The 70,765-nt window shown below is 38.0% G+C and overlaps 2 protein-coding genes across 2 annotated transcripts; one reads left to right on the forward strand and one right to left on the reverse strand.

Annotated features, from left to right (window-relative positions):
- The first annotated feature begins 33,250 nt into the window (after window positions 1–33,250).
- On the forward strand, window positions 33,251–34,634 carry LOC132068816 (leucine-rich repeat extensin-like protein 4). The gene has a single exon (XM_059462550.1). It carries the CDS (start codon window positions 33,393–33,395, stop codon window positions 34,614–34,616), a length of 1,224 nt encoding a protein of 407 aa, XP_059318533.1. The 5' UTR covers window positions 33,251–33,392; the 3' UTR covers window positions 34,617–34,634.
- A 3,441-nt stretch (window positions 34,635–38,075) lies between these two features.
- On the reverse strand, window positions 38,076–60,269 carry LOC132068817 (derlin-1). The gene is made up of 7 exons (XM_059462551.1): window positions 60,058–60,269; window positions 53,453–53,588; window positions 39,899–39,972; window positions 39,677–39,770; window positions 39,345–39,473; window positions 39,080–39,240; window positions 38,076–38,605 (listed from the first exon to the last, which is right to left on the reverse strand). Exons 1-7 carry the CDS (start codon window positions 60,072–60,074, stop codon window positions 38,380–38,382), a joined length of 837 nt encoding a protein of 278 aa, XP_059318534.1. The 5' UTR covers window positions 60,075–60,269; the 3' UTR covers window positions 38,076–38,379.
- Window positions 60,270–70,765: the final 10,496 nt, after the last annotated feature.

Below are 70,765 nucleotides of genomic sequence, written 5' to 3' on the forward strand. Positions count from 1 at the left end.
ATGAATGAAAAGACTTGGGGTTTTATATCATTAAATACCCAATCACTACCTATCGGCTGCTTTTGCGGCTGCCCGGCCACTTTTGCGATCGCCCGACTACTTTTGTAGTTACCAGACACCAGAATTTTTCTAGTGTCTTCCAAACTTGGAATCGACACTCGGAACCATCCCGAAAACTCCCGGACACAAACCAAATATGCAGATATACATAAAAATATGCTACGAATGCACTCGTCACCTAGAAATTTCCATCAGAGGTCTCGTTAATCAAGTAAGCCCCTGATACCTCAAAACTAACTTTTCAACTCAAGTTTCAAAATGCACCCGAGTGCATTGGGAATCGAACCGAATATACACACAAGTTCTAAATGACTATCCTAACCTCTTGGAATCAAAAGATATTCGAAAAAGGTCCGTTTACCCAAAAGTCAACTATGAGTCAAATGGTTTTCACTTAAAAGCTAAATTTTTCAAAAGTCACATCAAAACTCACTCCAATGCCTAAGGAACCATGCCACCTATCCCCGTGGGTCAAAATGGTACTAATAAGGCTTGCGGATAGGTTAACTGGGCAAAATGGTCAAAACGCAATAACGACCGAACGGGTCGTTACATGTTCACGGATCGTTGTAGTCTTCAGCATGTGTTCAATCAGCGACATCTAAATTTGAGGTAGCGTTGGTGGATGGAGTTACTCAAAGACTATGGCATTACTCTTCATTATCATCGAGGAAAGGCTAATTTGGTAGCGGACATGTTGAGTCGAAAGGCGGTGAGTATGAGTAGCTTGGTGTGTTTGATCATTTTGGAGTGTTACTTGGCTACAGAGGTTCATTCTTTGGCTAATGTCATGGTGAGACTTGATATTTTGAACTGGTCAAGGTTATCTCTTGTGTGGAGGCACGGTCATCTCTTTTGTAGCAAATTAAGGCACAACAATTTGAAGATGTGAAATTGTGCAAGATTCGGGAAAAGGTGCTACGAGAGGAAGCCAAGGAAGTGATTCTAGATGATGAGGGTGTTTTGAGGATAAAAGTGCGTGTTTGCATTACCCATGTAAGTGGTTTTATTAGGTTGATTATGGAAGAGGCTTGCAGTTCTAGGTATTCCATCAATCCTAGCACTACAAAGATGTACCATGACTTGAGGCAACATTAATGGCAGGGTAGGTTGAAGAGAAATATAGTGGAGTTCATTTTTCTATGTTTGAATTACCAGCAGGTTAAGTATGAGTATCAGAGACCGGGTGGTATAAGTCAGAGGATGCCCATTCCAGAGTGTAAGTGGAGAGGATAGCTATGGACTTCGTGGTAGCTCAACCAAAGACTTTGGGAAAGTTTGATGCTATTTAGTTATCGTTGATAGGTTGACCATGTCTGCGCACTTCATTCAAGTTCAGACTACTTATAATTTGGAGAAGTTGGCTAGGATCTACATTAGGGAGATTGTCTAGTTGCATGGGGTACCTCTCTCTATCGTTTCAGAAAAAGGCACTCACTTCACTTCCCATTTATGGAGGACCTTGCAGAAGTAAATGGTGACTCAGTTGGATCTTAGTATCGCGTTTCAATCGCAGATGGATGGTCAGTCTGAGAGGACTATTCAAGTATTAGAGGATATGTCATGGACTTGCGTGATTGACTTTGGTAGTCATTAGGACCAATTCTTGCCCTTGGAAAAGTTTGCTTATAACAGTTATCGCTAGAGTATTGATATGGCCCTATTTGAGGCTTTGTATGGTTGGAGATATCATTCTTCGATTGGTTGGTTCGATGCATTTGAGGCGAGGCCTTGGGGTACTGATTTGTTGAGAGATACTTTACATAAACTGAAGTTGATTTGGGGAAAGCTCTTTGTGGCTCAGAGTAGACAAAAGGAATATGCGGATCGAAAGGTTCGCGATATGGAGTTCATGGTTGGTGGTCAGGTCTTATTGAAGGTTTCGCCCATAAACGGTGTGATAAGATTTGAGAAGAAGAGAAAGCTAAGCCCGAGGTTCACTGGTCCTTTTGATATCTTTCAGTGTGTAGGTGTGGTAGCATATGAGTTGGCATTGCCACCAGGATTGGCGGGTGTACATCTTGTGTTTCATGTTTTCATGTTGATGAAATACCATTCATATAGGTCTTATATAATCCATTGGAACTCGGTAATATTTGATCAAGACCTGTCCTTTGAGGAAGAGCTGGTGGTAATCTTGCATACGCAAGTTAGGAATTTTAGGTCAAAGGAGATAGCTTCAGTAAAGGTGCAGTGGAAGCATCATCTAGTTGAGGAGGCTACTTGAAAAACTGAGGCAGATATGCGTAGTAGATATCCCCAGCTCTTTACTAATTCAGGTACCTTCCTTTCGTTCTTTTCTATTTGAGGACGAATATTTATTTAATTGGTATCTGATGTAATGACCCGTTTGGTCATTTTAGCATTCCAGAGTCTTTTTCCCGAAATACCTCTCTCTTAGTTCAACTTTGAAGTTTTAGGAAGTTCTAAGTTTTGGTTTGACCAAATATTGACCCTTCGGTAATCGTGTTCAAACATGAATCTCAATAATGCTATTAGGTCTGAAATGTCATTTCTGACCTAGTCGAGTTGTTGGTGTGGGACCTAAGGCGTTCGATTCTGTTTTGGGTGTTTGGTTGGTTAGTTTTTGGGTTTTGAGATTATGAGGGTGTGTTCATACAAAAATATCTCTTAGGGGCGTGGGATCAGGGTTTTGAGTGTGTGAACCATCTCATAGCGTCGTTTATACTCAGGTTGCATATTTGGTTTGTGTCCGGGAGGTTAAAGATGAGTTTGGGGTATTGAGTCAAAAGTTTTGGGGCTTGGCCATTTTGCTGGTTCCGGTCCACCCCACCTGTGAGCTCACACATGCGAGTATCAGTCCATAGGTGCAAAAGGACTTGAGGTGGGCTTGGGCCGCACCTACGAGACGGATTGCGCAGGGGTGGAGTCGCACCTGCTGCTGGACTTCCGCACCTGCGGGTCTTCGGCCTGTTAAGTGAAGATCGTTCCTGCAGCCTATTCTCCCCGGGTGAGCCCGCATCTATGATGAAAGGTTCGCAGAAACAGAAATTGCTGAATCAAAAACCCCTAAATTTCTCTCTTTCTCAAATTGAACCTTATTCACCCCAAACAACTTTTAAGACTTGGAGAGATTAATAAAGGGCTATTTTGAGGGGGTTTTCAAGAATCTTCTATGGGGTGGGTTTCTTATCATCTTTTCATGATTATATCTTTTATTAATTAGAGATTTCATGTTACGAATCATATTTTAGGATGGGGATTTTATGGGTTATGAACCCTAAGTTGAAACGGAGTTTCCCTCATTAATGATGGTGGGTTTTGAGTAAACTTCCTAGTATTAGCTTGTTAAAGCTTTGGACAAACTAATCTAACACGGATTTCTAGTTCCAAATGATTTGATTTATGGGTTTTGACAAAAATTGGGATTTGAAATATTTCTTGAAATTGGAGGCTCAATTGGAGTTAAATTTCCATGAAACTTAGGATTATGACTATCTAGACTATGGGTAACATGTTTCAACCTTAAAATTTCGATTTTGGCCATATGGGCCCGGGGTCACTTTTGGATTGTGTTTTTGGGTTCTGCTTAGAAGTATAGCAATATGGGTGTTCATGGATCTCTAATGTAGAATGCGTATTTGTTAGACTTTGACTGTTCTGAGGCTCTCCGAATGGGAAATGCATTGTCTTGAGGTTCATGGTACCTGTTTGGCCTTCGAGGTAGGTTATGGCTTACATTTTTTTCAACTTCGATTAAAGAATCATATGTAGTTTGTAGATATTGACGGTGAAAGCATTATAGGCCTTAGGGCATGGTTATGGTGATAAATCCACTGGTTAGGTATGCCTACTGTTACATGGGCTCTCCACCTTGTTTGCTAATATCTGGATATGATTTGTGATCTACTTGACGTGCCTATTCGTGTCTATAGGACTTAAAAAAAAATTGGGATGAATGAGGTTCAAGTTGAGAAAGAGAGAAATAAATGGGGTTTTTTTTTAACCAGCGATTTCCGCTTCTGAGGGCCTGCACATGCGGAAAAGGCTGCAGGAGCGGTTCTCACTTAAAAATCCAAAGATCCGCAGGTGCGGAAGTCCACACGCAGGCACGAATTTGACCCTGTGCAACCCATCTCGCTGGTATGCCCCAACCCTACCTCGAGACCTTTCGCACCTGCAGACCGACACTCACCAGTGCGAGCTTGCAGGTGCGGTGCACCAGAACCAACAAAATGGACAAGTCCCAAAATTTTCGATCCAATACCCCAAACTTATTTCGAACCTCCCCGACACAAACAAAATATGCAACCTAAGTATAAATGTCCCTATGAACCTGTTTGCGCACTCCAAACCTAGATCCCATACCCCTAAGACATTTTTTTCTACGAAAAGGACCTCATAATCTCAAAAACTAAGACTAACCAACAAAACCCCCAAAACACAATCGAACGCCTCAGGACCTAAACCAATGACTCGACTAGGTCATAAATGACATTTCAGACCTAATGGAATTGTCGGAATTCGATTTCAGACTCGTTTACCAAAAGCTCAACTGTCACGACCCAACCGGAGGCCCATGACGGGCACCCAGAGCTAACCTACCGAGCACCCCTCTTCATACTTTCACAATCATATCTAGGTGAGCCACATGGCTTACTCGTAATTTCTATGCATCGATAATTCAAATTCCATCGGACTAGAGGTCCTTTTATATCAACATCATTAATTATGCCCATATACATATATATACACAAGTCGACAAGACTATCAAAATGATATACAAAAATATGAGCTAACAAGGCTGAGAGACATCTAGCTATAAGCAACTATCTACGAGCCTCTACAAAGAGTATGTGACACCATAAAGACGGGACAGGGCCCCACCATGCCCATATAAATACATAAAATAATAGTACCAACGGCTGCAGCTCCGAATCAAATGGAGCTCCTCTAAACAATCTCTGATGAAGCAGCCTAAGGGTCGAGTCTGTCTCTCTGTCCACCTGCGGGCATGAACGCAGCGTCCACAAATAAAAGGACGTCAGTACGAACAATGTACTGAGTATGTAAGGCATAAGTAGTAACATGATAAAAATATGAAGGATAACATAAGATAGAAGAGCTATTTATACCTCCTGAGACGTTACATCATACTTACTTACCCTTACTCTAAAGAAGACCTTCCATACATGTACATATACATATAGTAGTACCATACCCGTCCATGTAGGTTCGGTGTCGTCCGTACCCGGCCATAACAAGGCTCGGTGCTATTCGTACCCAATTAATCAGTGGTGTGCACGCAATTGATATCATACCTGTCCATATAGGCTCAGTATCACAACGTAGCTTTATATATATACATATAGGAGTACATAAGTAAAAGCAACATCATCATCATTATCACTATATCTTTCCTTAGAGGATCAACTATCATTAGGATACCATGAGAGTATCAAGAGAGATGAATACATAAGAAAGTCACAACATAGTAAATAAGGTGACAAGCCCCATCACAACAACAAGGCAACAAGCCCAACCATAACAACAAGGCGACAAGCCCACAATCAACAGCAACCAACCTAATACAATTCCATCCCAACTCCATACCCGAAGTCCTAGCATGCTTTCCTCATCAATATATAACTCCTACATATGCCTCCCTAATTGGAGTCTAATCGAAAAGTAAGCCGTAACCTACCTCGATGTCGAACTGGTGCCACGAACTGTCAAATGTGAGCCTTTTCCTTCTGAAGAGCCTCCAAATACTCATAGTCTAGTCATTATCGAAATCTAAGTTAGAAACAGGGAATAACGATACCCATATTGCTATATATTCATTTCGAATCGAAATCAATTGTAGAAAGAAGGAAAATCAGACCTACAAGGGCAAAACGGGGATTTCAAATGTGAAATTGGTAACCCGACATTATAGACGTTCGATGATATCCTCCAATTGGTAATTAGACTCATTAGACCATCAATTTCATTATTAGAAACAAAACCCCCAAATTAGGATTAAACCCTAAGTAACCATACTCAATCTCTTAGACTAGGTTAGAAAATCAAGCTTATAACCCATTAATTCATGAAATACCATCTTAATATTACCAGCTTAATGTTAACAACATTCACCAATTAAACTGATACTTTAAGTCTAGAATTCAACTAACAAAGTTAAGGTTGAGACTCATCTTTTCAACTAGTTTTCTAGATTTCCACCATTGATTCAAGCTTAGGAAAGGAAAATAATGGATAACGAGGTTGAAGAGACTTACCCCAAGAAAAATCCTCTCAGCCCTAGAGATACTTTAGAGGAATAATTTTAGGAATGGGAAATGAAGGGTTTAACTTAGGCGTTTAATGAATCTAGAACAGTGTCTTCCGCTCCAGCGGAACGTCCTGCCGCACATCCGCTTCGGCGGAATACCATCCGCTGGGGCGGATTCCCATAGAACCCACCACTTCTGCGCTGGCGGAACAAGCCTCGCCTAGGCGGGTGCTCTGGGGCGCACCCAGTCTCGCTGGGGCGAGACACCAGTAACTAGTGAAATTCTGGTTTTGCACCAAGTTTTTCCCAAATCCCGACAATCACCCGAGACCTCTCACATACAAAACAGATATGCATATATACATAAAAACACCTTACATACTCACTCGTGGACTCGTAATTTCCATCTGAGGTCTATTCGACCGAGTCAACCCCCAATGGTTAAAAATCAACTTTCCAACCAATAGGCCAAAATGCTCCCGGGTGCCTCGAGAACCGAACTGAATACCCCATCAAGTCATAACTGACTCTCCAGACCTCACAGAATCGACAGATATTTGAAAAAGGTCCGTTTACCCAGAAGTCAACTATTGGTCAAAGGTTTTTTTCCACTTTAAGGCTGTAATTCTCATAAGTCACCATAAAACTCGCCCAATTACCTCAAAAACTGTGTCACCCATCCCCGTGGGTCAAAATTATACTAACAGAGCTCGGGGAAGGATCAAAGAGGGTAAATGGGTCGAAAGTCCAATAACAACCAAACGGGTTGTTACATCAGATACCAATTAAACAATCGTTCGTCCTCGAACGAAGAAAGAGAGTACGAAAGCTGACGATAACCAAGGAATATTTATTATAACCACACGAAATCCCCTACGGCTAAAAGTACGCCAAAATCACTTCCCGTCCACCTTATTAGTCAAAAATTCCTTCAATTTAGCTCAAAGATCTGATTTTCCATACTCCAAATTTCTTTCACAACTGATCCCCAAATATAAGAACTGTTTTCGCTAGAATTCTCAGATTCGATAAAACCATATCTCTGAACGCGATTGATAGGTCCCATAAATATTTCCCCAACAACACAATCTTTTAGATATAGACACGACCATAGCCCATTCTGAACCGGTAAAATGTTTTGATTCCGCTAACCCTTCTCTCTCCGCTAACCCTTCTCTCACACTTTCTAAATCTTTCGCATCACGATTTCTTAGAAACACATAGACATACACCACAAGCCCGAAACCATGACTTACTCTTGCCAGAAAACAATCTTTGGTCTATCTGAGATTTCTACGCAATTCCATCAAAACTGACCTTGCTCAAGCCGATTTCGCTAGTTCTAAGTCTGTTAATTCCGTAACAAGGTGTTGAAACTCCTTAATCCAAACCGTAGCTCAAACCTTTTTAAATCCTTAATCACCATACTGAAAGTATACCTACTGATTAACTAGCCGATTCCAAACCCATAGAGAACCATCTGACCATTCTAAAGACTTCTCACAACCATAGTACCTACTCAAATCATTACCAAGTACCGACGTAAACCATTATAACTGTCCGAATAGCTGCCTCGGTAAGATATCATCAAGTCTACTCGCAAACCGCATTAAAGCTGGGTAAACCTGTCATACCTCAATTCTGAACTGACACCCTTAAGTCCTTCTAGAATTATAAACATAGCCCACTAGGCTCAAATCGAACAATTCTGACCCGGAATGAATGCACAAACCACTAAATACCATAAATAGTCACCCGAACTGTCTCCCAACTTTTTGAAACCAATCTCAATCCTATCACACTTATGTGGCGCCCAATTCTAATCTTTTTCTCATGCATAATCAACCATGTCCATCATCCTCGACTCCAAAAGATGAGTTATATCCACGTTGTCAACTTATACCGAAGAACTATACCTTATGATCACAATCTTCATGTTTCTGAACCTTCACTCGATACACAAATCTGATAGACCCCATCAACTCTAAATACATCAAAATCTCCTTGTGCTTCCTCTTAAATTGCTCACGATTCCAAACGTTTGCACAAAAAACCTGCGGCCTCATTTAATACACCTTTAACCATCTACTAGCATACTAACGGTAGTTCTCTGTTGACTTTTGCTTGACCTTCTCCAAGTAATACCGATTAGGCACTATTTCAACGTTGAATCAGAACCTTTCCATAAAAGATCCCGCCATGTCTTCCCACATGGTCCATCGACATATGTCTTGCGTGGTGAACTATTCGGAGGCTTCTGCGGTCAGACTTTGACTAAATAGTCTCATGATGAGTGCTGGGTTGTTCCTGAAATTGACTAGTTGGTCGCAATAGGCTCGTAAATGGGCCTTGGGATTTCCCATTCCATTGAACATTTCGAACTTCGGCACTTTGAAACCCTCGAGCAGATCCAAGCCCGGATGTATATAGAGATCATCGTAGCTTAATCTTGTTACCTTACGGGTAGCTCTCATGGATTGCTCCAGCATTTCAGCCATCTTGCGTTCTATTTCTTTGTCGCGCCTGTCTTCTTCGACTCCCCAAGCCCTTTCCATCTCCTCATAATGGTCAAGTTCTTAATGATCTAGGGAGAAAGTGCTTAGTGTGATGGGGGTATGGAAAGAAACGGTTGGGTGTGTGGGTGGCTTTTAGATATAGGGGTAGTCTTTGTGATTGGTATAGAGATGGTGCTTGGACATACCGCAGGATGGGTGTGAGTGGGCTGAGGTGCTTGGTATGATGGTGTTGAGTGGGTAGTTCCGAGAATTTGGACAGTGTTGAGTGGTGGTGAGGTATGGTAGGATGTGGTTGGATTAGCGAGGTGTGGTATTGTTCCGGCGGGGTAAGTGGGAAAATGGTCGGGTAGTGGTGAGCTTAGAGATGGAAAAAGCGGAGGAGGCCTCCTTGCCTCGGCAGATATTTCTTTAGTCATTTCAGCTCTGGTGACCTTTTCCTGAAGGTCAGCAACTTTCTCCAGCAGTATGTCTATCACGACCTCGGAGTGCAAGGGTTATTTCGGGTTCAACGAGGGAGAGTCCCTGATGACAAGTTCATTTTGAGTGTGCTCGTTTTCTAAAGAACTAGCCATTGTTGCTTTGCCTTTGTCTTGTTGGGAAAGGGATGCTATTGCAACTTTAGATCTAGTGAAATATGCTGGCGTAGAACAACACGGATTAACCTTTTTCTATAAGAGAAAAGCAAATCAAAAGCAAATGACGTTAGTTCATTAGACGATAAATAAAAAGGCAAAACATCATACGTAGTTGGCATGTAAACACATAGAGCACACAAAATTCATGTATTGGATTTAAACACTTGATTGATCCCTGTTCCGGAGTTTTTGGGTATTTTGGCTCTCCTGAGTCATTTTGATTTTGGTATGACTATTTATGGTTGATTTGCTTTTGGACAGTCTTACTGACGCTTGCTTACGCTAAATAACTATGGGAAAATAATATATTTATATAATATAGGGAGTGAGTCCTAAGTAGACTGCTTACGTATCCCTCCGCGGGAAATCAGAGCCTTCCTTATTTCGATTTACATAGAAAAATATTTTTCCTAAACCTATACTACCCAAAAGCTTCCCAGACCAGGCTAGATAAAGGCTTCCTACGTATCCCTCCTTGGGACATCAGCTCGGACGTAGTTTCTTTTACTTATAAATAAAAAGGGAAGGAGGACAAACTTTAAAATTACAAGAAAAGACCCTCCCTTAAATCTTCCCAAAAGATGACCTCTTCTTGAGATCGGACCAGGTTGTTGTCCCTACAACCGTATGTTGGCCGAAGGCCCTACTTCCTAATAACAAGGTGGGAGTACCACCCAGATTTCCTCAGTATGGACCAGGTGTTCTAATTCAAAATTAAAAGCTTCACATTCCTCGATATCATGCCCCAGTGCTCCCGAATGGAACAAGCAAATCCTTCGTTGACTTAGCCCGCCCGACGAGGGTTCCCAAACAGCCTTGACCGGACGGACCTTCCTGATACTTGCTAACTTCTGAAAGATACTGGCATACGAGTCCTTGAAGATAGTGAAGTCGTAACGCCAAATGTGAGTGTCCAAAGTGATTCCTTCATTTGGAGTGACTGTGTCATGGACCAATAAAGATTGAGGTCCCCATAACATGTGGATTGTCTTATCGTCGATCATTCTCACAATCCTTCTTCTCAGGGCCAAGTACTCATTCGCAATGTGACTGGGTTGATTCTTGTGAAACGGGCACCTCTTGTGCGTATAGATCGGTGCGCAAGGCGGTAATTTCTCGTAGCACCTACACTTTTCATCTTCTCAAAGACTTCTTCGCATCGTATATGCTTTGGCGTGACACGGTAAGGACAAGCAATGGCTTTAAGGGCAATCGCCCACCAAGTTGGCGATGATGGGCGAATGGATCCTTGGGTCACATCATTATTATCATCTTGGGCAACAGAGGCAGCAGTGGTGGCCTCTTTAGATGGCCAAGTTTGCTCTTGCGGTTTGTATTCCTCCATGGGATCCTCATCCTCTTCCTCGAGAGTCACGGTTTTGACCATCAAAGGCACGTAGCTTTGTGCCATTCTTTTGGCCATGTCTGATGGGCTCTCTTGGTAACGTTCCAATTCGGTAGTCTCCTTTGGTGGATGTCACGACCCAACCCCGTAGGCCGTGACTAGTGCCCGACCTGGGCACCCAAACGCACCTATCAAATAGAGTCACACACGGGTGGTTTATACAGACACTATTATCAAACACTTCCAGATATACATAACAGGAGCCGACAAGGCTGTGTTTAAAATATATACAAATTTCCAGAAAAATTTCGGCAAAATTTCCTTTGTTTTACGGACTATCCAAAATCACCCTGCACGCAGAAAATACCAACAAAGGCCACACAGGGCCAACAAACAACATATATACATATGCGGGCCGATAAGGCTGCCGCGGCGAATGGAATCGCCCAACACAACATATACAAACACAACCGTACAGAAGTAGGCACAACCCACAAACATGTCCACAGACCTCTAAAAACGGACCGACGAATCATATGACGGGACGGGGCCCCCGCCGTACCCATGAACAAATATGTACAATGCAACGAACGAATATATACCAAAAGTAGGCTCGGGAATTAGGGGAGCACTTCAAATAGCGAGAAGAGGGTGTCCTAAACCGGTGGATCCTCAAGGCCGTGCGTACGTACCCGCGGGCATGAAACGCGGCCCCCCGAAGAAAGGGGGTCGATGCGGAATATGTACGAGCATGTAAAGCGAGAAAAATACAATAGGCGTAATCGTACTATAAATAAGGAGTAGGAGCCATGGATACAAGAACCGAAACCACAAAACTTACCTTCGAACATAATTCATACATGTTCATATCATATACCAATCAGACAATCATTCTGCACATGCGTACACATATGGCGTGTCCCGGCCCTCTAGCGAGAGACTCGGTAAGTAAGATCATATCATCATCTCATATATACATACATATAGCGTGTCCCGGCCCTCTAGCGAGGGACTCGGTGTATAGCGTGTCCCGGCCCTCTAATGAGGGTCTCGGTGTATAGAATCATGTCATCATCATAACATCATATACATAGCGTGTCCCGGCCCTCTAGTGAGGGTCTCGGTGTATAGAATCATCATATCATCCTATTATCACATATCATATCGTACTTCGGAACTCGTGGTTACGTACCAAAATCATATGCATAGAAATCTTTATGTCAAACTCGACAACGCTTAAGTAATCATGCTCGGGGGTTGAAATCATAGCCACATGAAGTTCTTTTAAAAATAGGTCGTTGGAATCAAACATAGAAAAGTCGCGGGACCCACGGACGAGCGTCAACCCAATCCGGGCCCGCCCGTGAAATCTAAGGTCATCATATGTTATCGAATCATTATTATAAACTCAAAAGACAAGTAACGGTGTACTTGAAATCGGGATAATAGTCACATCAAGTTTTCCTCCGAACGTCACTCGGGGACAGATCAAATAGAATTTTTGAAATCATAGTTACGTATAAAAATCATATGCATAAAATCATGGTCATAATCCAAAAGATAAGTAAAATAGTCATATTTGAAATCGGAATAATAATTACAACATTTCCTTTCAAAAGTTGTCGAAATTATATAAAAGGGCGTCGCGGGACCCACAGACGGGTATAGACCCGAGCTGGGCCCGCCTATGAAAAACATACTCGTCTAACATCATACAATCTCCTACGAAAATTTCAAGGCAATCCGAGCTTTTCTGTGAAAGTTATGAGCGTTTGAAATTTTGGAATCGCTAAAGAATAATCTTTAAAACAAAAATCAGCTTTCATGTAATCTTTATAACTTATGAATTCCAAGAACATAAGGATCAATGTTTTGTCATGACAAGGCAAGGATGCCAAAGAACAAATGCGATTCATAAACATGCTCGGATTACGAGAATAGAGTTTCCTCGAGGCTTATATCATAGCCTATTTTAACTAAGGCATGCCGAAGAAGGAAGGTTACTTTAAATACCTCAAACGCTCTCCAATATGATCCAACTCAAGCTAAATCCAATCTATGATTCGGGCTGCCCACAATCTATAAATAAGTCATAAAATGCCAAACATTAGCTAAAGACTTTTTGGGCATTAAATTCCAATTTCGTCCTTAATTCTACAGAAATTTGGGCAGCATTTCCCCTGTAAATAGGCTACCCCGAGAATTCAACTCGGCCAAAACAATCAACAACAACAACAATAACCAACCTAGCAACATCAACAACCAATCCGGAAAACAATACAACAACAATAGCTTTCTTTTCCATTATTCAACAACTTACACAAATTCACTTCGACGACTTGCATTCAAGCCAACGTCGACGCTTATACATTCACATACTAACCCGAACCCATACCAACAATATTTAAAGACATTCTAAGCAATTCATACAACATTTCCGACAATCCAAAATTTTCCCCAAAACTGAGAACCTCACTTCAACCTATTCCTCATTTTCAAATCATGATTTGTATCCACAATTCACATTCTAACAATGCTATTCTCATCAATATATAATTTACATTAAATGTACAACAATCTCCAAATCAGTCCGCAACAATCACAATATCATTTTGAGTCACTAAACATTCATTTCCAACATAGAATTCATAGCGACGACGACTAAAACATTAAGCGATATCGATCCGTTCATTGTCATATAATATGACCCATTTCGACCAACACTACATATATACATATATGGATGATTCTCAATCGTTCTTCACCTTACCATGATCATAATATACTAACTAAACATTAATTCATCACTTCAATACCACACAACACACACACACACTACACGGCTAGAACACCACACACCACAACTCACTTCCAACATTCCATATTTCATGATTTTCCTCCATTATAACATACTACAACAAGCATACAACCTTCCATACATAAAACATAATGAATTCTTACCTTTTCTCTTCAATTTCCCAATAGCTAGGGTTTCCAAAAGATGAAAAATAATGGGTTGATCACTTCAACGTCACTTCCACGCTACTTAGGGACCTCGATATAGTGGGTTTACATCAACAAAATAATTTTAGAAGGACAAGAAATTGGAGGTGATTTTTCCTTGGGCTGGCCGAGAGCTCCTTCAATGGAGAGGTCTTCAATTTTTTTTTGTGCAAGTGTTGAAATGAACTAAAGATGACTAGTGGTCATCTTTTAATCCCCTCTTTTGAGTTGTACAAAACTCTTGGCCCACATTAATGTGTTGGAACAATTAAAAGATGACACAAAATTGTGTGGGCACCACTTTATGCCACACGGCCAAGGGCCAATAATTCATGATTTCCAACTTCCAATTTTATCACTTTTGGTCCCAAATTTTCCTAATTGATCCATACCAATAAATTCATGCACGACTTATGTCTCGAAATAAAATCGAAGGTCAAAAATCCCGACCTTGCATCCCGGAACAGTTTTGTCCATAACTTATCATAATTAATCCGGATTGTTCCAATGTACAGAAATACGGGTTCTAACAGTGGATTTCTTAGCTAGGTTCAAAAATCGGTCGGCCTCTTTGATCTTGGCTCGGACCAATTCAATCTTTTCCTCTAGCTTGCGAATCTTCCTACTAAATTACCCTTCACTTTCACTAGCAGTGTTGCCCCCGAGGATAGTGTTACTCTGACTTCTTCGTCTATCCATTGGTAGCAAATCAATCGTTTTAAGAGGTGCAAAGGATTAGCTTTCTACGTTCGTGGTTTCGGGTCATTGGCATTTCCTTGTGTTTTTCTTTAGGATAATGATCGGAACATGGGATCAATCAATCATTTAAATGAAATACATGAAACACAAGCATTTAATCATATAATCATGCGATAAATTATGCTAGTCGTGTTTCTAAAACAGTCAACCTAGTCAATTTGAAACATGAATGTGCCATTTGCATTAAATCATGGCCCCATAAATCATAGTTTCATTAATAATTTTTTCCCCTAAGGGATTACAAAAGACCAGAAAGCATAAAGTAAAAATCAGAAGAAATGTCCTCCAGTGGATGATGATGAAGCTCTCTCGATCCTTGCCTTTTTGGCCCTTCAAAAAGCCGAAGTCAACACGGTATCCATCAAAAACCCCTTGTTTGTGAAGGTCATCGATGCGGTGTCATCCATTATCTTCTTTATTCGATCATCAAGCTCTAACAGGCAATCATGTGTGAAGTCCATCTCTTATGTCAAGCTGTCTATGACGGCTTGATCATACTCAATCTTCTCCAAGTATTTTGCATCCCTATCATCGGCTCGCCTTTGGAGCAAACGGGCCTTGATTTCCGCTTTTGAAAACTTGTCTTGCATGCAATGATAAATGATAGGACCAGGGGCAAGGATGCCTTGCAAGTGGGCCCTCAACCAATCTCTATAATTTTCATCACAACCCAGGTTGAACCTATCTGAGCTAAAGTATCCGGACCCCAAATAATGCGACCATTCCATTCTTGGACTATGTCTCCACCCTTTTGGATCTTGTCCTCTTCATAGTTCTTTTATGTACTCCCCCATGTTTCCTACTTGGGGTATGATCTGGGTCCTACCAAACCGTCTTAGTACTCGGGCAAGCACATAAGGGCGGATCCCTCAAATTCTCATAAGTGGTATAAATGGACACTTTCACTCCTTGACGACAACGGAATCGAATATGAAATCGGTGAACATCCATTGTATGCTACCTTCTTTGAGCCTAGAAAAGAAGAATCCCCAACTTTCCTTAGTTTGTTGTCTTATGTTTGGGTAATGAGCGTAAAGGTCATCCTTCCCCGTTTGCTTGCTTAAATATTGGGTACCCCCGACCTTGATCAAATGCTTAATGATCCACCATTGTAGGAGTAGGTTACACCTTGGAAGGAATAGTAATGATTTTGGCATATGCTTAAGGCTCGGTACATATCGGCAAGGATGATGGGGATTAGGTCAAAGTATTTAGTTTACCCGTTTGTGGTTATGCCGTGAAAGATAGCATGGGTGACCGAAATGATTCGGGTATCTATGATTTGGTTTCTATCTTTCGAGAATACCATGAGTACTAGTAAACAAATGGCGAAGGCCAAAGGTCAGGTGGCTTCCAACTCGGGAAAGAATTTAAACTCTGTAGGGTGTTCTAGAAATCCTGTTGGGTTCCAAACCGTTTGTGTAACTCTCTAAAGGCTACAGTTGGGCCAAATATCCAATTGGCATGGGATAAGGATAGCATTTTGAGGACTTGGTTAGGGGTAGGTTTATGTGGGATAAGGTGGTTTTGGTCAAGTTTCTTTCTCCTTCTTAAGCTAGTTCTGATGTTGTCTATCACATCCCGAAGCTCCTCTAAAGTTTGGGCCATCTCTATGTCATCTGTTAGAACCCGTATTTTTGTACATTGGAACAATCCGGATTAATTATGATAAGTTAAGGACAAAACTATTTCGGGATACAAAGTCGGGATTCTTGACCTTTGATTTTATTTTAAGTCATAAGTTGTGCATGAATTTGTTGCATGGAGCAATTAGGAAAATTTGGGACCAAAATTGGAAATTATTGGAAGTTGGAAATCATGAATTATTTGGCCCTTGGCCATGTGGCATTAAAGTGGTGCCCACACCATTTTTGTGTCATCTTTTAATTGATCCAACACATGGAGTGGGCCATGAACACTTGACCAAGTCTTGCTAACATAAAAGATGACTACTAGTATTCATTTGCTTCATTTTTAACACTTAGAAAAAAAAAAAAAAGAGGTGAAGAACACCACACAAGGAGAGCTCTCGGCCAAAGGGGCTGAAAATCAAGTCCCATTTCAAGCCATCCCAAAATTATTCCATTGATGCAAACCCACTATATTGAGGTCCCTAAGTAGCGTGGAGGTGTCGTTGGAGCGATCAACCCATTATTTTTCATCTTTGGAAACCCTAGGCTATTGAGAAGTTGAAGAGGAAAGGTAAGAATTCATTATGTTTTATGTGTTATAAAGGTTGTTTGTATCTTGTAGTATGTTAAATTGGATGAATATCATGAAAAATAGTATGTTGGAAGTGAGTTGTGTGTGTGTGGTGTTAGCCGTGTAGAGTGGGTGTGTGTTGTGTTGTGTTGAAACTATGAATTAATGCCTAGTTAGTATATTATGATCATTGTAAGGTGAAGAACGATTGAGAATCATCCATATATGTATATGTGTAGTGTTGGTCGAAATGGGTCATATTATATGGCAATGAACGAATTGATATTGCTTAATGTTTTAGTCGTCGTCGTTATGAATTCTATGTTGAAAATGAAGGTTTATTGACTCAAATTGATATTGTGATTGTTGCGGACTGAATTGGAGATTATTGTACATTTAATGTAAATTGTATATTGATGAGAATAGCATTGTTAGAATGTGAATTGTGGATGCAAATCATGAATTGAAAATGAGGAATGGGTTAAGTGAGGTTCTCGGGTTTGGGGGCTGAATTCGGCTATATTGGAGAAAAATTTGGGTTGTTGGAAATGTTGTATGAATTGCTTAGAGTGTCTTTAAATATTGTTGGTATGGGTTCGGGTTAGTATGTGAATGTATAAGCGTCGATGTTGGCTTGAAGGTAAGTCGTCGAATTGAATTTATGAATGTTGTTGAATGATGGAAAGAGAGTTATTAATGTTGAATTACCTTTCGGATTGGTTGTTGATGTTGCTAGGTTGGTTATTGATGTTGTTGTTGATTGATTTGGCGAGTTAAATTCTCGGGGTAGCCTATTTACGGGGGAAATCTTTTAATTTCTGTAGAATTAAGGGCGAAATTGAAATTTAATGCCCAAAAAGTCTTTAGCTAATGTTTGGCATTTTATGGCTTGTTTATAGATCGTGGGCAGTCCGAATCGTAGGTTGGACTTATCTTGAGTTTGGATTATATTGGAGAGCGTTTGAGGTATGTAAAGTAACCTTCTTTCCTTGGCATGCCTTAGTTAAAATAGGCTATGATTCAAGCCTCGAGGAAACTCTATTCTCGCAATCCGAGCATGTCTATGATTCGCTTTTGTTCCTTGGTATTCTTGTGTTGATATGACAAAACATTGATCCTTATGACCTTGAAATTTATAAGTTGCAAAAGTTACATGAAAGCTGATTTTTTTTTAGAGTTTATTCTTTAACGATTCAAAAACTACGAACGCCCATAACTTTCACAGAAAAGCTCGGATTGCTTTGAAATTTTCGTAGAAGCTTGTATGATATAGAACGAGTATGTTTTTCATAGGCGGGCCCAGTTCGGGTCTACACCCGTCTGTGGGTCCCGCAATGCCCTTTTATGTAATTTAGACAACTTTTGAAAGAAAATGTTGTGATTATTATTCCGATTTCAAATATGACTATTTTATTTATATCTTTGGACTTATGACAATGATTTTATGCATATGATTCCTCACTACTCCGTTCGTGCATTACGTTATATCCTTCGCCGAGTCCGGGCCGGTTATTGTCGTGCGCGTTATGATATACTCACGGTGTTATCTTGTGTTTATGGTTCACGAGCTCCTCGCTCGAGGGCCGGGTTCCACTATATTTGGTGTGATGCTTGTGTATGGTGATATCTTGTGTATGATAGGTGACGGGGATACGGAGATTTGAAACTTTCTGGTGTTATGCTGTGTTATGGCGCCATCGACAGGCGGGCGACCATATTTCCTGTGCCCTATGCATAATTTATATTTTGAAGTAACATTTTGATATTTTGGAAATGCATTTACTTTTACGTACCCCTATTTCGATTTCGACTCAGATTTGTATACTACATTTTCTGCTTTGCATACTCAATACATATTTCGTACTGACCCCCTTTCTTCGGGGGATGCGTTTCATGCCGCAGTACGGACGCACGGTTTGGTGATCCACATTTTAGGACACCCTCTTCTCACTATTTGGAGTGCTCCTCTCGTTCCGGAGCTTATATTTTGGTATATATTTGTTCGTGCATTCGTATATATTTGTTCGGGGGTACGGCGGGGCCCCGTCCCGTCATATGATTACGTCCGTACGTTTAGAGGTACGTGGACATGTTTGTGGGTTGTGCCTACTTACGTACGATTGTGTTTGTATATGTTGTGTTTGGGCGATTCCATTCGCCGTGGCGACCTTGTCGGCCCACATATGTATATATGTTGTTTTGTTATTTTGTGTGGCCTTTGTTGGTATTTTCTGTGCGCAGGGTTATTTTGGATAGTCCGTAAAACAAAGGAAACTCTGCCGAAATTTTTCTGAAAATTATATATACCTGGATGTGTTTGCTATAATCTGAGGAAGCGTCTGATATTTGTGTATATATAAGCCATCCGTGTGTGACTCTGTTTGATAGATGCGTTTGGGTGCCCAGATCGGGCACTAGTCACGGCCTACGAGGTTGGTTCGTGACATCATCCCCGAATCTGAATACCATTCTATCTCGGACCCAATAGCCCGTGATTATCTCGATCAACTCCCTACACCCGATCATGACTAACACAGAGGGAAGGTTTCTTAAACACTTGGTCCCTTTCCTTTGTTCCTCGGTATTCATCCAACCCCCACCAAATTTTCAGCATATCTGGTACCTCGAGAACCATGTCGAATTTCAGATTTGTATGCATCTACAAAATAAAACACGGCTAATTCCCACCCCGATGGACAATGATTTAGCACATAGGCACACAAAATGTTTCCAATTAGCACATAGTGGGATGCGGTGTCTTTCGGGTCATAGACCGTCTTGACACAAGGTAGTCTCCTTAATGGGTTTTAGATACATCTCAAATATCCAAAACCCATCTAGGTCATCATGTGCTAGTCCGTTACGATTTGGCTTGGCTCAATCCTAATCAATGCTAGAGTGGGCTTTTCAAATCGACAAGGACCCGAGCGGACTACTCTGGGTGAACCATTGTCGGTTGTTGGACGACCGCGTACCAAATCCGCATTCAACGTGTTCCAAAGAAAGGGTGTTTCGATTTTTTTGGTGAAGGCTAGACCGCGAGCCCACGTGTCCCCTTTGAAACTATGCTTTTTGCCAAAGGTGGCGGAGCTTATAATATGAATGCATGATAATTTATATTTGCAATAAAATAAACAAGTAAGCAAGTAATCACAATTAAATCACATTATATTGAAACCCTCATGGTTAGAACCTAGAAATTCCCCAACAGAGTCGCCATCTATTACAGTTCACTTTTACGCTGGTGCATAAAAGAGACTAAGAGATTGTGGACTCTATTGAGATTTTATATTTTTTAGAGTTGCCACCTAATTTTATAAAGGAAATTAGGAAAACCAAGTTAAAAGGGTTTTATCAAATAAGAGAAAAATCCTTTTTAAACCAGAGTTCGATGTAAGGGTTCTGGTGATCTCCTAGGAAAGGTTTTAAGCACCCTAGTATTAAAGATCCGTAGAATACGATTAACCTACGAGCTTCAATGTGCAATTATTGTGATTACTTACTAAAAATGTTTTCTTTCGTGCAAAAAACTGTCATGCCAATATCATAACTCCATCTTTTTGGCAAAAACCTTTAAGGGGAAAGTGTTGGTTTTTGAAAAATGTTTGTAAGGGTCGAAGTCACTTCATTTTCGGACCAAAACACACTTAAGATTTTCTTAAGTAGAATTGCTACTAATTTGGTCCAATGTCATGATTTTAGTCCTTATAAGTTTATATTTCTGTTTAGGAAAAAGTTTGAGTATATCTCCTTTAAGAAAATAGCATAGGTTTTTATAAGTATAGATAAAGGGTTTTACTTATTTTTATTCATTTTAGGTCAACCAGTATCCTACTCCAAAATCATCTTATTTCAAACCATAGTCCAAATATATTTCCTCTTGTTTTTTATGCCTTAAGGTTTGGGTTTAAACCCAAAAGATTTAAAACAACCTTAAGTTTGAAGTTGGCATTTTGAAACAGCTCATTCACTTTCCCTTGAAATCAGTTTTTTTCATTTTTTTATTCTCTTTTCATCCAAAATCAGTCTAAGCACATAGAAATTAATTCCGATTTTTGGTCAAAATTTGAAGGTTCAAAACAATCCTATTTTGAAGGGGTAAGTGCCCAAAAACAGTTTTCTTTCTTTCTTTTGAAATCAATATACATATGGGACATATCCGATATATCATATCGACTTTTCAGTTTTTCCAAAGACTTTGCAAAAAAACTCATTTGCCATTGTTCATGCATCTTAACTTAGTCGTGCTTGATTTGAAAAAATCATTTCAGATAATCTTAAACTTCTACGCGAAATTCCTAATTCTACACGTTTGGGTTTCAATAATTTTAGGCATTTGTTTACATATACAAATTTCACATATATACACACACACACACAGAGGGTAGAGTTTAGGCTAGTGGGCCTACCGAAGCCCACTAGTTGCCATTTTCACTCATGGATGGGCCTTCTATGCATTTCTTCAGATTCAGACTCGATGAAACAAAGGAGTTAGGCCTCTGGCCCAACAGGTTTATATCGGAGGAATATGGCCCAAATATCCCACGTTGAATTTCCATGCAAACAAAGAAAGGGGAAAAAGAAAAGTACGGTTAGAAAGTATCTATACTTTCCAAACGTACTCAACTAAAAGAATATAAACATTTAACCCACACATCTATCAAACATATTTGACACTAATTGAGACAACGGTGACAGACTAGTCCAACAATTTTCGAAAAGTCAATTGGCAGTCCCAAACAGTAAAGACGAGCAGCAGTAATCGGCCCAAAGTTACCACAGATATGATCAATTATGTACAGGACCAAGTAAAGTTATAAAAAAAATAGGCAAAACATGAAAAGCGCGTAGCAAACCCAACCAGAATTTAGGCCCCAAAGACAACCCTTAATCATGTGATATACAAACAATATACCATGACATACAGCCTAAAATACGCATAAGGGATACACATGGGACTGTATACTTTGTATACCTCAAACATACACAACACATTTAAACTCAAACTAGTAACAAAACAGATGTAGACATTGTATATACAAGCTTATACATGGTATACCTAAAAATATACACGAATATACAACCTTTGTATACACTTAGTGCATATTAAAGTTGATACACCATGTACATCTCGAGGTATACCAGACCACGTTACAACAGATTGAACAAGATATATGATAAGATAACCAAACATAAGCGGGTTTGACATATAACAAGAGAAGGAAAGTTCATAAGCATCCTAATATATCTCAAATGAATAACAACTAGTCAAAAAAAGACATGACATAATGAGCAGGTTACATATGTAATTTAGGAAGAATACTTAGTCATATTTGACATGGTTCAAGTATGCAATTTAATGAGATCAATAAATCTCAGTTTAGACTAAAAACTTTCATCAATGGTGTCAACATGGCCAACCTAAACAAGCCAATAAGAGAGAGAAACTGAAACACTCAAAATGGGATTAGCAAGTCCAGATTCAAGCCTAAATAGGTTTCCTATTCTCATCAATGGTGTCAACTGTCACGTCCCAACTAGAGGGCCGCGACGGGCACTCGGAGCTAACCTATTGAGCACCTTCTAACATCCATCTCATAATCATATCTAAGTGGGTCACATGGCTAACTCACAATTATCATAAACTGAAAGAGGCATGAGGTCAATTAACATATACACGTCTATATAAACATCATCAACTATGCCCATATGTACAAGCCGACAAGGCTGCCAAAAATGATACACAAAATATGAACCGGTGAGGTTATAGGACATCTAACCATATACATCTGCCTACGAGCCTCTACATGGAGTACATAACATCATAAAGACGGGACAGGACCCCGCCATGCCCATATATACACAAAAGAATAGTACCAGTTGAACTGTAGCTCCGGAACAAATGGAGCACTCCTGACCAATCGCAGATGAAGCAACCTAGGGGTCTGATCTGTCTCCCTGCCTACCTACGGGCATAAACGCAGCGTCCACAAACAAAAAGACGCCAGTACGAATAATGTACTAAGTATGTAAGGCATGGGTAACAACATAATGAAAATATGAAAGAAACATGAGATAGGAGAGATAACCTGTACATATGATTGCCTCTTAAGGCGGATATCATGCATGGTTGGCTTTTTAAAAAAAGCATTTTCATACATACATATATAATATAAAAGTTAGTGTTGCGTAACGTGCAACCCGATCCATATATCATATCATCCCACGTCCGGGGCATCCCACGTCCGGGGCATTCCGCGTCTGGGGTAACATCATAACGTACACACTGCAATGGTGTGCACATCTACGTGTCGTACCCGGCCGACTATAGCGCGGCTCGGTGTGAGAAAATAGCTATATATATATATAAAGCAAGCATGAGAGCCCAAATAAAAACTATAACTCTATCGGAGTGACGTAATGTCGGTAAACCTCCGATTATCATTATGGAACTACCACCATAAACATATCTCACCTTGAAATAACAAAAATCATAAGATGAGATCAACATCAATGAATAAGATCAACAACCATAAGATGAGATCAATAATCATAAGATAAGATCAATAATCGTGGGACAATTATCAACAATATCATAAAAATCTCAAGAACCATAAGCTTCTAGCATTTCTACAAAAATAAGGACATTATGGATATCATGTGAATGGGTTTGTATCAAAGGATCATGCCATAAGAAAGAAAGGGACAGCCTTAACATACCTTTACGTCTCCTTAACTACTTAACATTCTCCACCCAAGCCCACAAATCTACATTCAAGAGAATTCATACTAAAGTTAAGTCTTGAAAACATTCATAAGTTCAAATTAGAGCAATTAGTGAGCTACCGGAATTTGGGCAACACTTCCCCTATTTTATGTACTTCCACCAAATTCCAAATCAACTTCCAAACAATAATGACAACATCAACAATGTCATGATCAAGAGATTTCATTCAAAGTATATGCAAACCTAAAACCTCTTCTCATAATCAATTTATGACAACAACTTCAACATAACCCCTTATACACTTGTATACAACACTTCCTCATCATCATTATTATCCCTCATAACAAAATTATACTCAAAACATGCTAATAATTATAGCTCAAGTTAATTTACAACTGCAAAATATCATCAAATTCATATCTGAACTTTTCCTCCAATTTCTCCTCCCCTAGTCTTAGCATAATTACCAAATAAACTCCTAAGTATGAAACTAAGATGAAATCTTACCTCAAAATTCAAGAACACTTCAATTTCCAAATTCACTTCACCTTAGAATTACCCTTCAAAGCTTTTACAAGAAGGATCAAATTTGAATCTCCCTTTGCAACCCGAAGTGTTTTGATCTTCACTTTGATCCTTTATTTTGGCTTGGAAATGTGTTGGGATATGTTTGGAGAGTTTCTAAAGCTCTCTTGAACTTTAGAATGACTAAAATGAAGAGGGTCGTTGTACTTAAATTCTGAAAATTTCCACCGACTTAACTTATACGGGCAATATAACTTGGTCGTATAATATTATATGGTCAGCTTACTAGTCATATAACATTATACGATCCCTATAATTCAGTCATATAATGTTACCATCATTTCTGCTTCTCTATAAAATTTGATATCCTTTTCATAATATTATACGGCTAACTTGCTGGCCGTATAATATTATACGGTCCGTATAATATGGAAATATAATACCACCTGAAATTTCTACTTTTCTGCTACACTTTTCTATTCTTAAATACGGTCCATAAAATACGGATCATATCCCACCCATACGACCCATACACCATATTATCCAAAAACAAATTTTGACTAACCTTCCCGCTTCGATTCACCTATACACACAAGTTAAACATGTTCAACCTAATATGTCCTTGTAAACAAATCCCGGTGTCCAAAACTAAGACACCAATGTACTGCAAATCTCGATGCGCAAAAGCACAAGGTGTAATATAAACTACACTAGCATGCAAGCAATAAGGGAAAAAAACCTATTCTAGTTCAACAGTCTAAACAAGGAATACTTTAAGCTAAGCTCACATATACAGGACAAAGTCTTTCGTATAGGTACTAATTTAACTCAATAAGTATCATTCAATCACATGTCAAAGTAAAACCAAACCAAACAGCCTCAAATCATCAATGCATTATTTGACAGAAACTATTACCCTAAACAACATATGAAGCCCTGATTAACATGCTTTCTAATCTAATAAAACACAATAACAGTTTAGAGGTTAAATAACCAAATTCCCTAATCATGTCCCTAATTTATCAACATAACCCTAATTTGACATTACCACTATAAGTTAAACGTATAAGCTAAAATTGAACACAAATAGGAAACAAACTAAACCGACCAACTACTGAGCATTTAAAACTAAATTAAAAATCACTAAACCTATAATCAAGGCCAAATCTAAGCTATAAAAACACACATAGGCAAAAATACTTAAAGCAACACATAAATAGCTAAAATTAAAGAATGACAAGAGGAAAAACTATTACCTTTTCTTCGGGCAACCTGTTGTCAAAAATGGAATTGGAAATGCTTCTCCTCCACATGAACTCAGCCACAAAACAAAAGAAAGAAATAAAACTTTAGACTATAAAAACTTAGTAAATTAAAGGTTCCAGCAAACTTGCAAGATCCCTAGGTATACTAAGTGTTTTTTTTCTCAGAATTTATGAGACTTTTGTGTGTATATTCGTGAATAATGGATGTGTTGAAGTGAAATATGGGGTTCTTTATGTAGAACCCCAAAAATATGAAAATCCTAATCCAAATTCGATATGGGACTTGGGTTTTTTTTTTTTTTTTTTTTTTGGCGTGGGTGTGCGCGGGGGGGAGGGGATCCTCTTGAATCCCTCTCAAATTTGGCATAGAAATCATGAGTTCAAATTCGTAAAACAACAAAACTAATTAAAGAATTGGTCCTTTGACCATAGAAAAAATGCAGAAAAAGCAAGTAAAGGACGAGGTTATACCGTGTTTGGGTTGAACAATAGTGGAGAGAGGGCAAAGCATTAATTTCTTTGCCCGAATCAATTGAACTTGAGCTGCAAAGCAAGTTGTACACTGCCAATTGCCATATTTGACCATGGTGACGCAGTGAAGGCTAGGGTTTCTTCAACCTTAGCCAAATCAAAGAAATGAAGGGGTTTAGGGGTCGTTTGGTGGCCTTAAGCCGAGGATGGGCTGGGTCATGTCCTTTTGGACCACGCCCGCCCAAATTTAAATGGGCAATTCGCAGAATTGCCCTTCTTTTGGGGTGGTCTTTAAATTTTGCCCCTCATATTTGAAATCTTTAAAATTTGCCCTTCGGCTAACACCCATAGGTTTCGGGTTCGAACCCGCGCGGCAAAATTTTAAAAAAAAATTCGCAAGGCGAGTTTAAATTTCGCTATGCCGGACCGGCGCATACTTTTTTGTTAAGGAATTACCAAAGTTATGCCTGGACAGCAGATACTTATGCCTTGTGGGCAGACTTGGCATAAGTATGCGGATCCGCATAACTTTGATAATTCCTTCACAAGTTATGCCGGTCCGGCATAAAAGCCATGGATAAAGTGGATCCATGCCTACTATGTCAAAGAGTAGGATTTGACCAATTTAACAGTGCTTGGCCAGACATATTGGATGGTTAGACAAATTATTGGTTCTTGGAGAATCTGGAGCAAGTGCATACTTTTTCTCAACCTGGAAAAAGCTTGATTCGAACTAAATTCTTGCAATTATTAGGTAATCTGAAAAGAGTCAATCGAAAATTTATGGTGTTTCAACATGCCAAACTCGAAAAATATATTTCACAATGTGATTGTGCTTACATGGAAGACTGGCGATTTCTAATAGGATCTACAATGGGGCTTGAGTGTAGAACCAATTTGTGTTATGTGCAAGTGTTGTGATGAAGAAAGTTTGCCATTAAAAGTATGCCCCCACGATAACTTTGTGAAGGAATTATCAAAGTTATGCTTGGACCGGCATACTTATGCCTTATGGGCGGACTTGGCATAAAGATGCTTGATCCAGATAACTTTGATAATTCCTTCACAAAGTTATGCGGGTCCGGCATAAAAGTTTATGGATAAAGTGGATCCATGCCTACTATGTCAAAGAGTAGGATTTGACCAATTTAACGTGCTTGTATATATTGGATGGTTAGACAAATTATTGGTTCTTGGAGAATCTGGAGCAAGTGCATACTTCTTCTCAACCCTGGAAAAAAGCTTGATTCGAACTAAATTCTTGCAATTATTAGGTAATCCTGAAAGAGTCAACCGAAAATTTATGGTGTTTCAACATGCCACTCGACCAAAATATATTTCACAATGTGATTGTGCTTACATGGAAGACTGCTGACTGCTAATAGGATCATACAATGGGCTTGAGTGTAGAACAATTTGTGTTATGTGCAAGTGTTGTGATGAAGAAAGTTTGCCCATTAAAAGTATGCCCCCAAGATAACTTTGTGAAGAAATTATCAAAGTTATCTTTTACCCGCATACTTATGCCAAGTCTGCCCATAAGGTATGAGTATGCCGGGTTCGGCATAAAATTTGTAATTCCTTAACAAAAGTATGCCGGGTCCGGCATACACGCGATTCAACCCTTGTCTTGCGATTTTTTTTTAATTTTTGCTTGAGCGAGGGTTCGAACTCGTAACTCCGCGCGAAGGGGCAAAAATTAAAGACCAGCAATATGAGGGGCATAATTTAAAGACCACAAATATGAGGGGCAAAATTTAAAGACCACCCCAAAAGAAGGGCACTCCGCGCAAAAAATTGAATTTAAATGAAGAGATAGGGGTGGCCCAAACGTTGCATGCCTATATATATCGTGTACACAGATATACACGTATATTCATGTATATTCGTATATATATGGAGGGATAAATATGACACTTTTAACAAAATAGCCAAAATTGAAAGTGTCTATTAATTAAACATTTCAATTATGACCAAATTAAAACTAATTAACCAATTAATCATTTTTAAAGACACGGCCAATCGTATATAAGAACTTAAATTGCAAATACAACCTTAATTGACTTAAATCATGAAATTGGCTATTTCAATTATGACCATAATTAACTAACAATTGATTATTTCAATTGTAGCCACAACAAATAATATAACAAGCAATTTTCAAATATAACCACAATTAAGCATCTAATTAATTATGATTACTTTTAAATTGTAAACGCAAACTATGATTATGCAATTTTGAAATTGAGAGGTAAAATAATTATTCATTTAATTAATCGTATTTCTTGATATTAAATGGATTAAAATATTTGTCAATTTGACCTTTGATAATTTAAGCAATTAATTGAATAATTGTTTCAAGTTATCTTCTAATTTGTCTTGACAAATACTTTAATATTAATAGGAAAATATGTAAATTATTTTTAAATGACTTACAACAAATATTTGAAGTTATTTTGCCAAATGAAATGGAAAAATATTATCGAAATATTTTTTGTAAAATCATTTGATTTATCAAGATACATATTTCACTCCGTTTTGGGATCCAAAAATCTCGGGTAATTAGATAAACTTATTGGAGCGCCAAAATTAGTTGTCAACAATGGCACCGATACCCGTACGGGTGCTCGTCACTTCACGAGTATGGGACCCCTTTTTTACCATTTTCCCTTAACATTAGGTAATTTGCTAACGAATTTCTTTAAACAGAGTCAAGTAAGGTCTCAACTTGCCCTAATCCGAAGTCTGAAGCTCACAACAAAGCCTTGCCTTTTCTTAGAGCTTTTGAAGGAGCCCAATCGATTCCAATACGAAATCGACATAAGAATGCGAGTCCGTAGACATCCATATTGCTATATTACTACATGACCCAAATTTCAAGCCGTGAAGGCAACTAACCCCGCCCGTTGAGTGGATCTTCCACAACCAATTAAGCTAATTTTTAACAAATATATTATGTGAAAATAATAAAGTAAGCTATTTCAAAGTCATAAACTAAGTCTCACTACATAAATAAGTGGAAAAGGTACTACAACCCAAAACTTTGTGTCACAAGTGCAAGAGCTACTAGAGTAAAAGATACAAGTCTGATAGGTCACCCCGAATACACTATTTAATTTGAGAATGTAAAAGATAGAAATAAAATAAAGGAAAGGAGTCAGTGTGACGGATCAGCCAGCAGCTCACCCCAAATACTCCTAACACTCGCCTCAACAGTCGGTGACTCCACATGCTCCACTGGTGCTCGAAATAGACTCTGCACACAAAAAGATGCAGCAAGTGTAGAGTGAGTATGAAAAAACAACGTATACTCAGTAGTATCATTGAATGGCAAGGGTGGGTCTTCCGAATGCTTACTCCCATACTTAATGCTATTAACTCAAGGGGGCATAATTATAATCCGGCAAGTAAAAAATAAGTAATTTACATAGTTCAACACAAATATCTAAGTAATCGGTCAAGCCAGATAGTCACATTTTAACCAATCTTCTAATTAATCAATAACAGAAAATCAAAGAAATGATATAATATGATATGCAAAGGTCATCTCACAACCGGTATACACACGCTCCTTTAATAGGAATGTGTGACCTATGGGGGACTCGTGAGGTCCATACACCAACCGAAACTATTTCCGAGTTCTCAGCCAATCTGGCTCTCAGTCTCAACACTTATTGAAATTCACTATGCCTTTGGTGTAGCTATTTAGTAGATCTATATTTCACGCATGGAAACATTGCATGTTACTTACGACTGCATTGTGCATGTCCACTCAGCAGCATATGGAGAATTTTGTGCAAATTGTATCCGCTTATTATCACGAAAATGCGGTTTTCAAGTGGTTGGCCCAGAAATGTGTCAGTTTAATGACTTTATCTATGAAATATAGTTATTTAAACTTTACAGGTACATTATCCGTCTATATATATATAGAAAGATTGTGTTTTTAGAAAATATTTCAGGCTAAAATCATAAGCAGCCTTCTAACTTGTTCGCATTTTTTATTTTAACACCTCTATTGACCCTTTTTGTTCGCGTACGTGTATATCATGTTGTAATATTTTATTTTTATTTTAGGTAATAACATTTTCTTTTCTTTTTCCTCATTTATTTTTGCTTTTCAAATAATGTTGCCCTTTCTTCTTCTCTTTCAGGTGGTCTGCCGCCTGACTACCATTATCCACCTTTGTTATATCCCACATTTTATATGAAAATTCCTTTCTCTCATGACTCTATTACTTCATCCTTAAAGCAGTAAATTCTTTGTCGATAAATTATTATGCAGGCATCAATTATAATGTTAGATTAAATAAATAAAGCAAAAAGGTTCATCAGAGTTAAGTTTTTCTAACCAATATCCATGAAAATTCTGGCCAGATCTTCATACTTTTTACATTTCGATGAAACATTTCACATAGATTTTTAAAACAAAAGCAGCAAATGGTTTTTTGGTCCTTTACACACTTTTTTTTTTTAAATGTTATGACCCTTTTAGAAGTGAGATTCATTTTTTACACATACGAGATGTGGAAAAAAACACATAAAGGTTATTTCCATCTATTCAAATTGTGAGAGGGCAAAAGATCCCATTTCCTCTGCAAGAAAGATATGATAAAAGAGAAATAAAAAAAGAAAAAGAAAAGTAGAGAATTATATTGGTATGTCATGTTTTAGTTTTTCTTTTTTTGTTTTAATTCAAAATTTGATTTTTAATAATTTTTTGAGTTCATACTTCACATTTCACATTTGTCATTTTGCCACAATATCTGTGTGTGAGTTTCATGTGCTATATTTTTTGGTTGGTGGTCATTTTGTGTTTAATAGGTACATATTTGTTAAAATTATAAGGCTTAATGCATATGTGGCCCCCTAAATTTATCCTTTTTCATTTTGACATCTTAACTAAGTGTTGTTCCTATTGAATCGCAGAACTCGTCCTCAAGTGTGTCTATCAAACACAATCCGACTTTCATCTTCAATATAGCAACATGCTAATATATATTCTAATTTAATTATGTCATCTTTTAGCTAAGATTAGCAGCGACTAAGAGGGAAAAAAGAGTAGTTCTTAATTAAGCTGGCAATGAAAGAGCAGAACCAGCAGAAACCGACACATTCATGTACCTAAAGAATAGCTTACCACATGTCTAAAATATTACTTCACCTTCATTTTTCCAATTTAATTTTTGCGTCTAACAAAAATCAGATTTAGGGGGTTTGATAGACACACTTGAGGACGAGTTCAGGGGTTCAATAAGAACAACACTTAGTTGAGGTGTCAAAATGGAAAAAAAAAACAAGTCTAGGGGACCGCATATGTGTTAAGCCAAATTATAATGAATAATATGAAAAAGGGTCCGTTGATCAGTTAAAATGAAAATTGAGAACACATTTAAGGGACTGGTTATACTTAGCCTATTTTCAAACACATTTTTAAAAGAAAAATCTTTTTAGAAGAAATATCATATTTACAGCTCCATCAAAATTATCCCAGTATTATAATCCCACGATTATAATCCTGAGACTAATTTATCCCATCTAAAAGGTGGATAAAATAATCCCAAGGTTAATAGGATAAGGTGGAATATTCCATCTTTAACTATGAGCTTCATTTTATACTTTGTCTGATAGAAGTTATAAATTTATCCCAGTTTATACGGTGTACCAAACGATAAGGTGGTAAATGTGTCTCCACCATTGTACCCACCAACTACTAGTCATGAATATCACGCGTCAAGAATCATAATAATAAGTAGAAAGAAGCTTTTCTTCTATTTTTTGAACTTAGGTTAAACAGTAACATTATTTGATAAACAAAAAGGAAAATGATCAACATGGCTTCACCTGCTCACCATTATCGTTTGAACGAGTCCATTGTCTCGCAATCATTAGGAATCATAATGATATCACCTATTTTCACCCACTTTTTATTAAAAGTAAATTATTTTACAAGCAACAATCCTATGAGAAGAAAAACAATCCCTTCTTTCTAGAAATTTTAGTGGTCGTTTGGCCGTGAATATTTATTTATTTTTTCCTGAGTTGAATTACGGAAATCATATTTTGCCATAAAATTTTGAAAATTCTGAAATTTTCCAGAATTTGAAAACACCAAAATTATTTCATATTTTTCACTTCAAATCACTCACAAAATTCCAAGAAAAATCTAATTTATATTCATGACAAAAAATAATTTAAATTTTCGAATACCATTTTTAGTTTGAAAACAAAAACTACTTCCTTAGAATACTCACAATTTTCATCACCAAACGGGCCCTTAATGTCAGACCATAACTTCATTTCATGAACAGTTGCTCATCAATAACAAGACAACTTATGTACACAAGGAAAGCTTTTAGTGGTCGTTTGGTACGTAGACAGATTTATCCGATGATTATAATTCTGGGACTAATTTATTCTATCTAGGAGATAGAATAAAATAATCCCAGGATTAATGAGATAAGATGGATATTTCATCTTTAAGTTTGGGATGCACTTTATACTTTATTTGGTATAACCTTCTATCAAACATGGTATAAAATTAATCTCACAATTAATGCTGGGATATAGCAGCTAATACCATCTACCAAACGACCCCTTAATAATAATTGTAATGCTGAGTGAATTAAATACAAAAATAATATACTCTCTCCGTTTACTTTTACTTATCCACTTTGGATTTTCACATTATTTAAGAAATAATAAATAAAGTATATAATTTACCAATGTACCCATATTAATTGGTGCATATTTTTATTGGATTTCAAAAATGATTTGAAGTGAGTAATTAATACTATGGGTAAAACAGGAAAAAATAAATTATTTTATCTTGATATGCTAAAAGTGACTATGGGTAAAATAAGAAAAAATAAATTGTCTAACCTTAATATGCTAAAAGTGACAAATAAAAATAAAAATCTATTTTTAAAATACTGGATAAGTAAAAGTGAACGGAGGGAGTAGTTCGATCATCCCAAAATAAGCTTTTTTCACCTCAATTTAAAAAAAGGCTAAAAACAAGGTGTCATTTACTAAGTTGCTCATATTTATTAGATTTTTATTTCGAATTGAGCACTACTAAATATAAGTAGTTCTTTAATACTCCCTCCGGATTAAAAAAAGAATCCACTTAGCCATTTGCACAACCCTTAATAAACTACTCACTCCAAGAAAAAAATATGTAATTGACTAAGCTATCCTAATTAAATAGGCACTGAAATTTGATCACATAACGCTTAATAGGGCCGAATCTAGAAAGACAAGGTTAATTGTTTCTTAATTTAATGAGTGGACACTTTTTTTTGCCCAAAAAAAAAGGCTAAATGGATTTTTTTTTTATCCGAAGGGAGTATAAGGGTATAATTAAAAATAATTACTCCACTAATTATTGTGTTGAATTCCTAAAGCAACAATTATTTTGGGATAATTTTTTTATGCTTAACCCACACTTATTTTAGGACGGAGGGAGTACAGTGAGACCATATTATAATAACTTAGCTAGAGATGCAATAAGCCTCATTGAAGAACCAGCAATTAATCCCCACATCGTCTCTCATCAATGCTACAATCTTATTTTGCACAACCTTACAAGAAAAAGTCCATAAAAAAAAAAATTAAAAAAAAGCTTCTTTTGACCGTTCACCTTAAAAATGGGGAGAAGTTTTCTTCTTGTTTTGCTCCTTCAAATCATAGTTACTGAAGTTGCTAGTGCTGGTGTTGGTGTTGGTGTTGGCATAGGTGGTGGGACTGGAGGTGTTTGGTTTGGTGGAGGGATTAACACTCCAGGACCAGGTGGAGTTCCTTCTAGCCAAAATTCAGCTTACACTGCTCTTCAAACATGGAAATCTGCAATAACTGATGACCCATTGGGAATCTTGAACAATTGGGTTGGTCCAAATGTGTGCACTTACAAAGGTATCTTTTGTTCACACTCTCAAGATTACATGGGCAACCCAACTGACCCTGTTGTTACAGGTATAGATCTCAATCATGCAAATCTTCAAGGCACTCTTGTTAAAGAACTGTCTTTCTTAACACAAATGTCTCTCCTTCACCTTAATACCAACAGATTTTCAGGCACAATCCCACAAACATTTAAAGATTTGTCATCTCTTGTTGAGTTAGACCTTAGTAACAACCATTTCTCTGGTCCTTTCCCTGCTACAGTTCTATACATCCCTAATCTTGTTTATTTAGATCTTAGATACAATAGTTTCTCAGGGCCAATTCCTGAAGATCTCTTCAACAAAAAACTTGATGCTATCTTTCTTAATAATAACCAGTTTGATGGTGAGTTGCCACAGAGTTTAGGGAATTCTCCTGCTTCAGTTATTAATTTTGCTAATAACAAGTTTAGTGGCAGTATTCCTTTTAGTTTGGGGTACATGGGTCCAAGAATTAAAGAGATTTTGTTCCTAAACAACCAGTTAAATGGTTGTATACCAGAAGGTGTGGGAATGTGGACAGATTTGCAAGTTCTTGATGTGAGTGCCAATTCACTAATGGGACATTTGCCAGATACAATTTCTTGCTTGAGTGGCATTGAAGTACTTAACTTGGCACATAACAAGTTGACTGGAGAGTTGCCTGACTTGGTTTGTTCAATAAGAAGCCTTGTGAATTTGTCTGTTGCTTATAATTTCTTCACTGAGTTGAGTCAAGATTGTGACAAACTTCCTTTAAGAAATGTTGGAATTGATTTCTCATTGAATTGTATTCCTGGAAGGCAAATGCAAAGGCCTCAACCTGAGTGTTCTGTGATTCCTGGTGGTAGTCTTAGTTGTCTTAGAGTACCTGCAGTTAAGCCTCTTGTTTGTGGAACAATCATTGGTGATGAAAAAACTACTAGTATTTCATCACCTCCTTCTAATTAATGGTATATTTTTTCTTCACTCTTTTTTGGGTTGGTATTTTCTGAGTGACAATTGAGCACTCTCACCAATGTTTAATGTTGTAAAGCTGGTTGTGTCCGTCTGTTTTAATTAGAGCACAGGGAAGTTATGACTTATACCTTCTAAATTTATTTCTCTTCATTGCTTTTTCATTTGACTGGATATGTTGTTGTTGCTTTTTCATTTCCTTATTTATTATTAAGTCACTCTTTTGTCCTGTCTCAAAGATTAGGCATTTTCATGAGCACTCGGATTTGTTTCCAAATATTTGACGCGTTAGAAAAGCAGATAGGCATTTACTATTTTTTTCAAGTCAGCCTTGCTACTCCAACTAGTGGCGTGTTAATTAAGTGAAATGTTAAACAAAATATGAAGGGTAGTTTAGAAAAATATTTTTTAATTAAATAAGACTATTAAATGTCTTTTAGAAGAAATTAAAAGAAATACAATGTGATCCGAAGGAGTAATATGTATACGTTATGTATTTGGAATGTCGAAAATATTTGATAATATTATATGCTTATAAGAATATTATTCTATAAATAATTGGAGAAAATCAAATTCGTTTAAGTATTGAATTTGTATAAGAGTACTTTTAATGTGATTTTTCTTTTATTAAACTCACTTATGAAGGGAGTAGTTTATAAATATTTTATTCAAGTCTTATATAATACTACTCTACTACCCAATTCAAAATAACGCATAAAAAGTTAAAGGGATTGGGAAGTAGATCTTCCTTGTGGGGATGTTGTGGGAATTTTTTATTGTCCACATCTTGAAAGGCAAATAAAGACTAAACAATGACAAAATGGTTGGAATTCTCTTCTTTTTTAAAAAAAAAAATAAAAAAAAAAAATAGTAGGCATGTGTAATTTTCCATCATAGGCCAAAATGGTTGGAATTCATGCTCAACAAAAAGCCACATTGTGGCACAGGTCACTCCTGCCCTCACTTCTTATGAAGATCATTTATTGTGTTTGAGCCTTCAACAACAACATTGAGGAGTAGAGCTTAAAACTTTTGTATCACATTGGAAGGAAAAAGAGAAAAAAAAAATAAGATAAAATAAAACCAAGTACTGGCGTACATGTGAACAATTTCACGTGGAAACAGATGACTTGGTTGCTGAAATGTCATTTTCCCAATTTTGTGACATCGATTTGCCCCCAATCACCAATGGTACCAAAAAGTTTATATAAGTAACATCTGCCTTTTACTTTAACAATTTAGTACTTTTTCAGATAAGTAACATCTGCCTTTTATTTTGACAATTTAGTACTTTTTCGGTCTTAATATATGCGATATAGTTTCATTAGATAATTAGTTTGAGAAAGAAAGGAACACTTTTGAAATTCATGATCTAAAATAATTCATAAATACTTGTATAGCTGTAAATCATTTCATTAAGTGTAAAAGAAAAAAATTTAAGTCAAATTATTTCTAAATATACTTTTTTTTTTTTTGGACGGACTACCAAAGAAAGTGCATCACTAAGCGAGTTTGGTTACAAATCTCTAGTGATTTTAGGGGTTTGGGGGTAGCAAGCTACACATAGATTAGTAATGCAGAAATTAATACTGCAAAAATTAGTAATACAGAAATTGTAATGCGGAGATTATTTCCTATTTAATTGTTAGTTTGACATATTATAAATTAGTATACAATATATAATTCAAAAATATTTGAATACATCTTAAACAAAATAAAAATGTTACTTATGATTATGTGGGTTAATTTTGTCATTTAAATATTTTTAATCCATATATTACTACTATTAGCATTAAATAATACATAAGTTTTCCCGTAACTTATGCATATTTTATTTATAAGATATTTTCAAATCCAAACAAAAACAAGCAACCAAATATCAGCGAATTCTGATTTCTATGCGGAGATATAATATTCTCCAAAACAAACCAAACTTTTTAATTATAATTTACCTTTAATTTAATGCTAATTTGTATGTGGGGATTAAATTTTCCAAAACCCAAACCAAACAACCCCTCGGTATTAGAAGAGCTAATACTTGCATAAAAATCAACCATACTTATAGAATGTTTGGTTGGATTTAGGAGATTTAATCACCACATAAATATCATTAACATTAATTAAAAACACTTTGTTGCACCTTTTTTCCGCCTTATAAATAATATACGCAAAGTTATGCGAGAATTTATGTGTTATTTTCTACGAGATAAAATGTGGAAAAGAAATACGGATATTAGTAATACATTTAAAACTGCCAAAAAGCTATAGTAGTCCCCATAATAGGAATAATTTTTTATTTTGTTTAAAAAGTAGATAATTATTTCAAACTATTATACTAATATGTAATATATCATAACTAAACACCCGACATGAAATAATTCATGCATTCTACGATCATTTCATTATCGGAAAAGGGTCAAATATAACCCTGTACTATCAGAAAAGGGCTAAATATACCCCTCGTTATACTTTAGGTCCAAATATGCCCCTGTCGTTATACTTTGGGGCTAAATATACCCCTCCTCCGTTAAGTTGTCCTAAGTGGACATGTATTCACACATGACATTAGCATTTTGATGATGTGGAGGCCACGTGGCATGCCACCTCACACCCCCAACTACCGCCGCCGCTGCCTCCATTAACCCGTCCAATACTCATTGTCTTGAATAAATAGATCTACGTTGGACTGTCAACTTGCAATTTTTCTGATTCATCACCAAGATTAATTAGGTACAAATCCGCCTTAGCCTAGAGTTTCTTATTAAAGATTGAAACCATGTGTTTATTTAAAGGCCGTTGTTGAAGAAGCTACGTGTGGTTGTCCTTTAGTTAGGTCCTTGTGTGGCATGCTTCCGTCAAGGCGCTGTCATCGTCGATATGACTACTTCCGAACCTACCCTAGCCGTCGAAATTCACTCCGCCGTCGGCTGCTCCGCTATGAACGCCCCCTTTGGGCGTAGTGATGATGTGAGGGGAGGAAGTAAAATGGGTTGGGGGTGTGAGGTGACATGCCACGTGACGTCCACCTCACTAAAATGCCAATGCCATATGTGAATATATGTCCACTTTGCACAACTTAACGGAGGAGGGGTATATTTGAACTCGTTATACCCAAAGTATAACGAGGGGTATATTTAACCCTTTTCGTTTCATTATTGATTCTTATATTACAATCTCTTCATCCACTATCCATCCATTCATTATTAATCTGTAAATTATAATCCTTGCATTATTAATTCTACACTGATAGTCATAATTAGTCTCAACCAAATGACCCTTTACTGTTTCACTTCTGGTTCCAAATTAAACTTTTTATTTTTTTGTTTTTTATTTTCAAGTGTGAATATATATATCCATATTGGGTGGTAGAAGCAAGGAATATATGACTCCAGCAGATGCTAAACTACCAAAGCATCCACTGTCAGTCTTCCATGGAAAATTAGCAAATATCTAAAAGAAAAAAATTTCACCTATCATCGTTGCTTTTCCCACGGATTGACATAATCTGTTTTCAGTTATCCCGTAAAATCTTCTACCAGGAAAATTTAGAAAGAAACGAATCTACACAATTAGTTTTTCTTCAGGGAGGGGGTTGATTACTGATGGTTATGCATTCATCTACGTTTCAACCTGCCATCGGCAGAATTACACCTTTCAACATTTTATATTTAAAAACAAAAACAAAAGACTCCCTTGCCTTGCGTTAACAATTCACTGTCGACTTAAGATACTGGTTGGGAGTGGAAAATGTAGTAATTCACCCACCAAGACGATATGATCTCCCTCTGAATGCTACACCAGAACCGTTATCAGGTTGCACAGGGTTCGTTGTTGCTACACCAGAACCCCTATCAGGTTGTGCAGGATAAGCTGTTGCTCCACCAACCCTATAAGATCTCCCTCTGAAAGTTGCACCAGAATTATCAGGTTGTGCAGGAGTAGCAGCTGGTGCACCAATCCTCCAATGCATAACCAGTTTATGTCTATGCATCACCAGTCAAAGAAATTTGCAGAAAAAAATATATTCATTTCTTAAGTGCAGAAAAAATGAGCATTTTCTTAACCTCCTCCTTTTGTTAAGATTTTGTTAGGTGGAAATCAGAAATAAAATCCAGATTAGCCAAGGACAACCTACCCAAAAAACAAAAAAAAAAAGGGGGCAGCCCGATGCACAAAGCATCCCGGGTTAGCAAAGTTCGGGGAAGGGCTGCACCTCAAGGGTGTGATGTAGACAACCTACCCTAATGCAACCATTAGTGGCTCCTTCCACGACTCGAACCCGTGGCCTATAGGTCACACGGAGACAACAAAATAAAATTTAGGTCTATGAAGCATTCAACTGCAATGACCTACCTCTCTGGTGCTGCTCTGTGAAAAGATACTAATATGGTGATTTCAAATAGCAAGTTAAAAGAACATCTAGATGACCATTGGTCAAACTGCAATCAAAAGGATACACCCACATTGGTGTCTTCAGCAAGTTCTTCCCAGTGGCAAGTGGATGCAACACGGTTAAGAAGTAATAGAGATGTCCAGCAATGATCCCCAAGAGATCTGGCAAAATTGGTGAACCAAAAATAACATCTAAACCCAGCATGGCCCAAGGCAAGTAAAATGCCTGCAAGTCGGATAGGAAGAAGCTTTTCACCAATGGACAATTAAGATAAAGAACATACGAACCAGAGAGGCTTGAAATATCTAAATGAAAGCACAGAAGCATACCTTTAAGGTCACAAGACCATAAATGTTGATATTAGCATTTGGGAATTCTCTACTCCAGACATACAGAAGCATGAAAACCAGCGAGATACCCAAGAACGGGGACCAGAAGAATGGGATTGCAGATAAAGCCTACAGCGAAACAACAAATTGAAAAAATGAAAGATTGGTTTTATGCGTATCAAAGGAATCAAACACCATCTTCACTGTAAAATAACCAGCAGAACTGTAAATAGGATAGCAAGGGGAAAAAGTATGAGGTCACAGCTAAAACAGGCTCATGTCTTGGCCTCTTGGGTAATTTACTCTCTAAATGTTCTTCAGCATCTACATACCAACAATGTCAAAGCTCCAAATATCATCATCCACAGAAAATCTGCTGTTCGTCTTTGAAAAGGTCCACTCTCCAGTTGCACTCCATATCTTGCTCTATAACATCAAGAAGCAACAATCATAATTATTTCTTAAAACGGTAAAAAGGAGACCTTTTTGCATTTCATATCTAATTGCATTCTTTAATAGCGCACGACTACCACTCAAAAGTGGTGAGTACTTACATCATTAAGAGGCGAATGCCAAAATTAATTGAGAACTTCCCAAGAAAGAAGAAATTTGCAATCAATCTCCATACCTGAACCAAATGTAGCATCCTATAATTATTTGAGAAAATAAAACATAAAAAAGGAATTACATGTATCAGGGGTACTCGAACAAAAAGCATTTCAGGCACCATGATCTAGGCACGTGCATGTGATGAAAAGTGTTCGTTTTCTGGCCTCAGCATCATTTAATTTAATGCAAATCAACAAAAGAACATTACTTACTATTATCTTTTGTGGAAGTAAAGACATGTAGCACAAGCCGAGAATTGTTAAGAGTAGGCATTGATTATTTGATTATCAAGAAATACTAGAAAATTCAACAATTCAATGATACGGTGCTTTAATCAAAACTATAAGTAGGCGTTTTCCTAAAACTAAAATATTTAATACCGTTATAAAGTAAAAGCATTGTAATAAAATAAAGTAGCAAGAACAGAGATAGAGAGAGAAAAAAGTAACTTTTCTTTCCTTTTCGATTTTTTTTTTTTTTTTTTTTTGTATTGCTATTTGCAATCCCTTTTATAGGCATAAATCGGTACAAGACTTGGAGAAGTCATCCTTCTACGGTAGTAAGAGTGGGGTCCATCACATGGGCATCCACATATATGAATTATTTACAACATTCCCCATGGATGTCCATGTAAAAAAGAAATTCTAGCCCAAAAAAAAAAAAAAAAGTGTACCTAGTTAGTCGTAATACGCATTGCTTTCTGCCTCATTAAAAACTTTACCGGTAAACCAAGTAGGACAAAACCTTGGTTAAGGAAAAGAAAATGCAGCGCATATTTTACTCTCCGGATGAAAACATCATTTAGTGTCTCGGAGACGACGCATTCCAATCTTGTATATCAGCTTCACTGTGAACATATCTGTCAAACTATCACTTGAACGAACACCTATATCACCGTTCTAGCGAAGAACATGAGTTAAAAAAATTTGGTGAAATATGTTTTGTTCCATCTCCTTTAAGGTAGTCTCCTCTTAGTTGAGCTATGCATGCAGGATTGTCTTCGTATAATGTTGCTGGAATATGCCTCTCCAATGAAAGGCCACATGTTTCCTGGATGTCTTATGTTATTGATCTCAACCAAATGCATTCTCGACTTGCTTCATGAATGGCTATTATCTCTGCATGCTTGGAAGAAGTAGCAACCATAGATTATTTTGTTAAACGTCATGATATGGTTGTACCTCCACATGTAAATAAATAACCTGCCTAAGATCGACCTTTATATGGATTAATGGTCCCTCGGAGGTATTTAAATATATGCTTTATACCATTCTAGTTTCTTGACATCATCGGAAAGAATTATTTATCATGGTCCTTGGTGCAGAAATTCATCTTGACGCTAAAGGTCTTGGGAATAATATTAAACAAGGAAATGAAGCATCAACTCAAGATAGCAATACCAAGCCATTCGGGGTGACATAAGGTTAGTATCCCCGAAAACATTATGGAGCTAACATGAACATCATCAAGCCTTGGCCAAGATACAAAAATATACATAGGATCTCTCATCTAGCTTACTTAACATAATATGGAAGGAAGGAACATGGACATTGCTCACTTAGAGTAGAATCGTTTCTTTTGGGACGTTCGTTTGCATATACATGTAGTTGGACTCATGCCATAGAAGAACAGAAGCCTTAACATACCTTTATGACGCTTCGCTTGCTTGCCACAACAACCTGCTCGTTATGCTTCAATCTCAACCTATAATCATAAGCCAATGCTGTTATCACAATTTGCCAATCCTAATTTTACGTATCTAAGTGACAGGTAATTTCTACGATAATTCGGGCAGCATTTCCTACATTTTTCAGATCCATGATGACCATAATAATAACAACAACCCATCCTAATTCAAGTTCATATAACTCAATTTATAGTCAGTAGGCCGATACCTCGAGCAACAAGCTCGGTTTACACTCCACAAGGCTATTCCTTTTCTTTTTTTTTAAGTTATAATTGATTATAATTACAAGGTAATCAGTTTACAACTTCAATTTCCAGCTATATCCATCATTACATCTTTCCCTACCAATCCAACAAGCTATCATAATCAATTCCAAATTCTAGTGTCGAATTCATGGATTTCTCATTTGCATGTTCAAATCCCAAGCTATATACACCTAATTCCAAATAAAGGAGATGGAATCTTACCTCAATTGACTTCAACACCCAATCCTAGCCTAAAACCACATCCACTCCAAGAACGAGAAGAAGAACGATGATCCTGCAATGTTTACGAACTTCCGAGACCCAACTTGCATAGATTACTCTTGGATTATGATTTATATGGTAAATATATAGAGCGAGAGAAAGAAAGCTGATATGTAGAAAGAAGAAAGAGCAAATTTGGGGGTGAGTTGGCATGAAAATTTTCGGCCTTAGCACCTATATATACTAAACCCACCGCCTCAATGTGGGCCATATTTTTGAATGGGCCGTACCGAGTACAGTACTTCTTTGATTTGCGAACCGTCTGTTGCATTGGAAAGAAGACTCTCTGAACTTGAATTTAGATAGATGATGCATCCCATAGCTCCTTATATACTAGGAGATATACCTCCTGATAGTTGGACCAAAATCCTGTCCAGAATTCTGCCTAATTTTCCCCGAATTCCGACGAACTTAAATTTCTTCCATTTGCTTGATCCCGAAACCTTCCCAATCATGCTTATGAACCTTCTTAACTTTGGGTATAACGTAGTTGTGCCACTTGAACGCTTACGACACTTCCGCCCTTACGCTTCCATGGCCTCAACTCCCGGCGCAAATTAGCATACGGAGGGACGAAATGTAACATCCCCCCCCCCCCACCCAAAAGAACATTCGTCCTCGAATGTTGGGGTATATGGAACGAGTATTTCGTCGCGAACATTACTCCAATCTTGTTAACAGTAACATCCATCCTTTGTGCTATGCATACACACCAATCTCATATACTTCCCTTCCTAAAATGAGAATAGACTAAGCCATCTTTTACCTTATGAGCTTGTTCCGTTTCTGTCTTCTGACGATCGTTACCTCCTGCTTGGTATAAACGAAAGTACTTTAGACCTTATTTCCTTTTTGACTTCCTCTGTCATCTCCTTGGTGTTCTTATTCCTTCACGATGTTTCTACCAACGTCACATTCTAAACTTTAGGTTTGCGACCTGGTAATCCCGATACCGTAACTGACTTTTTGGACAGCTTCAATCGAAACACACGGGAAGGATCTCTGATATATCCTCGTAACAACAATATGTAGAGTACCGAATAATCGGATTCTGACCTCGAAAGAATTTTAATTCATGAATTAATTGCCTTAACTACCCAACAACTCAATATGGCTCGGAGTACCGAGGACTTTTGCCCATTCCGATTTCTTCGATCATCCTGCCGGAATCTTCCAGATCTCCACCTCAAACTCCAACCTCTGGCCCTAAGCCCTTGATCATGATTTCCGTAGGCTCCGGGCTACTTGCATTTGACTGTTGATCAAGTTCGCTACCCTTACTGGTTGAAGAACTAAGCAGACCCATACTATCCCGTTTTCCTGATTTTCAAACCATCCAACTGAAAGCCTGCTTTTTGCATCCACACCCACTCTCATAAGGCACCGTCTCAGTGTTGGGCCCTGGCTATTGCTGTAACCCACTCGATAAACAATGGGCATCATTCCCGGTGGTTCGAAACCTAAACCTTTCTAAAATGACTTCTAGGAGGTAGCCACGAAACGAGCCCCTCCGTTCAATGTGATAAAACCGACTCACCGAATAAGGTCCAAAGTACTTTCATTTATACCAAGCAGGAGGTAGTGATGGTCAGAAGACAGAAACGGAACGAGCTCATAAGGTAAAAGATGACTTAGTCTATTCTCATTTTACGAAGGGAAGTATATGAGATTGGCGTCTATGCGATGGGCAAGTAAGGCGACATAGCACAAAGGATGGATGTTACTATTAGCAGGATCGGGGCAACGTTCGCGACGAAATACTCATTCCATATACCCCAACATTCGAGGACGAATGTTCCTAAGGGAGAGAAGAATGTTACATCCCGTCCCCCCGTATGCTAATTCGCGCCGGGAGTTAAGGCCACAGAAGCGTAAGGGCGGAAGTGTCATAAGAGTTCAAATGGCACAACTACGTTAGTCCCAAGGTTAAGGAGGTTCATAAGCATGATTGGTAAGTATGGAAAGGTTTCGGATCAAGCAAATCGAAGAAATTTAAGTTCGTCGGAATTCAGGGAAAATTAGGCGGAATTCTAGACATGATTTTGGCCCAACTTTCAGGGGGCATCTCTCCTAGTATATAAGGAATTATGGGCCTTCTTTCCAATGCAACAGACAGTTTGCAAATCAGAGTAGTACTATGCCCGCTACGGCCCGTACAAAATACGGCCCACATTGAGGCGGTGGGTTTGGTATATATAGGTGCTAAGGCCAAAAATTTTCCCCACATTGAGGCTGTGGGTTTGGTATATATAGGTGCTAAGGCCGAAAATTTTCATTCCAACTACCCCAAATTGGCTCATCCTCCTCTCTAAATATCAACTTTCTCTCTTTTTATATATACCATATAGATCATAATCCAAGAGTAATCTACGCAAGTTGGGTCTCGGAAGTTCTTAAACATTGTGGGATCATTGTTCTTCTTATTCTTGGAGTGGATGTGGTTTGGGCTAGGATTGGGTGTTGTTGAAGCCAATTGAGGTAAGATTCCATCTCCTTTACTTGGAATTAGGTGTATCTAGCTTGGGATTTGAACATGCAAATGAGAAATCCATGAATTCGACACTAGAATTTGGAATTGATTATGATAGCTTGTTGGGTTTGTTGGGATAGATGTAGTGATGGATATAGTTGGAAATTGGAGTTGTAAAACTAATTACCTTATAAATATAATCAATTATAGCTCGTATGAAAAAAGGAATAGCCTTATGGAGGGTAAACTGAGCTTGTCACTCGAGGTATCGAGCTATTGACCATAAATTGAGTTATATGAACTTGAGTTAGGATGGGATGTTGTTATTATGGTCCTCATGGATCTGGAAAATGTAAGAAATACAAGGGAAATGCTGCCCGAATTATCATAGAAATTACCCGTCACTTAGATACGTAAAATTAGGATTGGCAAATTGTGATAAAAGCATTATTCTATGATTATAGGTCGAGATTGAAGCATAACGAGCGGGTTGTTGTGGCAAGAAAGCGAAGCGTCATAAAGGTATGTTAAGGCTTCTTCATCTCCTTTCTTCTATGGCATGGCAGGAGTCCAACTACACGTATATGCAAACGAACGTCCCACAAGAAACGATTCTACTCTAAGTCCCAAGAATGTCCATATTCCTTCCTTCCATATTATGTTAAGCTAGATGCTCCCATCTTGATGTTAACATGAAAGGCTATGAAATCATATGTAGGTATATTCTTGTATCTTGCCAAGGCTTGATGATGTTCATGTTAGCTCCATAATGTTTTCGAGGGATACCGACCTTATATCACCCCGAATGGCTTGGTATTGCTAATCCATGTGTTTCATGCATCATGTATATGCATAAGATAACACCCCGGGCTATAATCGGCGGGCATGGCACTAATCTGCGCTATATATGTATATTATAACACCCCGGGCTATAACGGTGGGCATGGCACTAGGGTGCAATTACACCACTGCAGTTGCGCATGTTATATGATGAGATGAGCCCCAAAGAGCAGCATATATGATATGATACTAGCCCACAGAGGCCTATATATGTATATGTATATGTAAAAGAGTCTGCATGCATAATGTACGCCCACAGAGGCATCGAGGTTCCAGATTGTTTCCTTCCGGTCTTCCTTACTCATGTTATCTATACTTATGTTATGTTTATGTCATGTTTATCCTGCCTTACATACTCGGTACACTTTCTGTACTGTTTTCCCTTGCGGGGACACTACATTCATGCCCGCAGGTCCGACTCCTCAAATTGACGTACCCCATCGGTAGGTTGCTCCAGTTCAGCAGTCGACCACCCAATTCCACTACTTCGGACTTGCTTTGCTGTCATTTTGGTATGCACTGTATATATTTATATTTTGGATATGGCAGAGCCTTGTCCGGACTGTTATGTCAGTTAGATGCACTCTTAGAGGCTCGTAGACATGTGTCCTGTGCACAGGTTTCTTATGTATAGCCTTGTCAGCTCATGACTAGTATGTAAAGCTTTTGGTATGGCCTTGTTATGACTTATGCATCCTTGTGGTGGCCTTGTTGGCCCGTGTACATATATGTATGGTTATAGTCCATGCTTCGCAAGTTGATGATGGTTGACATAATTTCTACTCGTTAGTCCGGTATACGTAGGCCTTGTCGGCCCGGGTGTTGTGAGCAATGTATGACAATTTTTTTTTTTTTTTGGATGACATGGGAACCCACACCCGCTGCCCTTCGGGTGCGCACTGGGTAAACCTAGCTTTGTGCAATAGCTCGCAAACCACACATGAGAGACAACCCACACTAGGCAAGCCTCGTGCGATGAACTCGACCCAGAAGGCAAATCCCATGCGACAGGGGGTTTCGAACCTGAGACCCCCATTATGAAAGCCTCATGCTCAACCGAGTCACCCTTGCAGCTAATGTATGACAGATATTACAAGCACTGTTTAGGAAGGCAAGCACCTTACGCCTTTTGGCGTGAGGAGAGGCGTGCCATTAACAGCCAAGGTGTGATGTTTTTGGAAAGGCAAGGTCGAGGCGAGAAGGGAGAGCATGGCGAGCTATGGCGAATGGCGAGCATGGCAACACCTTTTAATTAAACAAAAAAAAAAAACGCGTGTAACTTAAAACAATACAGAAAAAGAGAGCAAAAGATTAATTTTTACCTAGGGTTTCACTTTTAGTTGTCTCGTCTTCCATCTTCCTCGGCCCCTTTGCCGCTAGGGTTTCGGGTAAGCCTTTCTTTTCTTCTTCTTCTTTTTTTCTTTCTTTATTTGACTTTTTTTTGGGAGCCGGCGACGTTAGCCTTTTCGGGCGGATCGACTTTTCCCAAGAAGCGGGTGGTGACCCGATTCCGGCAAATTTTTTGTTTCCATTTCAGTATTGTTATTCATTCAAGTTATATGAATTTTTGCCTTTTATTGTTATATAAACAAATTTCAATCATGTTGAGTATGAAATATTTGCTAGTATTTTGTCGAGTAATTGAGTTTTTGGGTATTTATAATTCTCGCCTCGCTTCTAAAAAGCGCTCGCCTCGCCACGCCACGCCTCACCATGAGGCGTGAGGCTAGCCCTTGTCGCCGCGCCTCGCCTCGCCTCTCACCATCCTCAACACTGATTACAAGTAGGCGCTTGGCCTTATGGTCGGGTGCCAGTCATGCCCGAAGGCTATGATTTTCCTTCGACATTATCTTCGTGAAGATTAAAAGCTGAAAATTTAATTGTGAAATATCCACTTGAATTATGGATTAATTCGAAGGATCGATATGACTACCCAAAACTTACGATATTACCAAAAGCTTGATATGAGTGGATACACCTTCGGTTCCAAGTTTTTTAAAATCACAATTGAGTATAATTTTGTTAGTCACAAAGAAAGTTCTATATTAAAATTATGTGGAGACATTATCTCTGATGAGAACTTACTGGAGAAAACTTCTATGACTTTTCATGCTTCAAATATGCTGCTACAACAGCGATACCGTGAAAAGAGATTTAAGAAATATTCTCAATTAATTACATGCCTATTTGTGGCTGAGCAGAATAATACTTTGTTAAGAAAAATCATCAAGCCCGTCCCACTAGATCTACTCCATTCCCTAAAGCGAATGTTATAGCAACATATAATCAGTCTGAAAGAAAACAAAATGATTCCCGTGGTCGCGGACGTCATAATGGTGGACATAAGCATGAGAACGATAAGGGTTCTCAAGGTAATCCTTCAACAGGCAAAGTCAAAATTTGTCACCGATGTGGTATGAAAGGTCATTGGCCACGTGTTTGCCATACGCCCGATCATTTTGTCAAACTTTATCATGCCTCCCTCAAAACGAAAGAAAATAATGTGGAGGCGCACTTGACCTTTCGAAATGATGATGATGAAACAACTCCCTCAAACAAATATGATGATATTGAGGCAAACCTTACTTATAAAGATGATGACTTTAAAGCCCTCCCAAAATTTTACTCATTTGGTAAGTGGAGACTTCTACGGTGATATTGACTGAGGAACTGGTCATCTCACTGGGGAATAAAACTATAAATGTATTTCCTAAAGCATCATGTCTTGCTAGTTTCTACATTCTAGTGCAGTTTGTTAATGTTTCTTTTGTTGTTAGTTTTCACATTTCTTATACTGTGCCTATTATTTTTATGAAAAATATGAAAATTTCTCATTCATCAGTTGGACCCAAGATCAATTACAATGATATATGTCTTATAGATAGTGCTACAACACACAACATTTTAAGAGATACAAAATATTACTCTTATTTGGTGATGAAAGAAGCCAATGTTAATACAATATTTGGTAGTACAAGACCAACTAAAGGCTTCAGAAAAGCTAATTTATTACTAACCGAAGGAACAAATTTGGCATTGATAAAGCATTATACTGTAGTGAATCTCAAAGAAACTTACTCCTCCCTCCGTCCCAAAAAGATTGTCTTCCTTTCCTTTTTTGTCTGTCCCGAAAAGATTGGCACCTTTCTATATTTAGAAGCAAGTTAACTTTATCAGATGATTAACAGCCACACAAATATCTAAGGCTTGTTTTGGACCACACATTTCAAAAGTATTCCTTTATTTCTTCAACTTTGTGCCAAGTCAAATTAAGACAATCTTTTTGGGACGGAGGGAGTAAGTTTCAAAGACATTCGCCAAAATGGCAATCATATTAAGACTACAAATGATGAAAAGATTGAATATTTTTATATTACTACAAAAGATGGCAAGTAAGAAATATATGCTTGAAACATTACCCGCTCTTTCCAGCATTTATTACACAAGTACTAGCATGGTTGAAACACAAGTCATAGTAAACCAGAAGTTTACTAATTCAAATGATTTTATTATTTGAATGCCCAGTTGGGCCATCCCAATTCTAATATGATGTGCAAAATAATTGAGAATTCATTTGGGCACTTTTTGAAAAACTAGAAGATTCTTCGGTTTAAGAATTTCGCTTGTGCTGCATGTTCTCAAGGCAAATTGATTACTAGACCATCAGCAATTAAAGTTGGGATTGAATCCTCTGCATTTCTGAAACGTATACAAGGTGATATATATGGGCCCATTCACCAAACAGGGCCAAATATACCCCTGTACTATGAGAAACTGAGGGAGTACTAAATATGTGTACTCCTTAAAGAGAAGTGTTCAAAGCACATTATATATCAACGAACATCCAAGGGGAAGTGTTGCAATATATATATATGTCCATTAGTTGGCAATAGGCTTGAGACTATTTGCCTAAGAGCCTTAGGGACAAAGGGAAAATTTGTGGTGAACAGATTTTGATAAGTTTTTCCTTGTCTATTCTGTAACTTGGAGTCCAGGTTCTTGTATCTATAAAAAGGGAGTTATTCTCCCAATTGTAGACACCACAAACAAGTGAAATACAAAGTTTCTCCCCTTTCTCATCAAGCTTTTCTTCTTTGCAATTATATAGTTTTATAACATGTTATTAGTGTTTTAAATAATTCATATGGTGGATGCCCATGTAATGGACCCCACTCTTACTATTGTAGAAGAATGATTTCTCCAAGTCTTGTTACCTTTTTATGCCTATAAAAGGCATTGCAAATAGCAATGTAAAACACACTCAAAAAGGAAAGAAAAGTTACTACTTTGTGTTTCTCTCTGTTATTGCTACTTTATTTTATTACACTGCTTTTATTTTATAACACATCATATCCTGAGTTCTTAGGAGACACGAAACCAAGTCTAGTATGAACCATGGCCATTTGATCATAGCGTGACTAGTAACCTCCTTGGCCCCTTGGTTGTTTTTTTTTTGTGGGGGGGGGGGGGGGGGGGGGAGGGGTTGGTGCAGTAGAGGATCGTTCTAAGCCCTAACTATGGTGCTTGAGTGGTCTAATGACTGTCTGAATGACTTCATTTTTATTATTTTCAGGTACCTGAACCGCGCCCGAGGTTTTATAATTGTTGTCTTGTTGCTCTTCTAGAGCAGCTTCCTCCACATTATGACCATTTTGAGATCGTTTGCTCCTTTTCTTTTTCGAGATTTTAATCTTTGAAATCGATCGGTCTACCACGTTTTAAGCGTGGTTTAGACTCATTTGCCTTAGTTGATCATCCTACCGGGACATAACTCAAATTGGAGCATTATCAGCTGGAATATGAGATTTAGTAACTCTTGATAGGTCAGTGAATGCATTTTGCAATTGATTTCAAATTTTTTTTCAGTATTTGCAATATTTGGCAAATAGATTATCTTTTGAACTTCCAGTTCACATTGATTTGTACAAGGATCTAAATGAGATAATGAGATAATGACAATGCATTCCAATCTATCTCCTTTTTCAACTGCTTTTTTTCTCCCCCTAATGCTGGGTATATTGATGCATCAAAATGGCAATCAACACGTAAATAAATCTCCAGTCATATGTTCCAAATATTATATAATACAAGGAGATTCATACCCAACACATATTCCCAATCTTCTTTGGGAATCCATCTTTGATTGGAACATACACCGCACGTCCAAATATTCTAAGATGGGAAATATTTGGCTCCTAAACAAAAGTCAATTGTAATGGGGAGACATTATGATAACTTATAGGCCTGATCCGTACAAGAATTGTTGCATGCAAAATAGCATGACCCGATATCGAAATGGGAAGTTTTGTTCTTATAAGCATTGGTCTAGCAATTAATTGGAGGTGTTTGATCAATGATTCTGCTAGACCATATTGAGTATGAACATGAGCACCACCGTTTTCCCAATTGATATACAATAATCATTAAACGCTTGAGATGTAAGCTCGCCGGCATTATCAAGACAAATTGTCTTAATTGCATAATCTAAAAATTGTGCTCTTAACCTTATATTTGAGCAAGCAATCTCGCAAATGCCAAATTGTGAGTTGATAATAAACACACATGTGACCATCTTGTAGATGCATCTATTAAAACCATATCATATTTAAATGCTCCACGTGGTAGGTGAATGGGCCAACATAATACGTTTCAAGAATGCAAGGGATTCAATCCCAACTTCATCGTTGATGGTCTAGTAATCAATTTGTCTTGAGAAAATACAGCACAAGAGAATTTCTTAAATGGAAGAATCTTCTGATACTTCATTGAGTGCCCATATAAATTCTCAATTATGTTGCGCATCATATTAGAACCTGAATGGCCCAACCGGTCATGCCAAAGAATAAAGTCATTTGATTTAGTAAACTTCTGGTTTACTATGGCATGTGTTTCAACCATGCTAATACTCGTGTAGTATAAGCCGGAAGAAAGACCGGATAACTTTTCAAGCACATATTTCTTACCCGACATCATTGTAGTAATATAGAGATATTCAATCTTTTCATCATTTGTAGTCTCACTATGATAGCCATTTTGATGAATGTCTTCGAAACTTAGTAAGTTTCTTTGAGACTTACTATAATATAATGCTTTATCAATTATCAAATTTGTTCCTTCAGTCAGTAATAGATTAGCTTTTCCTCAGCTTTCAATTAATCTTGTACTACCATATATTGTATTAACATTGACTTCTTTCATCACCAAATAAGAGAAATATTTCTTATCTCTTAATTTGGTGCTCGTTTTAGCACTATCTATATAAGACATATATCATCGTAATTGATCTTGAGTCCAACTGATGACTAGAAATTTCCATATTCTTCATAAAAATACAATGCACATTATAAGAAACGTGAAAACTAACAACAAAGAAACATTAAGAAACTGCACTAGAAATGTATAAACTAGCAAGACATGATGCTTTAGGATATACATTTAAGAAAGAAGAACCTAGTTGCAAACATAAGGGAATACAACAAATTTTCTTATAGTTTTATTCCCCAATGAGATGATCAGTTCTTCCGTCAATATCATCATAGAAGTCTCCAGCTTCTAAATGAGTAGTATTTGACAGACCTTTAAAATCATCTTTATAAGCAAGATTTGCCTCGATATCATCATATTTGTTTGAGGGGACTGCTTCATCATCATTTCGAAAGGTCAAGTGCGCCACTACATTATTTTCTTTTCTTTTGAAGGAGGCTTGGTAAAGTTTGACACGGTACGACAAATACGTGCCTGATGACTTTTCATATCACATCGGTGGCAAATATTGACTTTACCTCCTAAATTATGATTAAGGTATAATCCAATTCTACAAGGAACAGGAGTTCAAGACATGATAACTTTACCATATTTGAGCACATGGAATTAGCTTGGGATTAGGAGAAGAAGAGGTCGTACGCGTGAGTCAAATCCAAGTCCAACAAGGATTGGGTTCTTGCAATTAATTGAACCAAGTCTTGGTTCGATTGGCAGAACTAAAAGAGGCTATTCTACTCCTATATAAAGCATCACATTGGTGCTTGTTGAAGACGAGAGACTCAACTACAAAGAGAGAATAAGAGCGAGATCTTATAACTGAGTGTTCTTCAGCTTGAGAGAATAAACTACGACAAAGAACCTGTGCCTATCAAGTATAATCTTTATAGTTCTTGTTGCTTAGTTTAATTCTACAAGTTTATTTGTAACCTTTACATTTGTAATGATTTGTATTAGGTTGTTATTGGGTTGTAAGGAACTTCATAGACTGTGTAGAGTCTCTGAAGAAGGTGGAGAAAGTACCAACAATTAGTAAGAATTGTTGAGGTTTGGGGTAGGGGCTGTTAGAGACAGTTCCTTAGGTGTAGATGGCGTTGCAACATTAAAAGTTGCTTGTGTTATAGTGGAGAGTTGGGGAAAGCCTATTGAGATAGGTCGTGGTTTTTGCCTCACTTGAGCAAAGGAGTTTTCCATGTGAAAATAATTGTGTTGATCTATTATTCCATAGGGGCTGTTAGAGACAGTTCCTTAGGTGTACATGGCGTTGTAACATTAAAAGTTGCTTGTGTTATAGTGGAGAGTTGGGGAAAGCCTATTGAGATAGGTCGTGGTTTTTGCCTCACTTGAGCAAAGGAGTTTTCCATGTGAAAATAATTGTGTTGATCTATTATTCCGTACTTTACCTTCTTGCATAATTGCTGAAAGAACCACGTTCTTTCAGTTTATAGATCGCAGCAAATTAACACTTATGTATGTCTATACATCCCATAAGAAAGGGTATTTATATAATGAATCTTATAACAAAATTAAGGAAAGACAATCAATTAGAATAAAAAAAGAATTATATTCTTGTAATTACGCGAGGAAAATAAAGTCTCCTCATGTTAATTAATTGACACAATCAGCAGTGTATTGTATGATATATTTTGGTGTCTGGTTAGAGTCGTAAAGATGCTAATATACAATGTTTATAAGTCAATGTAAGGATATCTACCTGATACTTAGAGAATACTAGCTCATATAATAATGCAATATCATCCGGACGGCACAATCCCAACTGAGATGCAGCTGTAAACAACAGACAAGCAGTTCCGTAAGCCTTGCTTATAGGCGGAAGTGATTTATAGAACCTGCAATGAGAGAATCAATTAGATTTTGTTGTGAAAATATCACATGGAAGATCATAAAGTATAAAGCAGAAAGCATTTATAGCAATGACCAGAAGATGGACGAAAGCTAGCCAAATGGATAAAAACATGGAAAGCAAAAGATAACAAAGCTAAACGCCAAAGGTTATAGGTAGGAGGACAGCACCCCAAAGCTATCAATTTACTCCAACTCTCAAATCAGTACACACATATATTCCAAACTTCTCCTTTCTTTGGAAATGACATAAGCATTAGATTCTAAAGGACCTCTCACTTGAGCACACACCACAGAAAGATAAGTTTCAGAATTTGTACAACTGCACAGCGCAAACATGAAGTTGCCACAGATAAATGCTTAACAATAAGCAGCAACAGAATCCATTGGACCTCAGATTTAGGAGGAATCGCCAATATTGAAAGAAAATAACCCCATTACCCAAGAGTTAACCGATAGCGAAACTATTAGAAGAGGTAGACTCTTTCAGGTACAACAGTGGCAGCTCATAGTGAACTATATTACAATCCCCACTCTAGCAAAATAGAAATGGTTAACAGTTTCCAGGCAGTTAATATGGAGCCAAAATACCAATAAAATTGACCTGTCTTTAGGGAAAGAAATGCATAAGGCTTGTCTCATGCAATTTTAAATAAGTTGTCTCATGCAAGATAATGTACAAAGAGGTCAGAATAGGACAAAATAGATGCTACATGCAAGAAAAGATGTTGTCATATTTACCTTCACTATTTAGAGGTGACAGGCATCTGGGAAGTATTTCTTTGACTGTTTGGCTTAAGCAGTGCAATGCTCTACACCGTCAAAGGTGCCTTACCAAGCTGGATCAGATGGAGGACAAAAGAACTAACCAAAAACATGTGATCTCAACTCTAAAATGCATTTCGTGGACAGTGTGGAAGTAATGGGATGCCAGATGTTTTTGCGGAAGATCAGTGTCATGTCATATTAGGGAAATACAGATGACAAAGCACAACTCATTGATGAAGATGAAGATAAATAACATTCAATAAAGATGGACACTAGCTCATCAAGCACTTACATTCTTTTTTTTTTTTTTTTTTTTTTTTTTTTTTTTGAAAGAGGAAACATCCTTTTCTCTTTGTTTTGTTGATATAATATCAACTCTTTCTATTTATTTTAGCCATGGAAGGACTTAACAGTATGACGAGAATTGCTCTACAAAACAGGTGGATAAGAGGTTTCAAGATTAGAGGTGGAGGGAGGAGGGCATGGAAATCTTTCAATTGCTTTATGCAAATGACACAATAATTTTTTGTGAGCCAGTAGTCGACCAGATCCAATACATCAGAGTAATGTTGGTAATTTTTTAAGCTACCTCTGGTTTGAAAGTGAATTGGAGGAAAACCAGTCTACTTCCCATAAAAGAAGTTGCCCACATACAAATTCTGGCTGATATACTTGGCTGCAGGGTGGACAATTTGCCTACTGTGTGTTTAGGCATGCCTCTTGGCAGTAGGCATAAGGATGTGGAGATTTGGGATAGCATAGTGGAGAAGACAGAGAAGAGACTAGCACAGTGGAAGGCACAATTCATTTCTTTAGGGGGAAGAATCACTTTAATCAATTCTGTTCTTGATTCTCTTCCAACTCATGTGATGTCTTTATTCCCCACTCCATCCTGTGTGGCGAAGAAGCCTAACAGATTGAGGAGGGATTTTTTGTGGAAAGGAAACAAAGAGGGTAGAGGTTAAATTTAGTGAAATGGGATGTAGCACAGCTGAGCAAGAGCCAAGGTGGTCTTGGCATCAGAAACTTGAAGATACAAAACAACTGTTTGCTAATGAAGTGGTTATGGAGGTTCAGTAGTGAGGAAACAGCTTTGTGGAGGGAAGTCATTCTACATAAATTTGGCCAAACCAGCCCTTGGTGTTCCAATGAGGTCAATACAACTTATGGAGTGGGAGTGTGGAGATCAATCAGATCTCTATGGTCAAAACTGCAGGGGAATACTAGCATTAAGGTGGGAAATGGCACCAGAACTAGGTTTTGGAAGGATATCTGGATAGGTCATGCTTCTTTAATGGACTCCTTTCCTGACTTATTTTTGCTGAGCAACAAACCTGATGTCAATATCAATGATTATTGGTCTCCTCAAGGTTGGAACTTATCTTTCAGGAGAAATTTGAATGATTGGGAAGTGGGGAGAGTGGCAAACCTATTAAAGGAGATTGAGGGTTTTTCTGGCATTTCAACTGAGGCAGATTCATTGAGGTGGAGACATACTATGGATGGAATTTTCTCAGTCAACAAGATCTACCAGAATGAGATTAATGCAGAGGTGGGGAGCAGTACAAGGACTTGGAAGAATATCTGGAAAAGTTAACTAAGGTGAAATGCTTTACATGGTTGTTGGCCAAAAGGGCTTGTCTCACTCATGAAGTACTACGAAAGAAGCATATGCCAGTAGTGACCAGATGTTTTTTATGCAATGAGACTGGAGAGACCAACAATCATATATTCCTTCATTGCAAATTCACTGCTCAAATATGGACTATGTTCTTCAGTCTCACAAAGATCAAGTGGACAATGCCCGAGCACACTGCAGATCCGATGAGTTGCTGGATTAGAAGAGGGGGCAGTAAGACTCAGAAGAAGTGGTGGAGGATTATACCATCCTGCATTTGGTGGACTGTTTGGAAGGAGAGGAAGTAGATGATCTGGTAGATTTCTTAGGAGCCCTATAAATCTGTTTTTTTCTTTCTTTTTTTTTTTTTCCTTTTTTTTTTTTTTTTTTTTTTTTTGGATGACATGAGAGCCCTCAGCGCTACCCTTCGGGTGCGCACAGGGTAAACCCAGCTCCTGTGCAATAGCCCGCAAAACACACAGGAGAGATAACCCGCACTAGGCAAGCCCCGTGCGACGAGCTCGACCCAGAAGGCAAATCATAAATCTGTTTTTTTTTTCTTTTCTTTTCTTTCTTTCTGTTGAACTCTGTGTTTTTGGAGGTGGCCAGCATACCCTTAATGCTGAGGATTAATGCTGAGGAATACAATAGTATCAGTTTCAAAAAAAAATAAAAAAAAATTAACATTTTGTCATGTACCATTTATCCAATTCCTGCTCTACCCCATGATAATGTCAAATGATTTTAATATTCACAAAACTTACTTCAGCTGGAATGAAAATTTTCGAATTCCAGCATATCACCATCACATTAAAAGTAGTGTTAAGATGTTTTGAATTTTAGGAAGTTGGTCCATGATTATTTTTCTTCCTGAGTATGTTGAATCTAAGGTTTAAACATGGAGGGTTTCAAACAATATTTAAGGCTTGATTCAAACATGTTGAGTAGAAGAATCAAGTTTGATAAGTTTGAAACTTTGAATTTTCAGATGGGGTTTATGCTAACCATATGCCTGTATAATCTGAATCATCAAATTGGGTGTGTGCTAACCATATGCAGATAAATTGTGGCACTCCATTTCATCTGCTGATACATTGTTATGGGGAACAAATAACTCTTTCACTTTGAAAGATTGTTATCATCATATATGCTGCCAGAATCAGATCACTGAGCTTTGGCCCTGGAAACTTATTTGGAAGACCAAAATGCCTACCAAGATCATCTGCTTTTGTTGGATTGTCGTCCAGGAAACGTGTTTAACAATAGATAATCTGAACAAAAAAGGCCTCGAACTGGAAGATAAGTGCTATATGTGTCAAAATAGCCCAGAAACAGTCAATCACCTGCTCCTTCACTGTGCAGTGGCAAAGGACCTATGGAATATGTTCTGCTGTATTTTTGGCTAATAGGTCATGCCCCAAATTGTGAAAGAGGCTTATGCAGGCTGGAATTCATGGAGAGTTGATAAGTCCATCAAGAAAGTCTGGGTGATGATCCCTGGAGTTATTTTTTGGAGTTTATGGACTGAAAGGAACCGTAGATGTTTTGATGGGATTTCAACTCCAAACCACTCTCTTAAAGCTAGTTGTCTATTTCTTCTATTCAGCTGGGTTAATCAAACCCCTGTATTTAGCACTGAACATTTTTTGGACTTTGTTAGCTCTCTAGTGCTAGTTTGACATATTGTAAAGAAGCTAACAACTATTGCTTGTGCTCTCTGTGAGCCCTTTTGTTTCTCTTGTAATTCTGCATCTACTTGATGCCTATCTATGAAACACCTTACTTCATCAAAAAAAAAAAAAAAAAAAAAAAAAGCCCAAGGTATTATATTCATGCAAAGGCATTTTTCACAACTATTAATATACCATAATTGTGTTGTTTCCCGTTCGTTCGGAATGTCAATAACAAATATAATGTCAGAATGTAAGTTATCATGTATTTATCCCTATATGGGTTGAGATGGATGAAGTGATGAGGCCCATGTACACTTATGGTATGTTCAGATATTCTCTCAATGATTAAGCAAGATACAATGGCCAAGCTAGTTTAAGCATGCATGAGTGTGACAAAGGCAAGCTTCCGCGCGACGACTTCTTAGCGAGAAGTTTGAATGAAGATGAAGTCAACCACCATACAACCAAATGCTAGTGCCTAAAAGAGTCATTGTGTTGAATGATGCAGCTGGTAATGGAAGGTAATTCTGAGATCAAATGGAATATGCAGCACAACTCACACAAGCTCGGACAAAGTGCGTGAACTAAGCAAAATTCTAGAGAGCTCAAGAAATTCCACATCACAAAGTTGCCATGAAGCCAGAGAGATGCAAGTAAGAGCTAGCCAAGGTGATACCACTGATAAGATCATGTATTGTTTTTTAGTGATTGAAAAGTGGTACTGAAAACTGCTTAGTCAAATTTGTTCAAGATGAAGCAAGTCTCCTATGTTAGAAAATTCAAGCCAAGGCAGATATCTATTAAGAGGTCTTGAATTTTCAGGAAATCAACAATTGCTGATTTTCTTCCTATGTTTTTGGATATCCAAATATTGATGGTTAAATTCAAACATGGAGGATATGAACTAATCTAGATTGCTTGATTCAAACATGCTGAATATAAGATTCAAATTTTATAAGCTTGAATGGTGTGAAGGCTTCGAGTCTCCAAATGGCGTGTACTAACAATATGCCTATAAATTGATGCTCCCTCTCTGATTTTAAGTCATAGAAGGAGATAAAGAGAATTATAAGTGAGAGTTAGAAAGAGTTATATCTGTAGGACAACATTAAAGAATGAAATATTTGGACATTTCCTGAGTAAATTAGAGTGTTATCCGTAATTTGTATTCTCTCCGGCTTTTATTATACCATAATTCTTCATCACCCCAGACATAATTGGCCGAATACATAATTCCTGGTTTCACAGTTCATCTTTCCGTACGTATTATCCTGCTCATATCAAATGTACCATTCAATCCTCTCCACGGCATAACAAAACGGGGCCCTCCCTTCCAAACAGTGGAGCACCTAAATGCTGCAACCTATAGTATCATTCATTAGCATCAACCTATACTTTCAGTTAATTATTGCCTCTTCTAGCTGTAATTTTTTTTTTTTCCTTGTCATACAAAAGATTGTTTTGAGTTCCCCAAAACGAGCTTATTTAAAAAAAAAAAAAATGCTTATTTCAGCGGTTTGATAGTGATTTAATTTGATGTGTATAAACGGATGGCGCTTTTAACCAAATACAATTGATCAGAGGAAGTTTTGGCCCTTTTCCATTTTATTATAAACCGTCATTTTGGTCCAAAAGAAAACTGTGGGGGCTTTTTTGGCTCAATAGGTGGACGGAGGGTATTTTTAAACTAAATCCAACAGCTCAGGGACAGTTTTGGCCCTTTTCCGTAATATATTGTTCCTCTTATGCATTTCTGTTATGCCATTACCTCTACAAGACATACTAATAGCTTCTACTCTCAAAAATCAAGGATTTCTGGTTGTTAATTTGGGTATTATTAAACAAAGAGCAAGCAACTGTCCACCCAGAATGTTAATTCCATCATTTAAACAGAAAACTTAATTGAGAATTCTATTACTTCAGGCTACTAAACTAAAATTTCCAAATAGTCCAAACATCACACAACCAAAAGTTGCATAATATATCCGATCAAACAAGGCAAAATCCTCAATAATGGGCACCTAACCCACTGAAAAGTCCCAAGAGCTCAATATATAGAACACAAAGTTGAGAGTATTTGATAAAGAAAATAATAGAATTAGCATCAGATTACACATATACTGTCACATTCATTGAAATCAGGTGTGTCACACTACCGAGAATTACATACTATATTCAAATAATACCAAAATAATAATAATAATAATAATAATAATAATAATAATAATAATAATAATAATAATAATAATAATAAAGAACCACTAGCCAAGAGAGCATAGAATTAAAAAAGAGAACCCTAAAGTGGCTAAAAAGCCTTAATTGGTTAAACATATGGAGGAACAGAGAGTTGAGAGCATTTGATAATGAAAAAACAATTAAGCGTGAAGGGGAACTTACTCTGCAGGAGATGACATCGTAAATTCAGAAAGCAATTGAGAGGTTGTTCTGAGGAAAAGATATTCAATTGAGGACAACAAAGAAGATATTGGTAATAACGATTTCTACGAGAGAGAATGGGTTGTTTTTCTTTTCCAAATTCCAGAATCTACTCGATGTGATTTATAGTTATTAGAAGGGAAGAAATGGGCAAACTTTTTTTTCTTTTATTTCATTAGTTGCTCTAATCACTTGACCAATCAGATCCAAGGAGTGACACAAGAACATGTCATTTCTACACATATAAATAAGCCATTTTTTATTAGTCTTTTGATTTAAGTTGCATGCCATGTCATTTTGCATATATCTTTCTTTCTTTCTTTTTTTTTTTTTTTTTTTGAACAATTTTTTTTTTTTTTGACATATATCGTTATTAACTTTTTCAATTGATTTTGCGTGACACGTTATTTCACATGTGACATCAATCTGAACCTCTAGGATGGAAGTGGAACTAACAAAGTTAACTTGCCATTTGAAATCCAAATTATTGTGACTAATCCAACATGGTTAGACCATTAATTATAATTAATTCAGCTATATTAGCTCATAATATTTATTTTAATTAATATATTTTAATTTATATAGTCCAAGTAATTTTATGGATTTTCAATCTAATAGCAGTAAACTTTAAATGCCTACAAATGTCCCTACTTCAAGATTTGTTGAGGGGTTGCTTTGTTGAAATTGAAGATGGGTCTTGAAGTACTTGATAAAAATACTCCATTCGTTTCAAAATGTTTATCTGGTTTTGACTTGACACGAAGTTTAACAAAGTAAAAAAAACTTTTGAATATTGTGGTCTTAATTAAAGAGGTGTTGAATGAATCAAAATGTCCTTTAATTTTGTGGTCTTAAATATATCGTGTGGAAAATTAGACTTAAGGAGTTGTCAAAAAAGGGAAGAGACATTCTTTTTTAAACTGACCGAAGGAGAAAGTAAGACAAACATTTTAAAACGGAAAGAGTAATACTTTATTTTGGCATTTATGTGACTTGAATGAATCTTTTTCATCCTTTTTTTTAAACTGAATTCGAAAGCTTATAATTCATGAGCCTGACTTGAATTCCTCTATCGAAATGAAAAATTCAATTTAACAATTATTTTATGTTTTTCATATTTCAATGAGATTTTGAAATCTTTAGGATTTTCCTTGCACATGTGGGAACTATTAAAAGAAAGAGAAAATACATAAAATCCCTCCTAAACTTGTCCCAAAACTCACTTTAGCACTGTAAATTTAGGGCGTTTATGTGCCCCCCAATCTAGTACGAAATAAAATTAATGCCCCCTTAAAAGGTGATGTGGCAAAAAAATATGGTATCAGCTTTTTGGGAAGCGCGTGAAGAGGAAATATACATTAATAATGGTCCAAAATGTACATATGTCATCTTCTAATGGGATATGCTGTTAGGTATAATTATTCTTTTTCCCGTTTTTCTTTTCTCTTTTATCTCTTTTCTTCTACCTTTCTAGATATTCCACGATTTAGGGCAAAAACAGAGACTCAGCCGTATGCCGCCATGTCCATGTGACTCTTCCATAACAGATCCATAGCCGCCGCCATATCACCACCCCCGTTCCATCTTCTTCAAAGCTAACACCATCGATAATCATCCGAAACACCCAAAACATAACCACCAAGCCGTCACTCGAAGCTTTAATCACCAGTCGCCTCCCTTTTCACCGTCAGAGTTCTGGCAGTGGTACCTTTGGGTTGTTCATGAGATGAAGACATATCTTATAAACTAAAGATTTTCCCAAGAGAATTCAGTGAAGAAAAGCTCAATTGCTTGATGAATTCTGTAAATGGGGTATGCAAAATGTATGAGTTTACAGGGTATTTCAAGATTTGAAGAGAGAAATTTGGGGTGGATGATACGCTCGATTTACACCTTTTATTAGCGTAAAGCGGACGATGTCAAATATAGTAACCTAACAAGGTTGGGGTCGAATCCCACAGGGAATATGGTGTGAAAAGGTTACTAAAATCGTAGAGTGCTTAATTTAGGTCTAATGTCTTAATCCGATGATTTTTATAAAAGTTGGTTGTTTATGACTAATTTCTAACTAATTGCTTTGGATTGTAATTTATGATAAAAGAAACCAAGGTTGTGCCTCCTTTAGATAAAGTGTATGATCATGGGTAGTGATCTTGATATACTTCTAATGGATCGTTTGTATGAATGCACTTAACCTCTATGTGAATCTTTACTATTTCCCAATAAATAAAGATTATCTCTTTCTATGATTCTCCCAAATATAAAAAGTTGATATGAAGAACGGTTAATCATGCCAAGTAAATTCTTCTTATTCCTAAGTGAATTTATTAAACAAAGTTTAAAGCTTTGAGTTCTTGTTATTTATTCTTACCAAACCCTAATTATTTTCCCAAACAAATCAAGGTTTATGGCTTTAATCAATGTTTGCAACCATTAATTATGAATGAAGAATGAATAAACCCTAACAATCCATTATGCATATATCAATCTCAATTCCCAATCACAAAAAACCCATCCTTGGGTTCACAACCTTAGTAAAGGAATTTAGCTACTCATAGAAGAAGAAGAAGAACAATAATAAATAATTGAGATCATAATGCTTACGAATGATTGATTGGAATTGAAGAGAAATAATTGCAATTGTTTGTAATCCCAAAAATACTTCAAAAACTATGAGTATTCAATGCTCTACATTCAGAGTCAAACTATAACAACTGATGATAAATAAAAGGCAGAATAGTCTGAGAGGCCCTTGTACTTGTCCTGATTTGTCATCCGGTGTTTGTACTCCGTGGAGTTTCATCTAGACCCCTGAACTTGTTCACAATAAGTATTTTAAGCCCCTTTGGTCGTTGACCGAGCTTATGTGGCATTGATATGGCTGAAGTGGACAAAGTGCGTGATTTACACACACATTTGGTGCGTGAATCAATGATTTTACTTCATTAAATTTAAATAGAATCAGAAAAATAAATAAAAGAAAACACCCGTCCCCATCACACCCCCACCCCACCCCACCCCCTCGGACACAGCTTGAAGGGAGAGGAAAACAGAGGAAATTCCTTCAGCCACATAACGAAGTTCCTCTGAAAGAGAAGCCTATTGCTTATAGCTTTTTCAGTCCAGCTCCAATGGCGAATACGGAGGTAGAGGCGGTGGACTTCGACTATTCTTCTTCCTCTTCGTCAGATTCAGCCCCTTCGTAACACCTCCATTCTTCCTTACAGATTCTGCTTATTTCCCCTCCCCTTTTCCTTCAACGTTAAAGAAGAATATTTAATAAATCAACCAATTAGCCAGGTGAGCTATAGGAATCAGATTTTACAAACTAAAAAATGAAGCAAAATATATGTGGGTTTGCCCTTACTTTCGCCGACGGTAAAGCAATGAAAAATTAAGTCTTTGAGGCTTTGGAGGGGAGATATACAATCGTCAATCCGATTTATTCCGGCGACGGACTGATAGCGGCGGAGGTGTGGAGAAATCCATCTGTTTTTTTTTTCTTTTTGTATAAAATTTAAATCAATCTATTTATTTCATCAACGGAGCTATTAACGCAAAAATTTATCTGGTTTTCTCATCGGTGGAGGTATGGAAAAGTTGATCTGGTTTTTTCATCGTGGAGCTATTAACCGAAAAAATAGCTCAGACCTGCAAAATACTATTCCTAGCTAGTTTAATTTTTTTTCTTTTCATATAAAAATTAAATTTTGAAAAGGAAATAGAGGATAATTTTTTTTTTAGTAGATGAATATAAACAATGACATGGCGAATGATTTGAATGTTTCTGACGTGGCTATGATGTGTTATTCGTGTCAGAGCAAGTGAGCAACACACAGTGATAGAGGGGTTTAAAATACCTGTTTTGAACAAGTTCAGGGGTCTAGATGAAACTCCACGGAGTACAATCACCGGGATGACAAATCAGGATAAGTATGAGGGCCTCCCAGACTATTCCGCCTAAATAAAACCCTGCATTGGACTATTTATAGGTTTCAAATATGTAAAAATTACAGAATTGTAACTTAGTCCCTAACGGCACCAATTACAGTCCGTAATTCAAATTACGGATCGTATTTCATTTAATGACTTAGTTTTCCTACTGAAACTCGGACAAAATCTTCATCAAGTTTTACGGACCGTAATTCTTCATCCCAAAACTTGCCTTTCTATTTTCTGCCATATCGAAATTTACGTTTTGAATTACGGTCCGTAATTAGAATTACGGACCGTGATAGTTGTCCGTAAAAGTTGACCTTCTTTTCTGCACCTTCTGTTTCAGCTTATCATTCATTACGATCCAAGATTACGGACAGTAATTGAAATTATGGTCCGTAATTCTTTACCAAGGCTAATTCTGCAACTTTACAGTTTTTGTCCTTTAAATGCTTATCTACCTGCAAAAAAACACTAAAACATATTAAAACGACGCTGACTTGCTTAAAAACAAGTAAAACTTAAGGTAAAAAAGCATTGAATGTGCCATAATTTCACAGCACATTAACACTCCCAACTTAAAGTCTTTGCTTGTCCTCAAGTAAGTAATACGACACACACGACTTAACTAAACTTAGATACAACAGAGCACTAATGTCTACAATGGTTCTACCCCCGAACTACAGGCATGCATGTTTATCATCAGTAACCACCTCATTTTTTTTTCAAACATCAGCACATGACTCACTTTAAGGACACTACAACTCACACTGACTCTTCAATCCATGACATAACATTTATCAGACGCATCAATGCACTCAAACATCGCTTTTTAGGGAATGCTCATAATTTAATCCTAATGCCCTCACATAGACCAAAGAATGTCCCTCACACCTATGTACAACGAGATAGGAACCAAGGCAAAGAAAGAAAAGAAACACTTTCACTCACAAAGAAGTTCAAGTATCACAAATGCACATACCATAAGCTTGCCGTTATTTTCGATGCTATACACTTCGGACTGTTCAGTTGAGATCACACTAGGACTTTTATCGGGTTGTAATGTGGGCTTTGGGACGGGAATGGTACATATTTGGATATTGGTGACTCACCCTCCTTGACACTACACTATTTTTACCTTAATTTGCCTTTACTTCTCCCTCTCTTTATTCCTTTGCTTTTGTTGTGGTTTCTTCAACTTATTTCAACCTGCTATTATTCTCTTTTTTTTTTTTTTTTTTTAAATTTTTCTTCTTTTTTTTTCTCTCTTTTTTTTCTTTTTCTTTTTAAGTACTTACACAACTTACTTAATCAACCACACGACTTCTTTACTAAGGAACTTGCAGCACCCCCAACTTATGCTTTCACACACGTTTCACCCCCAACTCAGGCTTTTAGCATCATTTCATCAATTCCTAGTGTCAAGGAGGGAACAGGTAACAATGGAATTCATTTAAAACAAGGGTACGGCTAATTACGGTTAGTCAAGCAAAAGGCTAAAGACTCAAAAGGGGAGACTAGTGATAATATTCATGGACTGGGTAGGCTTTTAAGGAACAATTGGCTTCAATATTCACACAAAGAAAGCCTAGGATCATTTCAACAACCAACCTATCCTTAGTAATTAAGCACGACTAACGGGGCAAGTTCTAGATTGCAAATGCAAATACATGAACACATACGAACAACTCACTCATACAATGGCATAAGGATTTCACTTTACACAACATCCCAAGCAATCAATTTTCTTACACGACACCCTCATAATCATTATGTCATGAAAAGAACCAATCACGTCAATTCGTAGTTATTCCTAAGCATGCAACAAAAATTTGAGGGGTTCACCATTTTTAGCAAACACAACACAAACATGCCATAAGTTACAAGAGTACTACCATATAAGTCAAAACTACTCTATTATACCTAAATACTACCTAAACATGCTAGGTTCAACATAAAATAAACCCCTCGAGAAAAGAGCACATGACAAAGAAAAGTCGAGGGGGTCCTAAACACATGTATACAGAAACACAACCCCCACCCCAACTAAAAAACTGTGCACTCTCCCCAGTGCATCAATACAAGCATAAAGGAAGGGTAGGGGTACCTGGGTGCCCTAGGCGCTATGCTCATCCCGAGCAGGCTCTGTAGCAGCTGGGTCATCCGCCGGCGGACGACTGGACGAACCTAAATCCTGAGACGCCTCCCTCAGAGAAATGTGCATGGCTTGTTTCACCCGCCTCTCCTCCTCTCGGTGTAATCTCTGGTCCCGCTCTAGTGGGTCCTCCTCTGATGGGTCCATCTCATCCCGTTTTCTCTTTTCTTTCATTAGTGCACGGGACTCATCCCCATCCTCTTCCTCAGAGTCGAGCAAATTTGTAACCGAGATATCCAAATCCAAGTTAATCTGTAAGAAGGAACTGGCTCTTCTACTCGCTCTTGCGCCTTTAGCGCTTCAAAGTTGGCCTTCAACTTGGCCAATTCATTTCTTAATATTGCTGAACCACCTTCGGGTGTGACCTTTTCTGACTCAACAAGTCCCGTCTCGAACCCATCTAATCTGGACTGGAAGACCTTGTGAGACTGTTGATATTCTTCTCTGATCTCTCCCTTGGCTTCTCTGATTTGTTTTGCCACCTGAGGCTTAATCTGAGCCATAATCACACCAATCTGCTTTTCCGCCTTTAGTGTCCTGAAGGCTATCTCAAGATAATTGGCTCTGGAGAAATTTAGCAACTCTGCATCTGAAGCTGCTGCTCGTGGTGGAACAGACGAAGCAGTGGCATCCGCAGAAGTCGCGGGTGCGGCTGTACACCGAACTCGAGTCAGCGGCAGTGGCATCAGTAGCAGTGGTCGGAGCATCAACAGGCACCGAAACCGAGTCAGCAATAGTGGTAGGGCATCAGTAGCAGTAGCTGTAGCATCATTACTAGCAGCTACATGAATAGTCTGCTCAGGGGCAGCACCCTACTCAGTAGGGCTCGAACTCAACTCGAATCGAGTCTTCGGCGCACGTTCGGTCGTCGAACTCAAAGATCACCTCCTCTCCTCTTGATCAACCCCCACCCCACGTGAGTCGCTCGGGTAGTATGGTCTCTCGGGAAGAGGTTTTTACTAATGCTTCAAACATAATTCTCGTGACGAGACACGAAAATACCAAGCAGACTTGCGCTCGGTGTGCCCGCCTTAATCTCTCACCGATTGGGATGCTCAGGTTCACCGGGATAGCGGGCCATCAATGCAACGTATGCACCTTTGATTAGTAGAAAGGACATTATCAACCTTAGTTGGGAGAACGTATCTCGGCCAGGATCCATCGTAATTTGCTTTCGGTGGTGGACAACTGCGTAAATTTTTGTCGTGATGCTTGTTTACTCATTCTTGATCACCCTTAGCTATCAAGGATGCGACCTGGCTCCATGAAATCATCACCGAAGTACACCTGGTTGATTGATTTGGAGGAAATGTCCACCTTGACATTCCGAACTATGATAAACTCAAGCATGGGAACTTCTGGACAGGGGGTACTTGGTTTCTTCATTATATGTAGGAGGTCCCCGTAGGACGCATAAAACTTCTGCACCATCTGTTGACAATACTCCCCAGGCGGATGGCTAAACACACCAAGCTGATGAAACTGTAGAGTCTCCGCAATGTGAGGGTACTATGACAAACCCTCGAATACCAACATCCGTTCTTCCAAAATATTCCTCTGTGGCTTCCCCTCTTTTTTCATTGGAGCTAACCCAGCCTCATAGAATTCTTTGGATCCTTTCACGGAGAATCGAAGCTTCTCTTCCTCCAATTTCTTAGTACGTATGACGATCGGCGTCCACGTCCTTCTTCCCCCGGATGCAGAGATGCCTCGAAAATCCGAGCCAGGCCGGAAGACGAGCTCGGAGCTATTCTGCTTGTTCGTGCTTTTGTTCCCTCATGTCCCGATGTCGGGCCGCGACCGACTCCCCCTTCTTCGGATCGGGAGGAGCTCGGTTTGACCGAAGGTGTCATTGTCTCGGGCTCAGGCTTAGTATGTGGGGCCCCCCTCTTTTTCTTTTCTGGCATGACTTCTACCTCCTCTTCAGACTAGGAGGAGGAATCATGCAATGCATGCTCAATCTCAGGCTGTTTGCCTCGGCCTCTACCTCGGCCAGAAGCTCGGGGCCCCATACCTCTTCTTGTACCATGTTTCATTGTCATTCCTATAAAAGAGGCACTTATTAGCTACAATTTAAATAACTAAGTAATAAAAAAAAATTGGATTTTTTTTGTGTCGTAAATTGGTCTGTAATTTTCAATCATAGGTTGTAGTGTACTGTCTGTGACCGTAATTGAAAATTACGGACCGTAATTTGAATTACGATTCGTAACTGAGTCCGTATCTTTCAATCACAGGTCACAGTGTACCTGAGTTCAACTTTGCTTCGGGTTTTGATCAAACCATCATACACATCAAATTTCCACATGGTTTCAATTTATATGGGGTTGGGTTACTCAGACTTCACCCTTTTTTCAATTTTAAACTCAGCAAATTTAACGAACAATTGGCGGGCATAACGACCTCGGAATCCAAAATTAAATTCGTTAGTTGAAATGCCCTCCAACCCATTGGGGTTTTGGTTTCTCAAACCCATGAGGTTATAACAACAACTTATACTTAACCCCCATTGATAAATGTCATTAACCATGGAATCTCAAATTTAAAACCCAAGTTTGCTCAAGACCCACCATAAAATTTCAACCATACGAGTAAAGCAAGGATTAAAATGTACCTGTGTTTTGATGAACTTAGAGTAGATTCTTGGACATAATTTTAGTAAAAACCACAAGCAATTAGATTTTTGAGTAGAGGGATGGCAAGAGGGTTTTCTGATGAAATTTGAGTATGGGTTAGGGTAGATTTAAGGAATTAGTAGAGGAATTTAATGGGTTTTGGTCATGGGTTGATAGTAGGGAGTTGAGGAGTTTGTGTTTGAAGTGGTGGGAATGAGAAAAGGCGCGTATATTAAGTAATAAAAGCCCTCTGCTCGACTTTACATGTTCGTGCCCGTAACTTAATTACGGACTCAGAATTGGAATTACGGTCCGTATTTCATGCTAACTTGTTAAGCAATTTACTGTTGTGTCATGAAAAATTACGTTCCTGGTTACGGACAGTAATTTGAATTACGGTTCGTAATAAATTTGGGCGTAATTTTTCATGTTACAAGACAGTGCTCACTGCTTTGTGACATGGAAAAGTACGTGTTGTATTACGGTCCGTAATCACATGGCGTAATTTTCCATGTATTAAAACAAAGGAGTCTGATGATTTTCTTACCTGTTGTCGCCCATGTTTTCTGCATTCTCATCCTGCACCAAAGCAAACGTTATCCTATATACACATTTTTTCCTTCTTTTTTTTTTGTTTTTTTTTTAAACAAGCATACACTTGGGTTGCCTCCCAAAAAGTGCTTGATTTATCGTCGCAGCACGACGGTGATACCATTTTATTTGCTTGATTTATCGTCGCAGCACGACGGTGATACCATTTTATTCCTAGTCAGGATTCTTCGGGTCCGCATTCGTTCCAAGGTGCTTCAACCCCAGATCGGTCAGCAATTCTATCTCCATCAACCATTCCATGATAGTGCTTCACCCTCTTGCCCGTTCACCTTAAATGTACGAGTTTCATCTTCGGACTTCAATTCAATCGCCACGTAGGGTGGCTGCCACCGCCTCAGACGAATGAGACCACCTTTATTTTAGCTTTTCCCCCCGGGGTTTCGTCGGGGTTAAAAGAGAAAAGGGGGAAAAAAACCCCTTTTAAATTTGCAAATTTTCTTATCGGAAAACTTGTTTTATTTTCTTTATAAAGTTTGCACTTTCATACGCCGGGACCCGGGAAATTGTCCTTTTTGTGTTGAAACAACACCCCCAGTTTGGTCGCCCTTTTTCCCCTATTTTAAATTTTTTGAAGGGGCCCCCGCCTTTTTTTAAATTGACAAGCCAAATGGGCCGGCTTTGCCCAAAAAGGAGCAAAAGGGGGTCCCCAAACGGGTCTTAAGGCCCATCCGGTAAGCCCCCTAAACATCTCAAGCTTGCGGGCCCCAAACGGGGTTGGGTTTCTTCAGTTTCGGGTAGAAAACTCTTGATCTCCCTTTGGGGACTTGACTTTTGACTGCCCAGGATGATAAGGCTTTTCCCCCGTGTTTGACGCCGTACTTTCTCCTAAACCCAAAGATGGCTCTTTTCAAAAAAGGGAACCACCGTCCAAAGGTTTGCCCCCGGGTCCCAAAACGAGTAAATATGTTTTTTTTTAAGGAAATCCCCCCCTCTTTTTGGGCCAATTGTTTGGGGAAAGCCCCCCAACACCCGTTTGCACATAGTCCCCAACCCAACCCGATACTTCATGCCTCCCAAAAGGGTCCCCAAAGGGGCCCATGAAATCAATCCCCGGACTGAACACCTCCTTCCCTTTATAAAATTTTGGCTCTCTTGCCTTTGCCTGTCTCCCCCTCGGCATTGTCGCCCAAAAAGGCCTTTTTATAGATTTGCGTCATGAAAGATAGGGGCCCGGGGGTTACCGCGTTAAAAACTTTTTTGTAGCGGGCCCCTTCATTTAATTTACCCCCGTTGAAATCAGGGGTGCCAAATCGCCTCCTTCCAAAGGGGGAAAAATGGAGAAGTGTTTCGGCCGCGTATTCTTTTTAAAAATTATGGCTGTCCCAAAAATTTACGAGAATACAAAAACTTC

Source organism: Lycium ferocissimum, chromosome 8, assembly GCF_029784015.1.
Source record: "Lycium ferocissimum isolate CSIRO_LF1 chromosome 8, AGI_CSIRO_Lferr_CH_V1, whole genome shotgun sequence".
Classification (NCBI taxonomy): domain Eukaryota; kingdom Viridiplantae; phylum Streptophyta; class Magnoliopsida; order Solanales; family Solanaceae; genus Lycium; species Lycium ferocissimum.

Coding starts and splice junctions, on each gene's coding strand:
- LOC132068816 (XM_059462550.1), top strand. CDS start 33,393: ATGGGGAGAAGTTTTCTTCTTGTTTTGCTCCTTCAAATCATAGTTACT.
- LOC132068817 (XM_059462551.1), bottom strand. Junction 39,771..39,898: donor GGCATTCGCCTCTTAATGAT/GTAAGTACTCAC, acceptor TTGATGTTATAG/AGCAAGATATGGAGTGCAAC. Junction 39,474..39,676: donor TTGGAGCTTTGACATTGTTG/GTATGTAGATGC, acceptor GTTTCGCTGTAG/GCTTTATCTGCAATCCCATT.